Below are 72,089 nucleotides of genomic sequence, written 5' to 3'. Positions count from 1 at the left end.
GGAGCATCCAATCAGGGAATACCCAACATTCGGAAGCTTGTGAAGGCATGCCAACTCTGCATGGCAACTTCACATGCAACCGATGAATGTCCACAACTTTTCGAAGATGAAGAGCTTAATGCCATTGGACAACAACCAGGAGGAAACAATGGAGGGCAGAACCAGAAACCTTTTGAGCCCTACAGACAGCAGTATAACAATCAAGGATGGAGGCAACATGAGAACCTTAGGTACGGCAACAACCACTATTTGGGGCCAAACCAAGGGCAAACGAGTAACCCACCACAATACTCGCAACAACCTCAACAAGCAAGAGGGTCTTCCTTATCAGAGCTAGTGCATCAAATGGCTCAGCAACAAGTGAAGTTCCAGAGTGAGACCGAAAAATTCATAATGGAGACAAGAGGAGGAATGCAGAATGTGAACTCCCAACTATCACATCTTGCCCAAGCAGTTGCCAGACTTGAAAGCAAACAAGGGACACTCCCGGCCCAAGTGGAGGTGAAGAAGGTGAATGCCATGACACTCAGAGGAGGAAAGGAACTACCCGAAGTGGTGACAGAGAAAAAACGAGAAAAATCAGAGATTAACGAGCAAGTCGGAATGGGATCAGCAGATGAGGAAGAATTTGCCAGAGAGAAAGAGGCAAAGCTGAAGGCGATTGGGAAGGGAAAAGAGAAATCAAGCCAGACCGAACCCATACTTCCTTTTCCAGGCAGAGCAGCCAAGGAACAAGAAAAAGAAGAATTAACCGAGCTGGTCAAAATCTTCAAGAAGGTGGAAGTCAATATGCCCCTTTTGGTTGCATTACGCTCTATGCCTAGATGTGCGAAATTTCTCAAAGAACTCTGCACTAGGAAAGTCAAATACACTGATGATGCAAAATTTCAAGTGGGAGAATCTGTATCCGCGGTCTTACAAAGAGATATGCCGATAAAATGTGGAGATCCTGGGATGTTCTACATTCCTTGTGTGATAGGAACAATGAAAGTGGAGAAGGCGATGCTCGATTTGGGGGCATCCATCAACGTTATGCCCTTATCCATGTACCAGGACCTGGAGATAGGACCGCTGAAGCCCACCCGAGTGGTAATCCAACTGGCAGATCGATCAAGTGTCTACCCAGAGGGGATATTGGAAGACGTGCTGGTCAAAGTAGAGGAACTCATCTTTCCAGCGGATTTTTACATTCTCGACATGGGGAAGTCAAAAGCACGAGATCCTGTAATACTTTTGGGCAGACCATTTCTAAAGACCTGCCAGGACTCGTATAGATTGTGATACGGGCAAGCTGACTTGTCAGTTCGAAGGAGAAACGGTGACCTTCGACATACACAATGCCATGAAGCATCCAGCCGATACAGAGATGGTGAGAAGTGTAGACATGATCGAGAAAGTTGTTGAGGAGGTTTTGCCCAGAGTAGCATTCAAGGAGCCATATGACATAATAATCCAGAATGCCATAACAGACGAGGACTTGCAAGAGGAGCAATTGCAAGAGGCGGTGAAAGTACTAAATGAGTGGAGCGAAGAGGTCAGCTACATTGAGGCACTAAAAATCCCAACCTTGAAGGAGGAAGACCGACTAGTGCCTTCGATCCAAAGGGCACCCAAGCTCGAGCTGAAGTCTCTGCCCAAACACCTAAAGTATATCTTCTTGGGCGAGGATGACACGTTGCCCGTTATCATCAACTCAGAGTTGACACTTGAAGACGAGAACAAAGTCAAGATGACTTTGGGGAAGTACAAGGAAGCAATTGGATAGACCCTAGCCGATATCAAGGGCATAAGCCCCACCGTATGCATGCACCACATATTGCTAGAGGAAGATACAGTTCCAGTCAGAGACCCCCAGAGGAAACTGAATCCAGCCATGAAGGAAGTAGTGATGAAAGAAATACTCAAACTATTGGATTTGGGCATAATATACCCAGTATCCGATAGCAGGTGGGTAAGCCCAGTGCACGTTGTGCCCAAGAAGTCGGGCATACAAGTGGTGGAGAATGAATTCCGAGAATTGATTGCTACAAGATTGCAAACCTACTGGAGGGTGTGTATCGATTACCGCAAGCTAAACCAGAAGACAAGGAAGGATCACTTCCCTTTACCCTTTATCGATGAGATGCTGGAAAGACTTGCGGGGAATCAATATTTTTGCTTTCTAGATGGATACTCAGGCTACATGCAGATTTGGGTCGCAGAGGAGGACCAGGGCAAAATGACATTCACTTGCCCTTTTGGGACGTTTGCCTATCGGAGGATGCCATTTGGGCTATGCAACGCCCCAGGCACATTCCAAAGATGCATGATGAGCATATTCTCTGACCTCTTAGAGAATTGCATCGAAGTCTTCATGGATGATTTCACGGTGTATGGGCAAACTTTCGACTCGTGTTTAGACAATTTGGAAAAGGTACTGCAGAGGTGCGTGGACAAGAGCTTGGTGTTGAATTATGAGAAGTGCCACTTCATGGTCAGAGAAGGAATTGTGCTCGGACACGTGATATCAGGCAGAGGAATAGAGGTGGACAAAGCAAAAATTGAAATCATTGCCAAGCTACCATATCCAACGAACATTAAGCAGCTACGAGGATTCCTTGGGCATGCTGGATTCTACAGAAGGTTCGTGAAGGACTTTGCAAAGATTGCCCAACCGATGACAAGGCTGCTACAAAACGAAGTGGAATGGAATTTTGATGAGGATTGCAAGGAGGCGTTCGAGATCTTGAAGAACAATCTAATCTCCGCACCCATAATACAACCCCCTGACTGGGGAATGCCTTTCGAGGTAATGTGCGACGCCAATGGATATGCCATAGGGGCAGTTCTTGGGCAGAAGCGGGGAAAGGAGAGTCACGTCATCTATTATGCCTCAAAGACACTGAATGGAGCTCAAGTCAATTATTCCACGACAGAGAAGGAGATGTTGGCAGTGGTGTTCGCTTTTGAAAAATTCAGATCTTACCTGCTTGGAGGAAAGACCACAGTCTACACCGATCATGCGGCTCTGAAGTACCTTCTGGCCAAAAAGGAATCTAAGCCCAGGCTGATTCGATGGGTTCTGCTACTACAAGAGTTCGACGTGGAGATAAAGGGACAAAGCTGGAGCACAGAACCAAGTGGCTGATCACCTCAGTAGGATCGTGAGGAAGGAAGAAGGGGAACCAATCAATGAGACGTTCCCGGATGAACAATTGTTCAATGCCCAGGGAAGAAGAGAAGATCCGTGGTACGCTGATTTGAGCAATTATCTCTGCTCTGGGTATGTACCCCTGGGTATACTTATGCCCAGAGGAAGAAATTGGCCAAAGATAGCAGATAATACATATGGGACTGAACCATACATGTGGAAGCAATGCGGGGATCAAGTGCTTCGAAGATGTATCCCACAAGAGGAGCAAGGAAGCATCCTAGAATTCTGTCATTCGAAGGAGTGTGGGGGACACTTTGGGCATAAGAGGACAGCAGCCAAAGTTCTGGAGTGTGGGTTTTATTGGCCAACTATCTTTAAGGACAGCTACACCATTTGCAAGAGTAGCCCGCAATGCCAGCGAGAAGGGAACATCACCAGGAGGAATGAAATGCCCATGATGCCCATTATGCCCGTGGAAATCTTTGACATTTGGGGAATGGATTTCATGGGGCCCCTTCCCAGCTCGAGAGGAAACTTGTACATCCTACTTTTGGTAGATTATGTCTCCAAATGGGTGGAGGCAAAAACATCCCCAACGAATGATTCAAAGGTAGTGGTGAATTTCTTGAAGACTAACATCTTTTGCAGGTTTGGTGTACCCAGAGCAATCATCAGCGACCAAGGATCCCACTTCTGCAATTTCTCGGTCGAAAACCTGTGCAAAAAGTATGGAGTCCAACATCGAGTCTCGACAGCCTATCACCCACAAGCCAATGGATAGGCCGAGCTCTCAAATCGCATAATCAAAACGATTTTGCGAAAGACCGTTGGCCCAACAGGGAAGGACTGGAGTCTCAAGCTGGAAGATGCCTTATGGGCATATCGGACTGCATACAAAACTCCATTCGGGATGTCACCATATCGAATGGTTTATGGCAAGAGGTGTCATTTACCGGTGGAATTGGAGCACAAGGCGTTCTGGGCAGTGAACAAAGTAAACTATGACTGGGACAACGCAGGGCAGGCAAGGAAGTTAGAGATCCAAGAGCTCGAAGAAATCAGGAGGGAGGCATACGACAATGCTGTTCTCTACAAAGAAAGAATGAAAAAGAGCCATGATGCCTTGATCACCAGCAAGCAATTCAGCCATGGGCAAGAGGTCCTGCTATACCAGACACGGTTCAAGTTTGCACAAGGGAAGCTTAGTACCAAGTGGACCGGCCCATTCGTGGTGAAGGCCCAATTCCCAAACGGAGCCGTGGAGATTGGGAACCTGAAATCTGGGAAAGTGTTCAATGTGAATGGACAAAGGTTGAAAGCCTATTTTGGGCATAAGCCCGATGCTGGGGAAGAACTGGATCTCGACCCAGCCACAAGCACCCCAAATTAATAGGATGGTATCACGTCATGCCCAGGACGATAAATAGGGCACTAGCCAGGAGGTAACCTGGTATTTCCGTTTAGTTCTCTTTTAGTCTATTTCGTTTTTCGTTTTTGTTTGCCCAGGAACCCGGTTATGCCCACAGCTGTGGGCGAGTTTTAGTTTCCCGCCTTCGCGGAAATATGAAGTTGTCTTGCAGAAACAGGGAAGGAGTTATGGGTAAAAGGACAGTCGATTGAAGAAGCAATGATTCCAGGGCAAAAGAGGGCTCTCGGGCAGAACGCGGCTGAAACCACCAGACGCACGTCACATCAAGTGACAGTTGTCAGCCCTTTACATCCCCCAAAAACCCTAAAAACCCCTACCACGACGTCATTCCCCTAACTAGCCAACTTCCCATAATCACCACCACCTTCCCGACCTTTCGAATACCAAAACCACCATCAGCCACCATGGTATCCACCAGACCCAAAAAACAAACTTAGAGGAATACCCGACGGAACAGAAATCGACCTTACCGGAGAAAACCCCTCACCGTCAAAACCAAAGCACTGAAGAAAACCCCACATAAAGAACCACTTCCGATGGAAACCACACCTACTCCCTTATCCAAAACCCTAGCACTAACCGAGAGCCCCTCGCCGGTAGACGAACATGCAATCGAGCAACTCACGGCAGAAATCGACGTCCCTACTCTCGGCGATGGAGACCAGCATGTAGTTGAAGGAGAGAGCAAAGCGACACCGGACAAGGCGAAGGAAAGCAAATGAGAGCCGTCCAAGAAAAGGCGCATCACAGCTGTCCAGAAGAGGAAGAAGCGGACAGCCGAGAAATCGGCCACGCCAGCCAAAGAATCATCCACTGAAGAAAACAAACCATCTGGTTCGGCTGCAGAGAGCGAAGAACAGGGAGATTCCGGCGAGGAGCAAGAAGAAACTCCGGCAAAAAGGAGGAAGAAGGTGTTAGACCCAAACCCAATCCGAATGATAAAGGAAGAACCGGCATCTACACCAAGGAGCAAGAAGATGGCGGAGAGAGGGATTGCTGTGCCCAAGATTCTGGATATGGACGCACTAAAACCCCTGGGCATAGTGGACAAGGTAAAGGAGTATTTCAACAACATCGGATGGAAGGCATTCTTGGATTGGCCAGGGCACGCCTACGAGGAGGTGGCGAGAGAAGTGTTTGAATCAGTGCAGGTGGACATCAACCAAGCCTGTGGTCCTTTGGGCATGAGTTTCTCCATGAATGGGGAGATCAGAGACATGTCCGTGAATGAGCTCAACCAAAATCTTGGGATGATTAGGCTTAAGGATCTGCAGAAGAAGGACTACAAAGAGGCGAAGAGAGGAATCCCCACATTCACTGCACAGGAATGGGATGAAATGTGGGCAGAAATAGGAGATGGAGGCCAGTTCAGAACTCAGAAGGTTAAGGGGCACAGGATTCGCGATTCAGCCCTGAGGGTTTGCCATCGCATTCTCTCGTACTCCCTTTTCGGCAAGCTCGACAGCGGAAATGCTATGTCCAAGAAGGATCTCTTTATCCTTTGGGCAATGCACAGTGGGGTGAGGCTCAACTTTGGGGCCTTTCTGATTGAGCACATCGATTCCATAATCAGCAAGCCAAATCAGAGTCTTTCCTGCATTCAATTCACCACCACTTTCGCCGAGATGAATGAGATTGAGATTGACGAGGGGAACACCAGAATTGAGCCTGAGAGGTTGAACATCGAAGCCCTGATCCACATGAAGGACGTAAAAATAGATCGGGGTATTCCCAGATTTATAAATCCAGATGAGAGGGAATCTTCAGCAGCCGAAGCCCAAGGACCCGTTGAGGAAAAAGGGAAAGAGAAGCTGGAGGAGCCAGAGTCGGAAGAGGAAAGAGATAGGCTGGATCGGATCGAGAACAGGATAATCGAGACCCAGGAAGCACTGGCGAAAACCCAGAAGGCCCTCCTAGCCTTTTTCAAGCATCAGGGGTTCAGGTATCCACCTGCACCTGCTCCTTGAATTCTACCCTCCCTAGGATGTTTAGTTTTTAGTTTGTTTTGTTTTGTTGCGTCTTCATGATTTGTGTTTGATCGTTTGTGTTGGTGTTTCTGTTTTTGTTCGTCTGTTTTAGTTTATGTTTTTCTTGACCCCCTCTACACACCCACTTTGCCTAAAGCAAAGTGTGTGTGTGGGGGGGGGCCAAGACGTCTGTTGTTGCTTTACCGGGTAATCCTTGTTCTCGCACCCTTTGCCTTAAGGCAAAGTGTGTGAGTGGGAGGGAAGACCCGGTATCTTTTGTGTTTTTAAGTTTGTGTCAAGCATGTTGTACGTTCGAGGTTTCTCAGTTTGTGATGATTTGAAAGTGCAATTGTGTGAGTAAGATTAAGCAAACTCTATGTCGTATGTAGTTGAGGACGATGGATAGGGAATTGGGCATACCTTGTGAGGATTTGAGCTTTTAAATTGTTACTTTATGCCAAAACAATTCTTTCTTTCATTGTGTGAATTTTGACATCTTGATTAAGGGGAATGCTAGAACTTGCCTTGATTCTTGGTCGAACCCTGTGTACACAGTCTAGGTGTATTGAATGATTTAGGCATTTTCTTTCTTTAAGCCCACTAAGCCAAACTGACCAACCCTACATCTATCACTTGCAACCATTTTGAGCTTAATAATCCTTTTGAATTCACTTATAATTTTGCCTAAATTTGAGCCATCCCGGTCAACACTGAACTTAAGGGCAAAACAAAAAGAAGGGGAGAATGGTGTAATGGATCCTATGGGCAGGACTAGTGCAAAGAAAATGCAAAATGGGAAATCTAAATCCCAAAACAGAGAAAAGTCCAGAAAGAGAAAAAAAAGAAATAAAAAGAAAAGGAAAAAAAAAGAGAGGAAGAATAAAGGGAAGAATGTGCTTAGGCCCGTAAGAATAGGCAAGGATCAAAAGAATTTGGGAAGACAGTTGCCCAGAATGAAGTTCAGTATGACCTTAGCCTCGTACCAAAAATCCTCACCTTATGCCTTAAGCCACATTACAACCCATGAAAGACCTAATGAGATGCACCTAGGACTTTGACTAAAGGGAAAGATATTAGAAGATAGGCAAGCTTATGGTCAGAACACAATCAAGATGTCCGGAGTGTAAACACGAGCCTAAACACTTGAGAGAAAGAGTGAAATGGGAGGAACATCCTTATGCCCACAACCCGATCTTGACTCAATTGATGGCAATTTTGATTGTTTGATCCAGCTACTTGTTGTTTCTTTTGATTTTCATTTTACTGTTGGACTGAGAGAGTTTAGCATGCTGTGTGTTTTCGTTTGTTTGTATGTTTTGTGTGTCTTTTTCGTTCGTGTCTGTTTCCTGGGCAAATTCATGCATGCACGCTTGAGGACAATCGTGTTTAAAGTGTGTGCGTGTGATGAGCCCAGGTTTGTGCTCTGTTCTTATGTTTGTTCTAAGTCTAGATCGAGTCTTTTTTCCGTGTGTTTGTGTGGTTTGGTCGCCTGGGAGGGCATAGTTCAATGACAGGAACCAACTTGCGGGGAAGAAGCCAAAATGCCAGAGAAATGGAGTATCAGAGGATTCGAAAAGGGCAGAGGAATCGTAGCCACCAGCGGAGTCTGCCAGGGCAGAGAAGTCTGCCAGGGCAGAGGAGTCCGACAGCGCAGAGGAGTCGGCTTCGCCAGAGAAATCAAAAGCCAGAGCGTAGGTCATTCCTCTGACCGCCAGCACAGAGAAGTCATCCGATCAGAGGAATCCTCCGAGCAGCGGGAATTAGCTGAGCAGAAGAATCCTCAGAACATTCCAGGGGTCGAAAGCGCTGCCACCTCTCGTGAAAGAGGTATGCGCCAGAAGCAAAGGGATTGTGGAAGCAGGATTTTCCCTTATGTCCATAAGTATCGCACGAGAGCTAGCAGGCGAGAGAAAGAAGGAAGGAAAGAGAAGACAGAGGTGCAACAGACGAACGAGGAAGAAGTGCAAGTGGGAGTCCGAGAAAGGCGGAAGGCGGTAGCTATCCAAAAGAGACCGATAAGGCCAAATCACAACCTTATCCAAAAGGAAATATATCTTCATGAAGATTAGGTCTGAAAAAGGATACGCATCTCCATGCTTGCATGGATCCGGCCGCAAGTCATGGGCTAGGGCCTTCAAACCCTAATGACTCCTATAAATACCCGAAGAGCTTCACAAGCCAAGGGTGCTAAATTTCTGTCTTGTTGTGCTTCATTTTGAGAGTAAAAGCTAGCCCAGGCTGCGGGGCAATTTCTAGTACTTTGCATTTTATGTTTTGCACAGCACTTTCGGCCGTAGGTACTTTCATTTTCATTTAAGTCATTTCAATTCCAGTTATGTTTTCTTTTATATCTTTTGCTTGTGTTATTTACGTTATGGTTGGCTAAGTTTATATTCTGATTTGGGGTAAGATGATCTAAGCATGAATGAATAAACTCGAGAGGTCTAATTTGGGCATAATAACTATATGATCATATTCTCGATACACTAGGTTTGATTCCAAAAAGGTTGTAACAACTTGGTTAATTAATCGATCACTAGTTAACTAGGGAGTTCTAGCCACAAGTAATACTTTGGGTAAAAGTCGAGTTGCCATCGACCTCCAAAATAGTACAACTGGTGTTCGAGCCGTGACTGCTGTGAAATATCGGCGTAAGAGTCAAGTGGGTCTATTTAGTTCTTAAAGCATTCTGGGCAAAGCACAACTAGCGATAGGCCATCGCAGAGAGCGTGGATGTTGTCCGGGGTAGTTGATTTCCATTAGTTGACCCTTCTAAAGAATCATAAACTGAAAGGATAGATTGGGCAGGGGGTTTGTTGTGTGCGTGACGAGTGACAATAGGGGCACAACCATTCTTATGCCTATAACCACTGGTATGTGAATATAGTGACTAATCTTTGCACCAATGATCGAGTGTCAATTCATGTTTAGTGATTCGAACCCAAGTCAGAATTGTTTTGTTATTTGATTTATCTCTTTTGTTATTTCAGTTTAGATTGGATATCCGTTCTGCCCATAACCACGTTTTGGTCAGAACACCGAGGAAAACAAAACCTTTTTAGTGACACCCTTGCAGGAGAAGTTACTGCTCAGTTCCCTGTGGATTCGACTCTGGACTTATCGCTAGCTAATCTAGTTGTGGGCACAGGATTATTTTATTTGCACGAAGCTCAAACGACAGCTCCGTCAGGTACATCTGAAATCTGACTCGCAATTGATAGTGTAGCAATTATTGGGAGAGTATGATGTCCGGGAAAGCCGAATGGATGCATACCATGTCAAGGCTAGGGAACTCTTGTCTAAGTTCCAGGATTGCTTCATTGAACAGATACTGTGGGAGCAGAATAACAGAGCTGATCTATTGGCACGGATGGCCAGTGCGGTCGAACATAGTTGGATATATTCTGTAACTTTACTTTTGAGCCTAGTGCAGAGGGCAAATAGGATGTCTTAAGCGTGGACATAAGGGAGGATTGGCGAGCGCCCATTATCCACTTCTTATGAACAGAGGAACGGCTCGACCCGGTCATTTCTCAGCGCTGCCTCTATGGCAGATATTGTATAATCAACGATCAGTTGTATAAGAGGTCCTTTACTCATCCACTGTTAAAATGCTTGTCTCTGGAAGAAGCACAATTCTCTATCAAGGAAATTCATCAGGGCTGCTGCGGGAACCACGCTGGATACAAAGATTTAATGAGGAAAATAGTTAAGGCTGGATTTTATTGGCCCGCAATGGCGGAAGATGCGAAACAGTTCGTCAAAAGGTGTGAAGTTTGTCAAAAGTATGCCCCACGAATTAATGTTCCGGGGAAAACCATGGGAACTATTAGAGCTGTCAAAATGGACAGAAAGTGGCCCGGCCCGATCGGCCCGCCCGGCCCACCCGTAGTTTTGGCTGGGCTGGGCTAAGATTTTTTAGGCCAAAAAAAAACTAGCCTATTTGGCCCGACCCATGCAGCCCGTTAGGCCACGCGGCCTGCGAGCCAAAAAGCCCGTCGGGCTTTTGGGCCAAATTGGCCCGATCGGTTAGTTTATAGAAAATAGGTGTTTTTTCCAATATAATAACTAAAATAAGTCTAATAAGTAATAATTAGCCAATTAGGATTTTTAAATCATCATTTAATTATATTTCCCTAATCTGCTAGTCTTAGACTCTTAGTCTACTAATCATTATAAAAATATATTCTTTTCTAATACAACATCTTATGAACCTGATTAAGCTTTCAAACATTTTGGTGGTCCTTTTACTTTATTTCGACTTGAAAGGGAGTAATATTTTGTATTATTATTTTGGTGGTTGTTATTTGTTTCATCGAATTTGTCTTCAATTTTTTTCTTTAAATTTAATTTAATTTATTAATTTTTGGAAGTAAATATATATATATATATATATATATATATATATTAATTTATCAATTTTTTGGCCCGTTTTGGCCAAAGCTGGGCTTCATTTTTCGAGGCTCGCTGAAATTTTGGACCGGACTAACCCGGCCCGAAAAATTGCCTAGGCCCGCTAGGTTGGGCCGGGCTAGCCTGGCCCGCAAGGTTTGACAGCCCTAGGACCTATGTATGCCACTTCTCCCTTCGACAAGTGGGGGATTGATATTGTGGGAAAGCTCCCTACAGCCTGGGAGGAAAATACTTCCTTATAGTGGCAGTAGATTATTTTTCTAAATGGGTGGAGGCAGAAGCAGTGACAAAGATCGACGAATGTACAATCGAGAGGTTTTTATGGCGCAACATTTGTTGTAGATATGGATCATCCATAGTACTCGTCTCTAACAATGGGACACAGTTCACAGGAAAGCGGATAGAGGAATTCTGTCACAGGATGGATATTGTACAGCGCTTTGTATCTATGGCTCATCCACAGGCTAATGGTCAGGTGGAGCTTACTAATAGCACAATATGTGAAGGGTTGAAAAAACGTCCGGAAAAAAGTAAGGGAAGATGGGCGGAAGAGCTGGACAGGGTCCTGTGGGCTCATCGTACCAGTCCGAAGATAGCTACGGGGGAGGCACCATTTACACTAGTGTACGGTTCCAGCGCTGTAATACCAGCAGAGGTACGCCTAGCATCGCACAGGGTCTTGCATTATAACCCCATACAGAATGACGAGCTCTGGCGCTTGGATTTGGATCTTATAGAGCTGAGCAGAGACGCAACTGTTCTGAGGGCTGCAAAGTACAAGAGCATCATCAAAGCAGGGTTCGACAAAAAAGTGGCAGTCAGAAAATTTAACAAGGGAGATCTGGTATTGAAGTAAACAGATGCACTGCACCCGGCTAAGAAGTTTGATCCTAATTAGGAAGGCCCTTTTGTGGTAACAGAGGTACTAGGCGGTGGAGCATATCGTTTGTCTGACAATGAATGGAGGCCTCTCACTTGGCCTTGAAATGTCAATACTCTAAAGAAATTCTATGTTTGAAAATTTGCAATTCGGATTTATCATTATAGACCAAATACTCTTTTTCCCCATAGGGGTTTTAATGAGGTTTGGGACCAAGTTTCTTTAATAAAATGAGATTCTTGGTTTTAGGGTAATTACCCGTGTCTGGCAGCATTTCTCATTTACAGCATATTACTTACCTTTAACTAATCAGGGATTGCAGGGCTGAAAAATAATCGTGCTTGAATTCTAAAGTACGCGCACGACACTGGGGGGAGTAGGGGTGTATACCCCATATATGTCCAATATACTGTAATACATATCCTATTTTTTAGGGATAAAAAATTCAAAATTTTAGATGTCGCCTAAGTCCGAGCTCCCAGAGCTGGCTTAGCGTGGGCAGCTGCCTACACCAAATCCCAATATTGGTCGTAGTGCGAGCACCTAGGACCTAGAAGTCGCCTAAGCGCGAGCTCCCAGAGCTGCCTTAGCGCGGGCATTAAGTGGGTGAAAATTTAATTGTCGCCTAAGTCCGAGCTCCCAGAGCTGGCTTAGCGCGGGCAGCTGCCTACACCGGATCCAAATGCTGGTTGTAGCGTGAGCACCTAGGACCTAGAAGTCGCCTAAGAGCGAGCTCCTAGAGCTGCCTTAGCGCGAGCATTAAGTGGGTGAAAATTTTAGATGTTGCCTAAGTCCGAGCTCCCAGAGCTGGCTTAGCGCGGGAAACTGCCTTCACCGGATCCCAATGCTGGTCGTAGCGCGAGCACCTAGGACCTAGAAGTCACCTAAGCGCGAGCTCCTAGAGCTGCCTTAGCACGGGCATTTTTTTTTTAGATGTCGCCTAAGTCCGAGCTCTCAGGGCTGGCTTAGCGTGGGCACCTACCTACACCGGATCCCAATGCTAGTAGTAGTGTGATCACTTAGGACATAGAAGTCGCCTAAGCGAGAGCTCACAGTGCTGCCTTAACGCGGGCGTAAAAAGGGTTAAAGTTGTAATGCCACCTAAGTCCGAGCTCCCAGAGCCGACTTAGAGCGAGTGTCAAGAGAATCCGAATTTTAAATATTGCCTAAGTCTAACCTCTCAAAGCTGGCTTAGCACGGGCACTCGTTCAAGATTGGAAAATGATATAAACAGGGAGATGTGAAATTAATTCATCACCAGCAACAAGTTTATCAGAACAATAGTCAAGAGAGCAAAAGGCTAAGTGATTCACATTAAACAGCAAGTTTTGTGAATATATAAGATCAAAAGAAACTTACAAACACAGGTACATTCAAGCCTATCTAGGGAGGGAAAACTTCAGGCTGTAAAGGAGCCGGAGCAGGAGCAGGGGCAGAGCCGGGAATGGAGGGAGAAGGACCTTCAGCAAATATGGGCAGAGTCCTCGTGGCATCAACATTGGGGAAGGGGTCTGGATCCTTAGACAGGTCCCCAACCAAAGAACGAGTGAAATTGGCCTTGTCCTTGTAAAGCTTGGCCAACTCCTTGAGAACATTCTCTCGGGAAGAGGGGAGGTCAGCCAAGTCAGACGCCAGAGGTTGGGGGGATATAACCCAAATTCAGCAAAGGATCGAAGCGCAACCCTATCTCCAGATAAATCTTGTACAAACTCTTGGAGAATTTTGAGGAAAGGACTGGAGAAAACGGGCGCCTCTGGAACATCTTCAGAGTAGAGTCCCACAGTGAATTGCTGAAAGGCGTGATCCAATGTTGGGTACCACCATCCAGGGCAGGGACAAACCTCCGCAAGAAATCAGGAGTCTTGCAGAAGGCCTCTATCGTCCCCTCAAAGAGGATTTTAAGGAACTGATGACCGTGGGGCGACAAGAAAAACTCCAGTCTGTGGTCGCGAGCACCGAATATGTACCCTTCCCGATGAGCTCGGATCTGGTCCTCCCTCCATCGCTTTTAAGATTCGTCGTACTCCTTAGAGTAATGATCTTTGAATCGGTACCCCAGCTCGTGAGTCTCCCGCTTCGCCTCTTGGTAGGCCGACTCCAGAGAATTTTTCCCCAACCAAAGAATTCTTCCACTTGGCTGAGGCGAGAGGTTGCTTGAGAGGCCTTCTTCTTTTTAAGAGCCAGGGCCGACATGGCCTCATTCAAACTCCCTTCCACCTCACCAAAGAGCTCCACTCGGCGTAGAGCCTCTGCCCTCTAGGCCTCTTCCTGGGGATTTACAAAGGATCAATAAGAGAATAAGAAGAAAAACATAAAGATGCTAAGAAAAGAGAAAGTATACCATCATGTACATACGGCCTAACGATTCAGCTAGTGCCTTACCTGAGGCCTTACCGGCAAGAGCCTGGTCCTCCGGGTGCACCCGGGCTAGCATCTGCTCATAATGTCCCGCCCCTCCATGCTGGAGATAGGACAGACCAGAAGAGTGGTCCTCTCGACAGGAGCGCCCCCTGGCAGCTCTGGCTCCTTGGCTGTAGACTTGCCCAAGTGAATTGCCCTTCTTTTGCGAGCCAAGGCTTCAACTTTTTCCCTGGCCAGGTCCTTCTTCCTCTTTTTTGGGGCAATTTTGGCAGCCCCAGGGCGCAGAATAGATACCAGCGCAACATCAAGAATCTTTATCTCCTCCTCGACTTGCTCCTCTCCATCCTCATCCTTGAGCCCAGTGTGGACAGTAGAAATGTGAGTAATTTGCTCCAGAACTGGGCCAGGACGGCGAGGATCGGGGTGGAAAGGGGTGAAGAAAATCGGGACTGAAGAGACACCCTCAGTCATAGGAATATCAATGGAAGAAGGGGCCTCGGTCGGGCCCCCAACTCTTGGACATCGCTGACCATCTTGGACGTATCAGCCTCAGATGGAGCATCTTGGGGAGTTTCATCTCTGGGCGTTTCAGGCCTGGCTTCATCATCCTTTGTTGGGGCTGGAAGAAGGTACTCACAGTCCTCCATCCAATCCATGTCTAGAACAAACAAAAAAAGGTTAACATATGGCATATCTTGTTATTACGCACACCAAACAGAAAAGAAAGCAGAAATAATGTCGTTACCTATTTTGGAATCAGAGAAACGGGAGAACAACCCATTAGCCGCCAAGGCTGAATTATTCTCTACTAGGCGCTTGGAAGGGAAAGGTTTAGTGGAGTGAAGGAAATTGAGTCGATTGAAAATCTCTAAGTCATGGTCAGAAGGGGGAGGAAGAGGGCGGAGCGGCAGGGTGTGCCGTTCTGGGTGCCAGATTACATCAGTGACACTGGCAAAAGCACGCCAGGTGTTTAGCCCTATTTTGTGATGATTTTATGGGTCTTTTTGTTGTGCATTCGAGCATGCTTCGTATCTTTTTGCTCTATCCTTCACTTGCTCGATATTATTTGGTGGTATTACTGTTGTGTGCAGGAATCGGGAGCAGCCGCGCGTTTTGGCATCGTTTGGAGCCGTTTCGGAGGTAGAGCTCACGGCGGCCGCCGTCATGAAGCTGGCCGCTGCCCCACGGCGCGCACCGTGCAAATCTTGGAAGATTCCGCGAAGGCCTTCCACGGCGCCGCCGTCCCACAGCGGCCGCCGTCCGTCGCTGGAAGTCGGCAGTTACGTTTTTCCTTATAAAAGCCGATTTTTAGTGTTTTGAAGCCATACTCTTCGACCCCAGCAGCCTCCAGGCGATTTTCCTTTGTTTTCCCTTAGTTTTAGAGTAGTTAGAAACATCACAAACATCTTTGGATTCGTTGGATTAAAGTTAATGTCATTTTGCATTCCGTTGGATTGGATTTCCTGATCGTACGCTTATGTAAGAACTCAGTTTATGTTTCTATATGAATGAATGCTAGTTTATTTCCATTGCTTAGTTTATTGATGCTTAGTATTCAATTGATTAAATGTTTATTCTTTTATCTTGCCTAGATAATCGTTGTTATGATTGTTGAATTATCTAATACTTTCTAGATTGCGAGTTAGAACCCTAGGTTTATTAGCTCCCTGCGTTCTTAATCTGCTTCCTATTTTTCGTCTAGATAGATTTATATGCTTTCTGTTGATCCTGCATTAGATAATTTTACAAGCTTTATTTAATTACGCCTAGATTTAAAGAGAGAGTGTCAGACCCAACTACCCGATTAGAATGTTTAAGTTTATTTCCTTTTTCCTGTGAGTAGCACGATCGAAGCCCTGCTAAGCCTTCCTTGAGAGACGACTTGAGTCACCTTACCGCCCTAGGACGACCTCGTATAAATTCGAGTCCATCCGTTAGGTGTTTTTGGATGAGTCACCAGGTCCCCTTGGCCGTAGAAACAATGCAATATTTATTTACAAAATTCTTATCTGTAGAAGGTAACTTACTCATAAAGGTGGTTTTAAATTTCTTGTTGGTTGAGAAGCTGCAATGGGTGTTGGTTTTTTTCAAGATTTGGGTCTGACAAAAGAGTTGCGCTGTATCTCGACAGCCATAATATCTTACAAGGATATGGGGTGGGGGTAGACGTAGCCCTGCTGCTACTTGCTGCTCCTACGGGGCTATACTATTTTCCCATAGGTTGGATGGAGTTTCTAAGGACTTATTATCAGAAAGGCGAAAGGCCAAGCCAGGAATAGGCCCTCGCAAGGCCTTCTCTAGCCGCTTAATTTCCTTTACTCCCATAACAGAAGGGGGAACGGAATACGGAGACATCTCTATGGTTTATATGTATCACGGAACTTTCCTAAAACAAAAGAGGAGACAAATGCTTTCACAACCACACAACCCGAGGAAGAGAGAACGGAGACAATACCTAAGTCCGGTCTCAGAAATTTGAAGGGAGTGAGCAAAATCTGGCAAACGTTGAAGAAGCGTCGAACGAGTGGTGGGAGCCTACAACGGTCGCAAGTTATGGAGGAGGAACAGAAACGCCGAAAGTGAAAATGGGGAGGACGCAGGGCATTATATACGTGAAGGCAGCGCGGAGTATGAGAGTTTGCATCGGTGCAATGAGAGGATGACACGTGATATTTTCAAACGATGGTTAAAACCGAAAGGGCACCTTTTTCTGAAAAGAGGAAGACGATTAGACGGTTGGGGTCCACTCAACTGACGAGCATTTAATGCCCAGCTGAGGGGAAATAGCAGCACCGAAATATGAAGATGAGGTGTCAAGGAACTAATTGAGTGTAAACAAGAGGAACACTCAATTAGACTGGGGGGAGTAGCTGATGAGGAGTAAAATATGCGTAAGGCAAACCTGGCAACACTCGGAGCCATCAGCCCTAGGAACGAAAGGGAGGAAAAGAGCTCGAATAGTGTTTATGGGGGAAAGCACGAAAGGCAGAAGCTACAGGGCCATTTCAAGAGGATTCTACCACTAAAGGTGTCAGGGCTGACATGATCAGAGAGGAGGAAAGCGGGTCAAAGGGTCAGATTTGGAGTAAAGCAGCGAAGAAGTAACTCGTGGAACCAAGCAGGACTGACGCATTTATGGAGAAAGCTTCAGAGCTGGCGGACTCGGGCAGCGCTGGGAACGACTGAAGGCGGCACTACTGACAACTTTTACCAAAGATTTTTCCTAACTACCAGGGTCGTTATCAGATGTAAAATTACCAACTTACCCTCATTGACGCGACCATACTTGTAACACACGCTAATCCGAATATTCAATACAATTCTTTTCTCTCTTACCTTAGCAATTTTCACAGTTCTCTCGATTTATCGCACACTACAGGTGAATTACTTTCTCCGTGATTAAAGAGGTGTAATTATCGAACTCATCACATATATATATATATATATATATAATTATATAATTGGGTAATTCGGATATACCCTGATACCTAATTTCTCGCAACCCCTAATAACCGATCCCAACTTGATATCTTAATTTTTTGGATATCAACCGGGTATGGGGTCGGGTTAGGTCGTATTACATGATACCCTAATTTTTACCACTACTTTTGATTGTTCAAAAACATAATATGTCACAATATATTTATTATATCACAATATATTTATTACTCCCTCCGTCCATGAAGATTGTATGTTTATTACTATTTTCGTCTGTCCACAAAGATTGTGTGTTTTCTTTTTATAGAAAGCTCATTTATACTTTAAACCTCATTCACACTCAATATTTACAAAATACTCACCTTTTACTTTTACAATTTGGTGGACCCAATGTGCCAAAGTCGTCACTAAAGCATCTTAGTGACAACTGTTAGGTCCAGAGGGTCTCGAATAGGTGTATGGGGGGGAATACACCTATGGGCTATTTTTCAAATCCTCAATCAGAGGGATCTCAGTCAGAGATCAAAACGAAACTTTGCATGCAAACACAGACTCCTGTTTTACTGAAAACAGTTTTGACCAAACAGGGTTGACGACTGATACTGAAAGCTCTTCAGTAAAGAGTTATCAGTTAAGTTGTTGGAACTTAACTGATGCACGTAAGGGCTTCAGTCGTGTTTGCTAAGACAGAGATGATAACACTCTTATTCCTGACTATCAAAAGATAGATCAGTTAGACTGATATCATACGCAGCGGAAATTAAACTTTGTTTTGCAATAGCCTTGGTGGAGCACGTTGTTGGTTATTAGGTTACTCTTTGCAGTTAATCAGTCTTCAGTTTATCAATAGAAATAACACAAGTAAGAATGTAAACTGAAAGCTGTAAACAACACAGAGACTTTTACGTGGTTCGGAAAAACTCTTTCCTACATCCACGGTTGGTTGATCAGACCAACAATCCACTCCGCAAGTGCTTAACAGGTGCACTGCAAACCAAACCGTGTGCTTGCCGGGTGCACACAACCGTACCACTGAAGAAAACCCTTCTTCAGGACCCACGCTTCACTCGCGTCGGATTTCTCTGCTCAACACAATCCGTGCTAAGACTTCTCACTCAGAGTCAGAGTACCTTCCTGAACTCCGAATCACTCAAACACTCTTTTGGGAGGGAGGTTTGAACGAGTGCCAACTTTACTACAAAGAATAAGTTCTTTGAAGCAAGTTTGACCTTTGGCTTCTGGGTAAACAGAGGTTTGCCTAAGGTCTAAGAGAATGTGTGTAATCAGCATTGACTGATTTTGGCTTTGGAATTCTCTTCTTCGATTCAAGCTTTGGGGAGATTAAGCTTTAGGTTGAGTAGTAATTTTGGCAGAGCTTCAGCTTATGTCGTTGAATTGGTGAAGGTTGAAGTGATCCTCGAGCGCTATTTGTAGGAGAACTCTTGAATAGATCCGTTGGCATAGAACGTCATCAAGATTTCTTCCGTTGGAGAGCAATTCGAATTTGGGCTGAGGCTTCAATCTTCGAGGTTCCTTGTCTGGGTGGAAACGGCTCTTTTGATGGACAGGAGATGTGACATCTCTGAAAAGTAACCACCAGATAGGAATTACCTCTACAGAGATAAAGATATCCTGAGATCTCTGCATTTAATGCAGCTGTACATTGTGAGTACGTGGCTTCCTCTTGAACGTTGGAAGATCAGTCCTAGGAGGAATGTTCAACTGATACTTGACTTTAGTATCAGTCAATTGCGCGCATTAAATAATCAGTCTTCAACTGATACTTCAGTTGGTATCTGCAGTCTTCAGTCTTCAGTCCTTCGTTCTTCAGTCTTCAGTCTTCGACACCGCAAGCTAAACTAGAAACGAACTCTAACACTTGAGTTCAAAAACGATTCTAGTCTATTACAGTTAAGACCTATGAATTTTGGTATCATCAAAACAAGGGTTAGGATATTCCACAAGGTTCCCAACAATTTCCCAACTTTTTGATGATACCAAAACCACACAGCAGTTCTAGACAACAAAAAGACTGAACTCACAGTACAAGTTCTAAACCTGGGGTGAAAATAGTTCCCCCTTAACAATAGAACCTAAAAACTTGTACTAAGAGTTAAGAACGAAAACAGTTCTAAAACAGAACAAGGAGAAGACAGAAAAACATAATCAGAGCCTGGACAAAGAGTCATTGTCTTCAGGTTGAGATCAAAAAGAAGTTCTTTTCATTCATAAAGGACTGATAAGCCATCAGTCTAAATTACAAATTGGAATTGGAAAAGAACAATACAGAAGACAACCAAGAGACTCACGGTTTCTGATTGTATAGCTTCAAGACTGCTTCCCAGATCTTTCTGGCTTCACTGGAGTCTGGATGCAGATTCCAAATCTTGCATATGGATCTGAATTCTGTCTTGATTCTGTCTCTGTTGACTTCATTCTTAATCCTTGGTGGAGTCACAATTTTCTTCTGAGGGTCAGGAATGCTTTTTCGGAATTTTCTTTGAGCATCTTGCATTTGTAAGACCAAATCTCGTTCTTGCAGCTGCAATAGGAAATACTTCCACGCATCATTCCTGTAATCTCTGTCACCTTGGATTTTTGCAAAAAACCATCCATTTGGTGTAGCATTCCTTGGTTTTCTCCCACCAGTCGTTCAACTCAGACGGTATCCATTTGTCTGGTCGCTCAAACTTTTCCAGGTATGATACTAACAGTCCTTTACTGAAGTAGTGTTCGAGCTTTTGACCTTCCTTTAGAGTTTATACGAAATCGAATTTCGTCTTCTTCAGCTCTGGCTCATTTGAGGAGCTTTCTTTGGCTTTCTTTCTGGTGAGTTCAACTGATGAAATGGTAGGAGCATCCTTTGAGATAATCTCTTCAGCCCTATTTTCAGCCCTATTAAAGACAGAGGGGATCATTTCCTCTTCCCTTCGGATGCGCTTCATAATATCCTCTTCCCCCTTTTTGACATCATCGGGAAGAAGTCGGCTTTTCAGCTCTTGAAGATCATTGAACATCTTCTGAAGGAGGGCAGAGTCAGGGGACTCTTGAGGTCGTTGGATTTGCAGTTCCACTTTCGTAAGTCGTTCCAGGATAGGTTTTACTGTCTTTGCAACGAGGTGTTTGACTGCAGTTTCAGGCATGAACGTCTTCAGGAATTCAATTTGCATTTCCCTGATCTTCTCTGAGAGCTCAAGAAGTTGCGTCTTCGTTTGAATTTCTGATTCAAGAAAAAGAGTGTGCAAGTTCTTATGATCCTTCTTGATTTTGGGAATACCGTTGTCAAGATCAAGCCTTTCCGTCTTGAATTTGATAAGAGCAACTTCTTCTGTCCCCATTCGTTGTTGGAGCTTGTGGATCAAGTCGGAATGATGGATCATGTCTGTAGTTGCCTGTTTCTCGACTTCTTCGAGTTTCTTCACAAACTTTTCACCATAGATGTTCTGACGTTCGAGCTCATGATGAAGTGAGTCGATTTTAAGCCGTTGATCAGAAATATGCTCAAGCAAGACAGCAATCGGATCTTCTACATCGTCAGAAATTCGTAATAGATTCTTGTGCGGCCGATTGTGTTTCCAGATCGTAAGAAGCTCGTCAGTTTCTGCATCTGAATCAAATAGAACAGGTCCTTCTGCGCGAGGAAGCTCGACGTGTTCTATTGGTATGTCTGAGTCAGCAGAAGAAGTCTGCGCTTGCTGACGATCTTCATGAGCTTTGGATGTGGATGCCTCGGCTTGACTCGTTGGAGCAGGGCGTTCCGCTCTTTCTTCAGCAGGAGAGTGAGAAATTGACTGCTCTTGACTGATGTTGATGCCTTCAAGAGGAGTAGGCACATCAGTGTTCAAGAGGGGTGAAGATGAAGGCTGAGGAGACTTGGAGATGTCTTCGACTCGTCCTTCACAAACTGGGTGATCGGCATTGTCAGCTGATCTCTGTTCTGCTTCTGGCAATGGTGTATCAACTTCAGTGACGCTAGCCTGGTCAACCTCAGCAGGAATTGTTGGAGGAGTTGATGGTAAGTTCGGCTGACTGAATGAATCAGTCATTGGTTGTTCAGCGGCGGCAGGATCAGCTACAGATTCCGCCGGTCGAGCAATGTCGCAAACTGGAGAGCTGAGCACATTAGTTACTTGTTCGGCGATGAGGGGCTCTTCAGACTGCCTTTGAAGTTCCAGCATCGTTGTTGAGTGAGATGAGATGTCTGTACTGTTTGGAAGAGTACAAATAATTCATGGCAAATCTGTCAAAGCCATGAATTACATCCCAAACTTTTTTAATTTGAAAGAGGCTGATCAGGGATGCCTCTTCCATCTCGAATGAGTCTTCGGCTTCAGAGCTGTGAAGACTGTTGATTTGCGGGCAGGGTGCCGTCTTCAGGAAGGTATACATGAGAAGTCTATGAAGGTTTCGGTAGACTTCTAATGACGTATCAAAATCACCAAGTAAACGACGGAGGTGACTCGTACCATTTCGTTGAGCTTCAGATTGAAGTTCAACTACTTTCTGAGTACCTTTAACAAGAACAGTGGGAGCTGGTTCTGGGTAAGTTTCCATGATAGCTTTGCCTTTGGATTTTAGAGAAGATTTCCAAGGCAACTCGTTAGGTCTTCTGGAGGATTTTTTAGGGAGAATGGAACGGGATCGGCGGGGCACATTCGTGCGAGCAGGAGGATTTGATGGAGGTGAATCAGGGGAGTCAGGCTCAGATGATTGTGAAGATGAGATATCAATTACCTTCGTCTTCGGAGAAGGTATGGGTTATCTTCTTGCCGGTTTGAAAAGACGAAGACTGTCTGTGAAGTCAATCATCTTTAGCCATCGCACAAATCTGTGCACCTTTGTTCCTTCGATGATAATCTGGGAGACCATGTTCCCTTGTCGAACCATCGTCGCCGGCCTCGTGTTGTGAGCTTCGTTGAAGAGAAGCTTCAGGTAAGCTTCTTCCCAGTTGTAGGACTCATTCTTCAGAAGAGCTGCCATAACATTCTTCTGAGGTTGAGAAGCTTTGTCCGGAGTTCCGGTGGCACCTATCCAGCATTTTTGGATTATCTTGCCCAGCAAGGTATACTCTGGATGAAGATGGGAAAGAGTAACTTGACTTTCTGTCGATTCCGATTCATCCTTTAGAGCAGACTTGAGAATCTTGTTAGCTCTCTCATCAGTCAGTCCGGAGAAGGAAGTTCCACTGTTCGGGAGTTCGAACAATTTTCTGACAATCTGAGAGACATTGAGAGTCTCTACAACACAGTCTGTCCCGGTGATGACACTGACTTTTGAGATAAGTTTTTCGGAATCGTTGAACTTGAGGTTCTTGTAGAATTCTCTGACTGCATCGTCAAGTAGATATTTCGCTTCGCTGGTGACGAATTTGGTCCATCCGTGCCGGTGGAGAATTGTCGAGACTTTTGCATATTCAGGCTTTTTCTTGAAAGATTCCTTGTGCACAGACTGTTCATATCTGACTTCTTTCTCGATCAGAACCTCCTTCTTGTTGTCATTCTTCTTCATGTTGGTCTTGGCCATTTCGAATAAGAAATATGTGAAGAAAAATTTGCAGAAAGTAATCTCACAGCAGAGTGCTGTGGATTTTGGAAGTTAGAAAGAGTGAAAAGGTAATGGAAGATTGAGAAGTGGCCGTAATGGAGAAAGTGTGATCGTGGGAGATGAACAGTTTCCTAGGGCAATCGAAAAGACGTGGGCGGTTTGAAATCTGCGCGCCAAGTCAGTTTTAATGAATTTTAACGTCCGTAATTAATGCCCGTCAGAGGAGTATCTTAAAATAAGAGATATAAACTGATATGGAATATTTGGAACGATCTCTTGCTGAAAATAGGCGGCGTACAGTGCGTGCAATGATTTGAAAAGATATGCTCAAAAAGAGGTATTCAGAAATTGAAAGTCCAATGCAAAACGCAAAGTCTCCAGTTAATCATTATGACACATAGGCCCTATTTTCTTTAACAGTCCAAGGAAAAAGCGAATAAGACAAGTTCCCAACAATTAGTCAGGAAAACAGTCAAGTACTGATAAGGCTTAAGCAGAGTTGCCCCTAAATTAGATAAGCCATAATCAACTCAAGTAATTTACGTAAAGAGAACAAAGACTGAATAATCGTAAATCAGCTCGAAATCAGTAAAAGACAATGTTTCACAAGAGTGTAGAGGAACAAAACAAGGAAGAATGAACTGTGACAATCTAAGAATATCATTTACAAAATAAAGAGTTTATGATTAGATGACATTCCTTGATCTTCCTTAGTCCTCAGTTGATGCGGAGCTGTTTGCTTGGTTTCCTCGGAGGACTTCCTTTTGGTTCTTCAATCATCTTCCCTTTTCCCTTCATGTCTTCTTCTCGTTTGTCTTTGTCATCAGACTCAGGAACACCGCTGTACTTGTTCTGTATTTCCAGTTGCTGTTGAAGATGCGTGACTGTTGATTCAAGAATAGCTATTTTGACTTTCAGCTCATATGTTGCTTCTTCTTGAATGAGCAGCCTCTCGTCCAGCATTTGAAATCTTTCATCAGTGGTAGGTCTTGCAGGTTTTTGCTCTTCAGCTGGTGCTTCTTCACCTCTTGCATCGGAAGGAGCAGTCTGACGCGGTGGGGACTCATGGTGGACTTCAGTGTCCTCAGCATCATCTTCTTTGAGAAGACCTCTGGAAATCAGGTATAGTTTGAAGTTGGGTGCCCAGTCGTGGATAGCATCCCAAAGATTAGTGACTTTGAATTTCACAAAGATGCTGTTCTCCAAGGCTTCCATTTCTTCTTCAGTGAGAACTTCATCAATTTCCTTGTATTGAGATTTGGGCAGGGTCTTGACGAAGATGAAGAAGAAGTAACTGACAAGATCCTGAAACTCTTCAGGATTCAGGGTTGCCAAGATTGAGGGAAAGAGGGTTGTGACACAGTGTTCAGACAGTTGTGTCACAAAGTTTTTGAGAAGGATAGTTTGATTGACATTGGCTGAGGATGAGGATGCGGCATTAATGTCAGCAGGTTCATCAAACTTTGCCTTCTTGTCGAACCCTTCCAGACAGTAGTGGAAGAATCCTCTGAGAGAAAGTTCTTCTGAATCAGTTTCTCTGTCGTCGGTTGCTTGTGTCTCCTCTGGCTGTTGATTTCCTTTATCTTGTGGAGGAACAGTGGGGGACTGTTGCAGAGGTGTTTCAGTGCTTGGAATTAGCACTTCTTCCGAAGCTTTCGGTGCAGCTTCTTCATGATCCTCATTGAGAGACCTTTGAGGAGTGTCGAGTGAGATCTTGACTGGAGATGTCAAGCTGTCAAACTTTCTTTTGATCGAGCATCGAGTCTTGTATCGTGGCTCTGAAGTGAAGAGAGGGATTTCAGTTGATATACTGACATTCCCTTTGACTGAACTTTTCTATCCTTCAAACAGATGGATGGTGGAAGACACTTGAGTGGTGTTCTTCCAGAAGCATTGAGTCTCTTTTGAACTATTGAGAATAAGTGCCGAAACTCTGGTTCCTTGACGTAGGTGCTTGGTGGAATGGGATTCCTTCTTTTCTTCAGCAAGGATATGAAGATAGGCCTTCTCCCAGTTGAATGGGCCTTTCTGAAGCAGGGCGATCAGCACCAATTTGTGTGGTCTTGAGAGATGACCAGGGGATCCAAGAGTGCCAAACCAGCATTTCTTGATCATTTTGGCGATGGGTCTGAGATGAAGATGTAGTCTTGATAAGCTCAGAACATTTTTGATGTTGTGGTCGGCAGGTGCATCACTAATCAGCGCTTCTCTCATGAGATCTGTGGCTTCGTCATCGGCAAAGAATGGGGCTAGGTCTGTTAGTTGGGAGATTGAACATTTCTCTTGCAGCTTGGGAGATGTTGATGAGTATCTTTGTGGAGTCTGAGAAATCTCCATTTGTGAACATAGAGATCTCAGTTTTGAGATCACCAGTTGACTCATCAGTCTTGATATTGTCGTAGAATTCTCTGATGATAGACTTGTCGAGAAGAAACTCCGGTGAGCATTGAATGAACTTCATCCTTCCATGTCGTTCCAAGATTTCATTGATCTTGTTGAAATCAGCATGACTCTGGAGTGCCTCCGTTGTTACAAAAGATTCGTAACACACAACTTGTTGAGATGCTGATTTTCCCATGTGGAATTTTTGAGTGTTGAAGATTTCTGCAAAAATCTGTAAATTGGTTCTCACAGAGGTTGAACTGTGGATTTTCACTGTTAGTCTTGCAGGGAAAACACACTCAAAGAATTTTGCACAAAAGATTTCTCTGAGATTGAGTAAATCTTTAGTCGAAGATGAAACATTTTTGAAGAGAATGTGAAAGATCGTGCACGAGGCGGTTTCAATAAACTTTTGAAATCCGTGCAAATGGAGATGTGGCACGTGGATCACTCCGCTTGTTAGTAAAAAGGGCGGGATCGTGTGATCGTGTGTCATCCGTTTTGAACGAAGTTTGCACGTGTCAGTAAAAAAGAAAAGAAAGAGTAAATGTAATGACACGTCGGACTAAGCACATTACAGCCGATAAGGATAAGGAAAGGCAGTCATAGATATAAGTAAGATTGTTGAGAGAAGCTTACACAATGACTATCACTAAATTAGTCGTTGTTTGAAGTGCAAGTTCCCCCTGAATTTTATGACCGGTTCTCCTTCGATTTCAAGTCCGTTGGCTGTTGCTCCACGTTCCTTTCACGTTTCATCTTTCTTCTGTACTTAAGTGATTCTTCACGAATCACTCCTTCAAAAACTTCTGACGCCTTTTTGAATTCTGTCTCTGTTTCCTCGAGACGTGGCAGAAGTTCTTGTTTCTGAGACTGAAGAAGTTTCAGTCTGTTGATCAGTCTGCGCTCCTGAACATTTCTTTTGTCAGCGTCGTCTTCATCTGTAATATAGTGGCGCATGACGATTCTTCGAGCATCTTGCACAAGATCAATCTCTCTGATGATCTGTTTGTGCTCCCTAAGGAGATTTTCAAATCTCGTACTTAGGTGTTGATACTCTAGTTATGTTTGATCATATCTGCTTGTTCCTTCTGACTGTGAGTGGGTTGGACTCTGATTTTCTTCTGGAAAGATGAATCTATCTTCGTCATCAGAATCCAGTGTCCCCATCTCAAGTCCATTGATTCCTCGAAAGTATGTATGAACATAGTCGCTGGAGGCTTTCTTGTTCCTGTACATTGAAGAGAAAACACGGAGAAACACACAGGAAACAGGAAGAGAACACGGAGCAAGCAATCTCAAGAGGAAACTTGAGAAAAGAATTTGATCAAAAACAAAATGCCCTCATTAGGATCTAGTTCAATTTGAACCTAATCAGATACAGAGTGTTCTTGCGAACAACCTGCTCTGATACCAATTGTTAGGTCCAGAGGGTCTCGAATAGGTGTATGGAGGGGGATACACCTATGGGCTATTTTTCAAATCCTCAATCAGAGGGATCTCAGTCAGAGATCAAAACGAAACTTTGCATGCAAACACAGACTCCTGTTTTACTGAAAACAGTTTTGACCAAATAGGGTTGACGACTGATACTGAAAGCTCTTCAATAAAGAGTTATCAGTTAAGTTGTTGGAACTTAACTGATGCACGTAAGGGCTTCAGTCGTGTTTGCTAAGACAGAGATGATAACACTCTTATTCCTGACTATCAAAAGATAGATCAGTTAGACTGATATCATACACAGCGGAAATTAAACTTAGTTTTGCAATTGCCTTGGTGGAGCACGTTGTTGGTTATTAGGTTACTCTTTGCAGTTAATCAGTCTTCAGTTTATCAATAGAAATAACACAAGTAAGAATGTAAACTGAAAGCTGTAAACAACACAGAGACTTTTACGTGGTTCGGAAAAACCCTTTCCTACATCCACGGTTGGTTGATCAGACCAACAATCCACTCCGCAAGTGCTTAACAGGTGCACTGCAAACCAAACCGTGTGCTTGCCGGGTGCACACAACCGTACCACTGAAGAAAACCCTTCTTCAGGACCCACGCTTCACTCGCGTCGGATTTCTCTGCTCAACACAACCCGTGGTAAGACTTCGCACTCAGAGTCAGAGTACCTTCCTGAACTCCGAATCACTCAAACACTCTTTGGGAGGGAGGTTTGAACGAGTGCCAACTTTACTACAAAGAACAAGTTCTTTGAAGCAAGTTTGACCTTTGGCTTCTGGGTAAACAGAGGTTTGCCTAAGGTCTAAGAGAATGTGTGTAATCAGCAGTGACTGATTTTGGCTTTGGAATTCTCTTCTTCGATTCAAGCTTTGGGGAGATTAAGCTTTAGGTTGAGTAGTAATTTTGGCAGAGCTTCAGCTTATGTCGTTGAATTGGTGAAGGTTGAAGTGATCCTCGAGCGCTATTTGTAGGAGAACTCTTGAATAGATCCGTTGGCGTAGAACGTCATCAAGATTTCTTCCGTTGGAGAGCAATTCGAATTTGGGCTGAGGCTTCAATCTTCGAGGTTCCTTGTCTGGGTGGAAACGGCTCTTTTGATGGATAGGAGATGTGACATCTCTGAAAAGTAACCACCAGATAGGAATTACCTCTACAGAGATAAAGATATCCTGAGATCTCTGCATTTAATGCGGCTGTACTTTGTGAGTACATGGCTTCCTCTTGAACGTTGGAAGATCAGTCCTAGGAGGAATGTTCAACTGATACTTGACTTTAGTATCAGTCAATTGCGCGCATTAAATAATCAGTCTTCAACTGATACTTCAGTTGGTATCTGCAGTCTTCAGTCTTCAGTCCTTCGTTCTTCAGTCTTCAGTCTTCGACACCGCAAGCTAAACTAGAAACGAATTCTAACACTTGAGTTCAAAAACGATTCTAGTCTATTACAGTTAAGACCTATGAATTTTGGTATCACCAAAATAAGGGTTAGGATATTCCACAAGGTTCCCAACAACAACTTTTGTGGTTGTCGGTAAGTTGCAGCTATATCAACTGTCGCTAAAAGCTACAGTGACGACGACAAAACATTGCCACTATAAATCTAATTATTGTGACGGATGATGTTTCCACTGAATATGATTAAATTGTGATGAATTTATTTTTGTCACTAGAAAAATAATAATTTATCTTCTCTAGACTTAAGTGACAATAATCAAGTTATACTTATTTCTCATGTAAGATGAATTGGTGAAACTAGTGACAATTATCCAACAAAGTAGAATTACTGATATATGCCAAAACTACAATGCTAATGCCTATAATTGAGGACAGTTGCCAAGTAGAAAAGGGTTGATGAATAGTTATAAGAGATGCATTACCTGAAACAAAATCAAAATAAAATCTGAAACAATTAACATTCCTGCTAACTGACTGTTGCTCTCATCCCATAGAGGCACAACTCTCAGCCCCTAACAAATTATACCAAACTTAGAGTAAATATCATAAGATACTCAACACCTAACAGAAAATAAACCATATAAATGCTCTAGTTGAACAACTAAATAAATAGCATTCATAAAAGAGATTTGGAGCAAGTACAAGGAGATTTAGCAAAAGCAATTAAATCTTGTGGAAGCACTCGTTCAAATCCCACAACTAAAACATAGATCTCACCATGGATCATAAGCAGCAATCTCTTTTAACTTCACACAAACAAGCTCACTGCCAACAGAGCAGAAAATTGCATTAGGCACAAGACCAAGAAGCAAAGCATAAGTACATTGACTAAGATTCATTAATTTCACCCAAACAAAAGTTGATACTGTCAAAATTATAATTTGATTTAAAATAAATAGACTGACATACGAATAAGCACATCATTCTTGTAATTTATTTTAGTTCAAAGGTAAATTCCTGCTATATAGCTCTCATCATTTACCTCATAGAAAGGTAATGACAACAACGAATGAAAAGAGAAGTTCTATCACTTGGTGCAATTACATGGAAGATCAAAAGTATATAATGAATCAATTAAGGAATTAACCCATCTTAAATCAAGACTTATAAGAAGGATAGCAATATTTGTTATGTTCTAGAGGGGTATGACACGTAAAACAAACAAGGAAAAAATATGAAGAATAGATGCACCAAATATTTGGAAAAGTATTCTAATATGCTAAAGTAGGACAACTTATGGCAAAGTATACTCATTATCTTGCATATCAGTTTTGTTAATATTTGGGTTTCCATCATTAACACCACCACCAAAGACCTACAATTCAAGAAGAAATGAAACGATATATAATTTGCATGAAGTAAAAAAAGAAAAGAAAGAGTATATAATCTGAATTGTAAAAGATATGATGAAAATCATTCTCTTCTTCCAATATCAAAGTCGTGAATATGTGAAGCTAGATCAAGCTATTAAACTAATCCCTCCATAGGTTTGCAACCTCATCATTTTGCTCTGTTCCCTGTCGATCATATTCACATGAATCAGATCCCAGCAAGACATCAAATAAAAAATAATCCTACTGATTCCTTTCCATGTACCAAAATCTAAAATCTCAATTTTTGCAATTGCATAAACTTCAACGAACAAATAGGATATATGAATATTGAAAGTGCCTCATCTATTAGTAGATTTCTCCTGATAAAATTCTTAAAACGTATAGGAGAAACTGTAATACCCCAATTTTCATAAACTTTTCAATATAAAATCTTTGAAAACTAATAGATAAAAATAAAATTTCTTGAATTATAAAAGTTTAAATCAATTTGAAATCAACTTGTCAAAACTAAAGTAGTAACATGAAATAAAATGATAAACTAAAAAAACAACATGTTTCAACTTAAATTTCTATGGAAATACTAAATCTCTAGTCATTCTCGACTTTCATGGCCACCTCGACTCCAAAACTGCAAAACTGAGAAAATAAGGGGTGAGCATATTGAAAATATACTCAGTGAGGAACATAACAAAATATTCATATATGTCACATATATAATTAAATCACATTATCATACTTGCAAACATACGCCAAGAGACTAGAGCCCCTTGACAAACATAATCATATTTTGAGTCGATGGCTTAAGTCCCATGACCAAACACATACATAAATCAATGGCTTAGGTCCCATGATCGATCAATGGCTTAGGTCCCATGATCACACATAACATAGATCAATGGCTTAGGTCCCATGATCGCACATAACATAGATCAATGGCTTAGGTCCCATGATCGCACATAACATAGATCAATGGCTTAGGTCCCATGATCACACATAACATAGATCAATGTCTTAGGTCCCATGATCGCACATAACATAGATCAATGGCTTAGGTCCCATGATCGCACATAACATAGATCAATGGCTTAGATCCCATGATCGCACATAACATAGATCAATGGCTTAGATCCCATGATCACACATAACAACATAGTCAAGGATGCACGTAAACAAGTAATCAACGCGATAATAAAACATATATAACCATATGAATAAGTGTAAAATCCCTCACCTTAAAGTCGAAGCTAAATAAATCAAATCCGGAATGAAGGTCTTAATAGCGCCGCACCACCAAAACTTGATTTCCTGCGAAAATCTGACTCCAGCTCAGATCTTCTGCTTACACGTTTCTGGCCCTCTCTGCTCTCTCTAAAACCCTAATTAATTAGTGTGTCCGTCTCCTTTAGGGTTTGAAAATAGATCTCATATTTATACTAGTTTTTAAAGAGTTCTAGTTCTAATAGGAAACAAAAATAATACTAATAATAATAATAATAATAATAATAATAATAATAATAATAATAATAATAATAATAATAATAATAATAATAATAATAATAATAATAATAATAATAATAATAATAGTCTAGATAAAATTAATGGTGCATATCTATATGTATCATGTAATTATTTAAAAAAATAAGCTATACAAGAAAATACTATTAATTAAACTTATAAAATAAATCTAAATTATCGGGGTGTTACAGAAACATCACCACATACATATTACACTGATAGTAAGGAATTGAGGATAGCATCACACCACACATTCATAACCAACTCCGTTCAACAAATTAGCCAAATACGTAAATTCGTTAAATTAAGCCATATTTGCCCATTATTCAGCTTAACGCATCAATAATGAGTAACTCTCACTCACAAGTACAAACTCAAACATCAATTTGCCGAATTCAGCAAGAATAAAAAGTAAGAAATATAATTAGGGCTCGATTTTATGGATGGGACAGGAAACTTAGCTTCGAAAGGGGAGAATTGCGGCTACCCTGCTTTGTAACCAAGGAGAGCGGCACGACGATGACCTTTCGACGCACGACAGCTCTGGAGGATCGACGGAGGCGGCAGCCTGCAGGCCCTCACCTGCTCGGCGGAGAAATGTAACAGCAGCGAGAGATAGGGGAAGAGTCGAGAGAGAGCTAGGACTCGGTTTCTATTCTCTTCGTGTGTGAGGGAGATCTGTTCTTGAGAGTGAGTGAGAGAGGTAACGAGAGAGCGGAGGTGACAACCACTCGCCCGACCATTCACTAGTCTTCCAGTTGCAGCGGCGACGGTATTTCTTTCTATGAAAGCTAGGGCTCAAAATCGGAAAGGAAAGGGGAGAAGAAAGCCTCCGGCGTGGAGGCATCGACAACGCCGGAGAGAAGGGCGCTGCGTTGCTGGATTTCGGCTCAGAGGAAATTAGGGCTCCCCTTTTGTCTTCATCCGTGATTTCTGAGAGAGAAGAATGGATTATGGGAAGAAGTAGTCAAGGAGCGGCGCCCTCGGCCAGACACGGCCTCGCCGGAGCCGGTGGGAAGGCGGACAGAGAGAGGATTGCGGTGTTGAGCGTGATGGAGAAGATAGAAAGAGGCTAGGTCCGATTTGGAGAAAATTTTGTGGGGGTTAGGGTTTTGATTTTTTATAATATTATTAAATTTAAAAATAAATATAAAAAATAATACATAACACTTTTGAGACGCTCATATATAACGGTTAAAACAACCGTTATAAAAAGATGTTCATAGATAACGGTGGGCTTAACAGTTTTGTAATACCGTTATGTATGTAATTAATAGATAACACACAAACATAACGGATTAACTCAAACCGTTATCTAAGCTTATGGACAACACTACATAGATAACGATTTTTTGTCAAAACCGTTATCTTTTCCTAAAATGCGCTCATACATAACGGTTTTTTAAAAAAACCGTTATGTATGAGGTGTTATGTATGTGCATTTTTGTAGTAGTGTAGCCACGTTTCAAGATTGTTACAATAGTTTTTGTTTGCAGTGACATGATATTGTCGTCACTATAATTATGTAATTTAGTGACATGATACAAACGTCACTAAATTTTCCAGTTAATAGTCACAATGTATTTGTCGTCACTACAATTTTCTCATTTAATTAGTGACATGATTTTTACAGTCACTATATAAATCAGCATGTAGTCGCATCCTTTTATCGTCATTAAAACGTAATCATTTAGTCACATGTCATAATCGTCACTATACATGTATAATTATAGGAATTATTTTAAAATTAAAAACTTCTTTAAGAAAAGGGCGTGATCACGTTTATTTCTAAAAAAACGAATTGTAAAATTTATGTAGAAGCTTCTTTAAGAAAAGACGTGATCACATTTATTTCTAAAAATACTAGATGGAATTGCAATATTGATGGGGAAGCTTTTTTAAGTAAAGACGTGATCATGCTAGTATGACAATATTGTTTCATAAGATGTTGAAAATTTTAAGCGTGATCACGCTTATATTTTTTTTTCCTGCTTTTAAATTTATAAATATAAATAAATTGTACTCCACATACTGAAAATAACAAATCATCCAACATCTACAAATGAATTCCATTCTTTTATAACATCTCCCAACATCTAAAAAGCTACACCATAATAGTATCTTTCAAATGACAATCTTACATACAATACCCACACATCATAATATTTCCAATAAACTTTCAAAAGCCATATCAACAGGCAAGAACTTCTCCATATAACATGTCAATCTACAAGTCAAAGAAAACTAGTATATTAACAACTTTACATTAATGTAACCAAAGAGTGAAAATAAACTAATCAATCTACCTCTTGCAGCATTAACCTATAATCCCTCTCTTGCTGATCGAGTAACAGTTGTGAGCTTTAGCTAAACCTGTTAAGAGAAACAAAAGTTCAATTTAAGAAAGGAATCAAATTTTTAAAAAAAAATGTTGTAGCTAGAGGAAGATTCTTATTATGTAACCAATATTAGTAACATAGAATAATGCTACAGTATAGAGTTTGACCAATAATGGCATGAATCTTGTGGTCCAAATCAAGGTTAGTACTGTTAGCAGTGGAAATTGATATGATGATCCGGGAATATTGTCTCCACCCAAGATTAAGTGTTGTGTATGTATTACTTTACTATCTATAATAAGGACCACCATGCACTGTACCAGACTTTGATGACAAATTAATCATAAATTAAGTACATAAACAAGTGTATGACACAAAACTACTCATAACATAGTCTACAAAGAAGTATTGAACATTTCAAAATTATGCTCCATATACTGAACGCATTTAACTGTAAGAGCAAAGATAACAATGATAACTGTAAGAGCAAAGATAGCAATAAACCTGCAATTATTTCTCACATATAGCAATTAACCTGTACTTAGCAATTTCATAAAAAAAAAAAAAAATAGAAGTTCACCTTACGATATTGCCTTTTCACATCTTCTATAGAGGATGTAAATGGAAGGTTAAGGTACTCAAAAGCATTTAACTTGAAACATGAAAGAATCATAGAGTAGCCAAACATTATATGATATGTTAGTTGTCACTAATATATATAATTAAATCAAATGAGAATGGACATTAAGAAGAGCTACTAGCAGAAAAACCAAAATATATCTACCTATCCTAATCAACATGAAAAACCATCAAGTAATCTACAGATTTTTCAACTCTTACATTAGATTCGTTGTTTCTCTAGAAGCTGTCCCAAACTATATGAAGCAAAAAGAAAAAAAGTTCAGATTGTATGAACCAAGGTCATAACTTCTGCCAAACTCATTGATTATCAGATTGCAGAACACATTTAAGATACATGGTTTGGGGCGTTTGCTGCTCACCCTATAACAGCAGCATCCATTATTTCAGGATGAGTGAGAAGCAGCTCTTCTAGCTCCGCTGGTGCAACCTAAAAGCACACGAAACGGAGAATAATCACATCATCACATAGTGCAACAAGTGAAGTAGAGGTAAGAATTCTCTCAAGGTGATGATGCTTACCCGAAAGCCTTTATATTTGAATCATGGAGGACAAACTCATCCAGAAGGACATCTAATTCGAATTAGCAACAACCAACAGATGATTACAACTTCCACTCGAATTGTCACAGTCTCACAAATAAAAAATGTATTACTGGGTGATTAGGCAATTATCAAAAGGTAGAAAAAGTTCGTAGCAAACAAAGAAAATGAGAAAACCTTAACAGTAACTTATCAAATCTGAACCTTATCAGTGCCCAAATGCCTAACCCTCCATAAATCAAAGTAACCGTGTGATAACAGTAGCAAATAATCAAGGCACATAACTGACATAGAGTTAAAATCACAGAGTCATTTCTCAAGCAAATTCTCAAATTTAGAATTCACGTAACTTTAATATGAATTTTCAAGCAATAAACCCTAAGGCTGCGTTTACTTTGATGGATAAATTTATCCATGGAAAAGGATGGATAACACAAATTTATGCCTTTAAATATCTCTTTTCTTTTCCAACATTAACACAAAAAGAGATGCTCACCATTTTTCTTTCCTTATTTTCACTTCAAAGTGGATAATATTATTCCTCCATTTTGGTGTGATAATATTATCTATCCTTGAAGTGAAAATAAGGAAGGAAAAATGGTGAGCATCTATTTATGTGTCAAATGTTGAAAAAGGAAGGAGACATTTAAAGGCATAAATTTGTGTTATCCATCATTTTCCATGATAAATTTATCCATCAAAGTAAACGCAGCCTAGTAAGATTTCAAATATTCACAACATCAGTAACTATCACAGAGAAAGGAGATTTCAAAAATTTAATCGAACCTGGATAAAGATTCAATCAAAGCTAGACAAGTGACGAGGCTGAATTCATGTCAGGATAGGTTGAAATTAGAGAGTCTAAGTTTCGCCGCCGTTTGTATCTGGTAGTTCGCTGCTGTTGAAATCCTAGCGCCGGCCCTGAGAGACGACGTCGTATACAGCATCGGAGAAATCTCTGCGTGCTTGCGTATTCTCAGGGAGGGGGGCGGCATGGGCGCGAGGGTTGAAGTTTGAGAGAGGGGGGCGAGACGACGAGTTGAGCCTAGGGATGGCAGTGGATCTTGGACCCGGTCCAGATCCGTGGATCCAGATCCGTTTTTACGGATCTGGATCTCAATTTTTTGGACCCGACGGATCTGGATCTGGATCTGGATCTCAGTTTTGAAAACGGATCTGGATCTGGATCTTGAAATTTTAGATCCGGATCCGGCCCAGATCCGACCCGTGGATCCGTTTTATTTTATATATGTTTTTTATATTTTATATTTAGTTTACTAATAATATTAACTAAATTAAAAATAATAAAGAAATTATATTTAAAAGAATAAAAACTAAAAGTAATTAGATAAAAGTATTTTGTGTTATATTTTTCATGATGGAAATTAGATGTTGTTGATTTTGTGAATTTTGTTTAATTTAATTTAAAAATAGTAGATCCATGGATCTGGACCCGTGGACCCGCGGATCTGACGGATCTGAATCTGGATCCAAAATTTTCAGATCCACGGATCTGGATCTGGATCTGGATCTGGTATTGGTCAGACCCGGTCCAGATCCGGCCCGTTGCCATCCCTAGTTGAGCCCGATGAAGTAGATATAAAGTTACTTTTAATTTTTACTTATATTGTTGTTCTCCCACCTCTCTCTATATATATAATACGGCTTCGTTTGGTTCATGTCTAGGGATTAGCATGTATTAATATGTTGCGGTTAATTAAACAAGAATACAGTAGACTATATGGAGAAATTTTCGGCTAACAGTTTATATAGATAAACTTCACGGTATTTTGGTATCGTATATTAAGCTATGGATAAGGGTTAGAGATTATTGTAGTATATTTAAAAATACATGTTTGTCCTCCTAATAAATCATAAATTACCATCATTTACGTGGGATTAATCCCACTAAAAAATCTCAGCAATATCGCATAAAAAGAAATATCGCAACGTCAAAGACACAGAAATACCGCACGAGTTCTGTAAAAAAAAAAGATACCGCAAGAGACTAGGGTTCCAGATCAGTCACGACGTCTGTGGCAGCCTATTTTGAGTACTGCAGCATCGAAAGCACAAGAATATGAGTTCCGGGACGCAAAGTGAGTATCCTAGTTCATGGTGTATTTTTTCAGACCAATATTTGATGCATCCCATTTTTTTTTCTGCAATAGTTAATGAATGCCTTTGTTTTTTTTTTTTCTCGATTTTTTTGTTTCCTAACGTTATCTCTTTTTGCCTTTTGACTGTTTTGAGATTTTGGCAATCACATAACATCTAGCCATTGAAACTTTAGGATTTTTTAAAGAGTTTCATATTTTTTTTCGTTTGCAAAGTGGGAGAGGTTTTTGACTTTGAAGCAAGAAATATAAATTGAAAAAAGTGAATGTACTTACTGTCATTAGGAGTTCGGGAAATATTTTGTCCTTCTATTTTACTGCATCAATCCTTTGTATCGGTAAAGCAGTAATCAATATGAGGGATGAAAAACATTTGATGAGGTTATGGAGTTTTACCATAATAATTACATTGATGCATATGCATAATCCTTAAACTCTGCTAAGATATCCAATAGGGAGGAGGCTGATCCTATATAAATCACTCATAAGGTTATTCATAAATTTGTACAACGATATTACTCCCTCCGTCCACGAAATGAGTACCCATATTTCCTTTTTCGTCTGTCCACGAAATGAGTACCCATTTCCCTTTTTGCCAAGTGTACCACACACATCTCTTTAATTAATACACTCAAAAAGTGGGACCCTTAAACTATTCACACTACACTCCATACATTTCTTAAAACCCGTGCCGTCCACAAATGGGTACTCATTTCGTGGACGGAGGGAGTATTATAAAATTGTAATGGGTTAATATATTGTTCATGTGTATGAGTGTCTTGTGGTTTGCTCTCTGCTTCTATGTCATGTTTTTGCAGTCTTCACTAGTTGTCTAGATTCAAAACTTGCACTTTGGGAATTCTCCAGGAGGCGTCCAAACAAAATTATGGAATTTAATTGATTGATGCAATATTTGATGCTCACTTTGGGGGTCCCTGTTTCGCAGGTCGTGCCTCCTCTCTCGGTTTGCTTGCATTCGGGATTGCATTATTGTCCATTTCCCTGGATGGCAGGGCATGCAGTTGTCTATGGCGGGTCGTATTTGTTTGGTTACCTCGGTCATTCAGAGTGCGGCAGTTTACAGCATGCTGATTTACAAGTGGCCGGCTAAGCTTCTGCATGATTTGGATCGTGCCTGTCGGTCCTTTATCTGGACGGGGGCAACACCACTTCCAAGCCAAAGTCTTCGGTGGCTTGGAATCATGTCTGTGCTCCTAAGGCTCAAGGTGGTTTGAATGTCAAGTCCTTTACCCACATCAGTCAGAGCTTCATGCTTAGGTTGGGGTGGTTGTTGATTACTTCAGACTCTCTGGGTTTTCAGTTGTTTTGCGGCCTCGTTCCCCTTGGTTTTCTTCTATGATCTGGTTGGGCATGCGGGACTCTATCCGTTCTTTAGTCTGTGACACGCATTTCTCTATCGGCTCTGGTTCTACCATTCTTTTTTGGATGGATAGCTGGTTAGGCTACAAGCTCGTTGACAGGATTGAGATTCCGGTTGCGGTTCACCATTCTCTCGTGCAGCCGATCTCGGACTATTACTTTGATGACTCATGGCATTTCACTCTGGATTTCTTGTAGGCTTTTCCGGATATTGCTTTTGACATTGTCTTTATTCCTATCAGTGGTGGGGAGGATCGTCGGGCTTGGACTCATTCTCATTTTGGTGAGGTTTCCTCCTCGCTTGCCATGGATCATGTTCGTCCTAGTTTCCTGTCGGTGGATTGGGGCAAATGGATTTGAGCACCGTTTATTCTGGTGCGCCGGTCTATCGTTACTTGGCGTGTTATTTTGGGTCGCCTCTCTACGGCCAATTCTATGTGTCGTTCTGGTTACATTGGTCCGGGTTGGTGTCCTCTTTGCAGGAATGCGGGAGAGGATATCGACCATCTTTTTTGGGAATGTGCTATTGTTAGACATGTTTGGAGCTCCCTCTTCACTTGGTTCAGGGTGGATGGTTCGTCGATGTATGATATTGGGAGTTTGATCATTTGGGCTATGAATGTGCCTGCTAGTAAGCAGGTGGATAATCTTTGGCGGGTTGGTGTTATGTCTACCGTTTGGAGCCTCTGGAATCTCCGTAACAGAGCTGTGTTTGATGAGGCTCCGATTTCTGCGGTGGCTCTGACGATTCAGGTCAAGGCCTTCATTCTGGAAGCCTCTCGTTTCAGTTTGGTGAGATGGCTAACTCGGTTGAGGAGTTGCTTATTCTTCATGGTCTTGGGATACCGGGTAGACCTCGACGTCCTATTTCCTACTTATATGTGTTCTGGCTTCCTCCTCCTCATCCTTGGCGAAAGATCAACATTGATGGCTCGGTTCATGGCTCCCCTCATCTCATTCATACTGGTGGGGTTATTCGGGATTCTTAGTCTGTTTTGGGTTGCTTCTATTTCTCTGCTGGCCGTGGCTGCGCGTTTGAGGCTGAGCTTCTTGCCCTCATCATTGCTTTGGAGCAGATTGTGGTTCATGGTTGGGATTATGTGTGGATCGAGACGGACTGCACTTACATGGTTGATCTTTTCCGTTTTCATTCCAACACGGTCCCTTGGAGGCTCTTCAGCCGTTGGAGAAAAGTACTCTCTTCCACTGCTGGTCTTCATATTATTATCACTCATATTTACAGGGAAGGGAATCGTGTTGCTGATTTCATGGCCTCTTCGGTGGAGGAGGAAGGTTTCTGGCCTTTTGCGATTCTGGATATCCTCCAGCTGGTTCGTGACGACATGAGGCTCCTGCCTTATGTTCGGATTGTCACTTGGGGGAGCTATGTTTTCCAGGGAAGTTTATGTCCTCTTCTTACTTTTTTGTTTGTTCTCTTTTGGTTTGAGGGTTGTCTCTTGGTTCTGCCTGTCTTGGGTGATTGCCCCTTCCTCTCGGGTTTTTCGAGCCTCTCTCGTTCCTTTGGTTTAGTGTTGGTTCTCTTGTGGCTCTAGTTTGTGTTGGTTCTGGTGGTTGGCCTGGTCCCTTTTGTTCTGCAGTTCTTGAGTTGTGTAAGGAGTCTAAGGTTTTGGTCACAACATCTTGATAAGCAATTCATGACGTGATTTGTCCAGTAAATGCTAGCAGTAGTGTTTTCATTGCAATAGGCTTACTATCTTTTCTCTGGTTTGTATGGGTTGATTATATTTTGAGCTTTTGGTCTCTGCTCCTCTGATGGTCTCCTCATTATGAGCATGGGAAACCTCGCAGGAAGTCTTTGGTTACTTCCAATTGCTTCATCCCGTGAAGATGACCTTTCAAAGCAAAGCTTTTGATCATTTTAAGAAAAGAAAAGAGATCTGATTATAAAAGTAATTGCATTAGGAGATTCACTACTAGCGGAGAATTGGGTCTGATCGGATTTATTTGTATTATCTTGATGTTGCTTCTTAATGTCTTAGCTCTGCACATTTCTCGCGACTGGTGGTTACTTGAGGGTCTGGGTTTGGTTGGAGACTGCTTGGTTGTTGAGCCTCTTGGGTTCCTTCGTTATCCTGAAGGTGGATGTAGGGGTTTGTTTGGCCTTGTTAGAAAGGGCTGTCTCCCTTGGTAGGCGGTCTGTGGCGGTGTTCGTTTCTTGTTTTTTTGCTTTGTCTTGTTTTCCCTTTTTTCTCCCGTTTTCTCTTGGTTTTGCAGGTTCTTGTGTACTTGGCCTTCTTGTCTGGGTGCGGCTGGCTTCTCCCTCTGGTTTGGGTTATTTTTGTTGCGTTGTTTGGTGTTCTCCCGCCTCTGCTACTGTTCCGGTGTTGGGGCTGTGTCGTTCGTCTGTCGACGGCTCCTTATTTTTTCTCTTGTTTTGGGTTGAGGGGGCCGGGCTGCCTAGGGGCAATGGTTTGGCCGGAGCTTTGGAGGCTGCCTTTCCACCCCTTCCCTAGGTTGTTTTGTTTGTTGTTTCCTCTTTTGCGTGGTTTTTTCCTTTTGTGGAGTTTTTGAGCTCTCTTTCCTGAGGCTCGACCCCTTGTCTGCGCATGTGCTTTCAAGGTTTTTTCAAATTTTCTTTTTTTCAATAAAATTTCCATTTTAGCAGCTCGAAGCAAATCGGTGTTGCTCGAGCACTCTTGGACGAGTCACTGCTAGACACCCCATGTCCTGCGTCGTCATCTCTCCAATGGGCAGCTCTTTCTCAACAATCATGTTGTGGAGAATGATGCAACACATCATGATTTCCTTGAGATTGTCGACGTACCAACCCCGCGCGGAACTTTGAATGATTCCCCATCGAGCTTGAAGCACTCCAAAAGCACGTTCGATATTCTTTCGTGCCGATTCTCGCATCTTCTTGAACTTCGCCTCCTTTGGATTGGTCGCCATCGGCGGACTCTTGACGAAGCAGCGCCACTCCGGATATATGTCGTCGCACAAATAGTAGCCCATCTGGTAGTAGCGTCGGTTGACCTCAAAGACCACCAGTGCCGCCGTTCCATCCAACACGTCGGAGAAGAGAGGCGACTGGTTCAGAACATTGATGTCGTTGTTCGAACCAGCGACACCGAAGAAGGCATGCCAAATCCACAGATCGTGGGATGCAACGGCCTCCAAGATCAAGGTGGGCTCTCTTTGATCACCGCGTGTATATGCGTTGTGCCATGCCTTTGGGCAATTCTTCAACGCCCAATGCATACAATCAAGACTCCTGAGCATCCCGGGAAATCCGTGTCGCGCCTCGTGTATCTGAAAGGCGTCCGATGTCCGCCTGCATAGGACGTCGAAGATACTCGGCTCCGAAAGCCCGGATGACTGCCTCGCAGAATCTCTTGAGGCATAGACACCCCTTCGTGTCGGCGACCTTGAGATACTCGTTGAAAGTATCCGCACTGACGCCGGTGGCTAATTGGTGGATAGCCGTCGTGCATTTCTGCAAAGGCGTGAGAGAGTCCCGACCTCGTGCATCATGGCTCATCTGAAAATAAGTATCTTCACCTTGAACAGCCTCGACGATGCGCAAGAACATCTCCTTCTGCATCCGAAAATGACGTCGGAAAAATGTAGGCCCATTCGTCGGATTATCGTTGAAGTAGTCTTGCATAAGACGTAAATGGGCAGCCTCACGATCACAGTGGACGTATTGTCGATGATGAACAACACGTTCCGACGCCGGTTGGGAGTACATTTGAGCAAGCAATTGTTTCTGCTTATGGATCTCATCGATGATCGTCTGCGCTACCTCGTTGGAGGAAGACGACGAATTATCATCGAACCATTCCATTTTTTGAAGAAAAAAGATAGGAAGATTGAAGGAGAAATGGAGGAAGATTGAAATAGAGAATTATTTGTGTGTATGAATGAAGAAATGAGTGGATGTATTTATAGAAGGGGGAAAAAAAAAAAAGTGGGACAAATGGCTATGAAGCTGTTGGGCTAAAAAAAAAGGAAAATGGGGTGAACTGCTACTTTGACCTTTAAAATTCATTTTTTTAAATAGGGGCGCGTGCATAGCACGCGCGTTCAAAAACGGCTATCAGGCCAAGCCTGATCTATCATGCCTCCCTCGAGTCCCTTGTGGCTGCAGTGTGTGACCCGATCTTGGGGGTGACTGGAGTCCCCCCTATCGGGTCCCCACTGTGGGTGCTCTTATAAACTCTTATAAAACTATATTTATAAGTTCTAAGAGCATCTGCATTGGGCTACTCGATGCCCCTTACTCGAGTAACCCATACTCGAGTAGCCCAAGCATCGAGTAGCCCAATGCAGGGCTTGCCTACTCGAGGGCTACTCGTTTGTTCGAGTATACTCGATGCCCCTTAAATAGTGGCGCGTATTCTACATGCGCCCTTATAAAAAAAATTAAATTCAAAATTTGAAACCAGTGACTTTTGGCATAATTCATTTTTTTTTTTCCGGTCAATTTAAATCAATACTTCCCTTCCAATAAGCACCAATGCTTTATATATTTTCTCTTGTCTTTTCTTTTCTTTTTTCTCTTCTTTGAAATTATATATTTTAATGTTAGTTTTAACTAGCGTCAAACTCGTCGAAATTCGACGGGAATCATTTTATGTCATCATTTATAATTATTTTATATTATTTTTATTACTATAGCATATGAAATAGTTTATATATAAATTATTTCTTTAATTAATTTGATATGATCAAATTAAATTAGTAATACAATATTTGAAATAATATTAATCTTAATCACTTTCTCCAATTAAATGTAGGTTGTGATAATAGAAATACATTTTTATATAAATATTCATTTGATGAAGTTTATAAAAAGTTGATGTCGGATTGAAGATTTTAGAAGAAAAAAATATGTAAATTTAAAGTATGATATGATGTATGATTGATGTGTCGCATCTGCTGTTAATCGTATATCGATAATATTTACTCTCTCCGTCCCTCAAACATTTTCCTTTTTTTTTTTTTTTTTTTCTATTTTGGTTCGTCCCCAAAACATCTTCCTAACATATTTTTGAAAACAATTTCACTAATTATTATTCTTACAATTTCACTTTTTGTGGGACTCATTCTCCACTTTACTAATTACCACTCTTATAATTTCACTTTTTGTGGGACCCATTCTCAACTTATCAAATACATAATTAACTTTTATTAAAACTCGTGTCATCCTCTCTTAGGAAGATGTTTGGGGGATGAAGGGAGGAGTATTAAGTTTGTTCAAATTCTTTAAGTTTGACGGGTAAGAAATAATCTAACTAAACATATGTCATCTGAGTAGCATCTCATATGGACCTAATAAAACCAGATAATCATATGAAGCTCTAAAGACCACATATAACATTTGAACGTCAAAGTTTTGAAAATCATATTCTTTGGAGTTTGAAATACAACATCTGAATTTTGAACATTATCTTGTATGGAGCTTGAAGATTATAACTTACTTGTGAGTATCATTTTCTCTAGAATTTGTGAAACTATAATTAAGTTATGAGAACAATCTCCTCTCAAACTTTAAACAACATCGTCAAATTTGAAATCATATTCAATCATATATATATATATATATATATATATATAGTTAATTATTTAAATAAATACATCTATATATAAACGTATTATATATATACATATTAATTTGTGAGTATGATGTGATAAACTTAAACTAATATTATATAATAAACTAAAATACAAATATAAATCATTTTTAGATATGGAAATTGAATAATAATTTAGGAAAAAAATAAGAATGAATGAAAATTGAAGAAAATTAAAATAGAGGGATTATACGGCGCCATGTGGGATAGGATTTATTTTGCTATTATATATATATATAGATAGATTGGGCATAGGCATGTATTTTATTTATTTATAAGGGATAATTGCGTGAAAATACACAAATTTTGCCAAAAATTCATATTTGACGCGAAGTTAGGATTTTACATTTTAATACACCAACTTTCGTTGTTGTCCAAATTTGATACGACTTAATTCTTAAAAATTCAAAAAACAACCCCTTTTTGTAAATATTATACAAAGACCCACTTGTAACACCCCAAATATTTAGATTTATTATATAAGTTTAATTATTAGTATTTTTCGTGTATAGCTTATTATTTTTAAATAATTACATGATACATATAGATATGCACCATTAATTTTATCTAGACTATTATTATTATTATTATTATTATTATTATTATTATTATTATTATTATTATTATTATTATTATTATTATTATTATTATTATTATTATTATTATTTTTGTTTCCTATTAGAACTAGAACTCTTTAAAGACTAGTATAAATATGAAATCAATTTACAAACCCTAGACATAGAAACTCGAAGCCAACAGTAAATTTTAGTCGGGTTTTGGAGAGCTGTGGGGCGCAGGAAACGTGAGGAGCTGGAGTCAGTTTTTCGCAGGAAATCAAGTTCTGGCAGTTTCGGGAGAACGGCCATAACTTCCTCCACAGAACTCCGATTCAGGCGAAACAGGCGGCCACGGAAATCTCTCTCGAAGACAAAGAAGTCGTATTTCTGGGCGAAATATGATTTGAGGACGTTTGAGGCTTCAAACGAAGGCTTGAAGCTGACTGATCTGTTCAGCTGCGAGTTTGACGAAAACTTTAGAAATTTCAAGAGTTCATATAGGGATGCGTTGGTAGAAATCATCAAAGGGAGTTATCAATTTCAAGAATTAGGTGAGGGATTTTACGCTTATTCATATGGTTATATATGTTTTTATTATCGCGTTTGATTACTTGTTTACGTGCATCTTATGTCTATGTTGTTATGTGTGATCATGGGACCTAAGCCATTGATCTATGTTATGTGTGATCATGGGACCTAAGCCATTGATCGATCATGGGACCTAAGCCATTGATTTATTGTTATGTGTGATCATGGGACCTAAGCCATTGATCGATCATGGGACCTAAGCCATTGATTTATTGTTATGTGTGATCATGGGACCTAAGCCATTGATCGATCATGGGACCTAAGCCATTGATTTATGTTATGTGCGATCATGGGACCTAAGCCATTGATCTATGTTATGTGCAATCATGGGACCTAAGCCATTGATCTATGTTATGTGCGATCATGGGACCTAAGCCATTGATCTATGTATGTGTTTGGTCATGGGACTTAAGCCATCGACTCAAACTATGATTATGTTTGTCAAGGGGCTCCGGTCTCTTGGCGTATGTTTGCAAGTATGATAATGTGATTTGATTATATATGTGACGTATGTGGATATTTGTTATGTTCCTCACTGAGTATATTTTCAATATGCTCACCCCTTATCGTTTCAGTTTTGCAGTTTCAGAGTCGAAGTGGCCATGGAAGTGGAAAATGACTAGGGATAAGGATTTCTTTTACATTGGACATTTTAGTTGAACTTATTAAGTTTTATTTTATTTTCATGTTACTACTTTAGTTTTGGCAAGTTGACTTTGAAATTAGTTTAAATTTTCTTTATAAACCAATAAATTTTATTTTCACTATATTAGTTCTTCAAAGTTTTTAATTTGAAAAGTTTATGAAAATTGGGGTGTTACATAGTGGTATCAGAGCGGGTCTACGTTCCTGTAGACTCGTGCTTTAAAAAAAAATGTTTTGCTTTCAAAAAGGTTTAAGTAAGTTTAAAAGGTTAGACTAGCCTAGTCATTCGAAACTCATGCGCTGCATCGACTCCAAGGTATGTGTTCTAATTGTTCACTTATAGTTATGGCAGTTATGATGTTTTACAAGATATTTTTTTTAATAATGTTTTTATGTTCTAGTACTATTATGTTTAGCTCTGTTAGAAATAGTTGTAATTGTGAAATTGTTTAGATGACACGAATGAAGAATGATTAGAAATTTCGAGGACGAAATTATTTTTAAGTGGGATAGGTTGTAACACCCCAAATATTTAGATTTATTATATAAGTTTAATTATTAGTATTTTTCGTGTATAGCTTATTATTTTTAAATAATTACATGATACATATAGATATGCACCATTAATTTTATCTAGACTATTATTATTATTATTATTATTATTATTATTATTATTATTATTATTATTATTATTATTATTATTATTATTATTATTATTATTATTATTATTTTTGTTTCCTATTAGAACTAGAACTCTTTAAAGACTAGTATAAATATGAAATCAATTTACAAACCCTAGACATAGAAACTCGAAGCCAACAGTAAATTTTAGTCGGGTTTTGGAGAGCTGTGGGGCGCAGGAAACGTGAGGAGCTGGAGTCAGTTTTTCGCAGGAAATCAAGTTCTGGCAGTTTCGGGAGAACGGCCATAACTTCCTCCACAGAACTCCGATTCAGGCGAAACAGGCGGCCACGGAAAGCTCTCTCGAAGACAAAGAAGTCGTATTTCTGGGCGAAATATGATTTGAGGACGTTTGAGGCTTCAAACGAAGGCTTGAAGCTGACTGATCTGTTCAGCTGCGAGTTTGACGAAAACTTTAGAAATTTCAAGAGTTCATATAGGGATGCGTTGGTAGAAATCATCAAAGGGAGTTATCAATTTCAAGAATTAGGTGAGGGATTTTACGCTTATTCATATGGTTATATATGTTTTTATTATCGCGTTTGATTACTTGTTTACGTGCATCTTATGTCTATGTTGTTATGTGTGATCATGGGACCTAAGCCATTGATCTATGTTATGTGTGATCATGGGACCTAAGCCATTGATCGATCATGGGACCTAAGCCATTGATTTATTGTTATGTGTGATCATGGGACCTAAGCCATTGATCGATCATGGGACCTAAGCCATTGATTTATTGTTATGTGTGATCATGGGACCTAAGCCATTGATCGATCATGGGACCTAAGCCATTGATTTATGTTATGTGCGATCATGGGACCTAAGCCATTGATCTATGTTATGTGCGATCATGGGACCTAAGCCATTGATCTATGTATGTGTTTGGTCATGGGACTTAAGCCATCGACTCAAACTATGATTATGTTTGTCAAGGGGCTCCGGTCTCTTGGCGTATGTTTGCAAGTATGATAATGTGATTTGATTATATATGTGACGTATGTGGATATTTGTTATGTTCCTCACTGAGTATATTTTCAATATGCTCACCCCTTATCGTTTCAGTTTTGCAGTTTCAGAGTCGAAGTGGCCATGGAAGTGGAGAATGACTAGGGATAAGGATTTCTTTTACATTGGACATTTTAGTTGAACTTATTAAGTTTTATTTTATTTTCATGTTACTACTTTAGTTTTGGCAAGTTGACTTTGAAATTAGTTTAAATTTTCTTTATAAACCAATAAATTTTATTTTCACTATATTAGTTCTTCAAAGTTTTTAATTTGAAAAGTTTATGAAAATTGGGGTGTTACACACTTATGTTATTATTTGGGACATTTAAACCAAAACAAGATATTTCCTTATGATGGCGCGGATCAAAGATTAAAAGAAAACATCATAAGGAAATATCTTGTTTTGGTTTAAATGTCCCAAATTATAACATAAGTGGGTCTTTGTATAATTATTTACAAAAAGTGGTTGTTTTTTGAATCTTTAAGAATTAAGTCGTGTCAAATTTGGACAACAACGAAAGTTGGTGTATTAAAATGTAAAATCATAACTTCGCGTCAAATATAAATTTTTGGCAAAGTTTGTGTATTTAGGTGCAATTTTCCCTATTTATAACATTTAGTTGAAGAATATCTTTTCTAAAAACTGAATTAACATTTGAATTGATTGCTTTTCGTGGATTGATTTATTGGTATACTTTATTTAAGTTTTAGTCACATTTGGAACAATCTCAATTAAGTGGGTATAAGGATTCCTATTTTGGATGTCATCATTTTATTAAGTTAAATTTTTCGAGTGAAAAAGATGGATTGTGAGGCATGATGAGTTCTTGTTGGTAATTGAGTGTATATATATAAGAAAAGTTGGTATGAGGTTGGGAGGGATTTCAGGCGTTTGAAAACAGACAAATGGATATGTAGGATTTCTAATTAAATGGATATATTGGATTTATCTAATAGTTTTATACAATTATTTAATAGTACATATACTTTATCTAATAGTTTTATATGATTATTTAACAGTATAGAATTTATCTATAAATTTATATGATTATTTAATAGTTTTTAAATGTAAAAATTGATTAGAAATGTATAAATAAATAAAAATGAATGAGAATTGAGGAAAATTAGAATGAAGTGATTATACGATGCCACGTAGGATAGGATTTATTTTGCTATAATATAAAAATTGATTAGAAATATATAAATAGATAAGAATGAATGAGAAATAAGGAAAATTAGAATGGAGTGATTATACGATGTCACGTAGGATAAGATTTATTTTGCTATTATATATGTAGGATTATGTTTTTTAGGATTTAAGTAATTTTTAATTTATGTCTTTAGGTTTTTTTTTATGCAAGTTTTAGGATCTTTATTTTAATACAATTTTAATTATTAGTAAATTATGTTATTTAAATTTATTCAATTAAACTTAAATGAAAAATAGAAAAATCAAAACTAAAAAAAATCAAGTAAGCTATCAAATAATCCCAATGCTGCCTCCTTAGTCAACGTGGTCCCCTCCTATCAAGTAGGCTATCAAGTAGGCACCAATGCGGATGCTCTAAGAGCTTATAAATTCTTTAAAAATTTAACCAAACACTCGCAACTTGAGTTTGCCAGACGTTTGCATCTGGTTTTGCTGAAAATATTTCAGCTTGACAAAGGATATCATTTTCTACATGTATCTTGGACATGTATTTTGGACATGCTGCAATAATCTAGAATGTAAATGCATAGCTCCATTTTATCCATACTACAAAAGTACCACAATGACTACATAATTCCATATATCATAATACAACAAAGACCATGCAATAATTTATAACCTCTATAATGAGAAATTACGATCAAAATTGAGATACAATGCCCGGCAGCAAACAATTTATAAACATGTCAATTTATCAGAGAGCAAACATTAATCCAATGGAGCAAAACCTATTCAGACATTCAAACGTTAAAAGATTCAGTGAACTGATTAGAAGATGAACAATGCCCAGCAGCTTCATGGCATAAACAATTTGCAATCATATCAAATGGCTAGGTAAAGCTAACGATTTATAGACATCAATTTATCAGACAGCAATCCAATGGAGCAAAACCTATTCAGACCTTCGAACGTTAGGAGATTTAGTAAACTGATTAGAACTTTTAGTGTCAGCATATGTTGTTTTTTCTACTATTATTACTACCACCGGCAATAGGAAAACGATGCTACTCAGTCCAACTCCAAATCAAGATACTTCAACCCATAGCATACTTCTGAGTCCAGGATCGTGCAGTATTCTCGTACTTGGCCTGATCGCTCTTGTACATTTGAGCAATCTCAGGCACAAGAGGATCATCTGGGTTCGGATCAGTCAACAAGGAACAGATAGAAAGCAGCACCTGCGCCATAAAAAACATGTAAGAGCTTGGCACCCATATGTTGCATATCATATCCAATCTATTTTTTCATTTGACCCACAATAATTTGAATAAAGTAAAATCCTGAAGTAGATCTTGCTAGATAGAAATTATCCATTCAAAACAAATTCAGAATACCATCACCAGAAAAATTATTTAAGTTGATGTACCATCAACATTTTTTCTAAGAGGTAGCCATAATGCAGTACTCTCATTATTATGTATATTCACAGACACTCAATTGTCGATGTCAAATAAAATACTATATGATTATTGGTAGTCCCAACAAAAGCCAATGACAAGTGGAAACAAACAATACCTTTGATATTGTGAGGGCAGGGCTCCACTGCTCCTTGAGAATATCCAGACAAATACTACCATTGCTGTTGATATTTGGATGGTAAACCTTAGTTTTGAAAGATACCTGCTCACAGATCATAAGTAAAAAAAATAAAATTATATAGCATTGTTTTCCAAAAATGACGCTACAAGTGAAGTTATTACAAGCCCATATGTGCAGCCTATCCCCATACATGAAATGCCAGAACAGTGTCCACAAAGCATAAAATCTTTGCATTAAGGGGGGCGTTTACTTTTGAAGATTAGCCTAGATAGATAAAAATATTATAGGCTTATCCCTTGTTCACTTGAACGGATTGGAACTTTGGGATATCCCAAGACCCTTGAATGCTATCATTTGAACTTATTTTGCTTGATTCATATCCCATTGAAAGGGTGAGATTGAAGAAATCCTAGTAATGAGGATAAAGATACTCAATCATCTATCTCATCAATCATGAAAAGTAAACACCCCCTAAAGATTGTGCAGATATATGGTCGTGATAGAATCCATTTCTGAACACCACTGGTTTCATATTTAAGTTGCCACACATATGACGAACAAAACAAACTAACATGACCCATACTCCTATTGCCACAACTTGAAGACAAACTCCCACAATATACATCTAAAAATGTCAGCATCAATGAAAAACCAGAGTGTCGACTGTTAATCTTGTGCAGGCGTACTCTTGGACTGTGTGTTATATATTAGATAGGCAACAGTGAAAAACCAAATGATTGATATTTAATCTTCTGCGGGCATACTCTTGGACTGTCCTATATTGGCATCGCTATGGCAAGAATCATGAAGAAAAAAAAAATAGCATTCACAGATAAAATGATTCCAAAAGACCCAAATAGTAGTCAAGGACAGGATACCTTTGGTGGTTTGAATGGATAATCTGGCGGAAAATGAATAGTCACAAGAAAAACTCCTCCAGCAAAAGGACTGTCTGGAGGACCCATAATAGTGGCTTGCCAGTGGAACATATCTTCGCCAACAGGCCCTGCATATAATGTTATGACAACATGTTGAGCTAAAAATAAAGCAAACCCACAAATGCTTGACTTCGGACGTGATAGATCAAATTTTTAGAGATGAACTTGGGTGAAAGCGATCTACCTGCAGCTATTTTAACTGCATAAACATGTGGCATGTAAATAGGCAAAAGACAACAGCATCTCTGAAGGAAATGTGCATAAACATAGTGACTAATACATGATTGACAGTAGCATTTGGCAGGAAACAACACAGATTACACATGAAGGCACTGAGATGGTCAGCCTATCTAACTCCCCTCCTGAAACGGTTGCATTTAGTTTTTATTTTGTAACCTATCTAACTCGCCACATGAAATGTTTGCAAGTAGTTTTTATCTATTAACCTTTCTAAGCCCCCACGTGAAATGTTCATTCTGATGTTCATTTTAACGTCCCACATCAAAATCACTAGCATAAAACAATAAAACAAACAAAAATAACTGCTACACAACATATAAAAATAGGTTTTCAAAATACATGAAGTAGGAAATCAGTAAAAGATGAATACAAACCAGCACTGCAGGCAGCAGGAGGGTCCTTCTGCAAGTCCTTCAGTTCCTTCTGGATTCTCTTGGAAGCCATCACGTCTTCTTATTCGAATTACAACCCCCTTTACAATAAAAATTTCCCAGAGACAAATCAGTCCATGAATGAAAAGTACAAAGAATGTCAATTAACAGGCAAAATCAATCCCCAAACCTCCCCTTTTATGACTATAAACTTTCACATGCTGGTGTAGTCAAGAAAAAATCAGCAAAACAAGAACAAATAAAACTAAGATTATGCTATATAGATAAATTATCCTCGTAAAAACAAATAATCAGTATTCTCAGCAGAGTTAGGCAGCTACTAGGCATTTACTGGTGCATAAAATACATTTTCGCACAAGCCTCAGTGAAGGTAAATTGTCCCAACCGCAGCATCGAATTTTCCTAAATGGAGCATCTCTTCTCTTTTCACTTTAAGAATACTACAGTAGCATACAAAACATCAAATTCATATTCATATGTATAAATATTGGAAAACAAGGTGGAAAGGAAAAAAAAAAAGCGAGTGTCAGTTATCGTCCTTCAATAAGCAAAATCGCGAATCATTATACCATATCAAGCTACCAAAATCAAATGCAACAAGCGAAACACCAATTCTCAGTCTATTCCCGGATTCCGATCAGTGTATAATCAAACGACTTAAAACATACAAATATCAGATAAAATACATTTAATACCTTCGCTTCAAGAAAACAAAACAAAAGGAAAAAGGCAAAAAAAGAAACAAAGAAGCAAATCGCAGCGGAAACCCTTTCCAATAAAAGAAAATCGAAAAAACGATGCGAGCTTCACATCACAACTCCAGAATCAAATCGACATGCATAATTATAGTAAATTCAACGGCGAAAAAAAATATATAGGATGATTTGAATAAACTCAAGAAACAACACATAATATTGAGAGGGAGAGAGTCTAACGTCTACAAACCAAACCTTGAGGGCGAAGAGGAATGAGAGCAAGGGTTTAGCAGGAGAAACAGCACCCTTTCCGCTTTGATTCCGAAAAATCTACGATTTGCCAACCTTTATGTAGAGGCGCCGCGCGTGTCCCTCTCCTTGACGGTGGCGGAAAGGGCCCACTATCTACACGCACGTGTGTTTGGAATAAATTTTTAAATAAAAAGTAGTTATAATAATATCTCTAGAAAATCAAACATTAGTACATTACAAGCTAAATATTAAAATTAAAAAATAAAGAAAATTCATATATATTTTAATATTATAGAATAAATAATATAAATAATAAAATATTACTCATTTGTATTGACCCCTTACTTTTGGACATGAAAATTAAGAAAATCTTTATTTATGAGTTAAGTAGGTGGAGTGTTTTACTTTTGCCCACTTAGAAGTCCTTATTTTTGCTATTTTAAGAAATGAGCCAATACAACTGGGACAGCCCAAAATGCCAAGGGGGCCAATACAAATGGAACGGAGGGAGTAAAAATGAAGAAAATTTCATGTAAGCACGTTGATAAATGTTGATAACATGTATATTTGTACCCGTTCAAATTTAAATAATCAAACACATTTAAATTTATAAATATAATAGTTGATAATCTATTATACAAATTTATATGCATTAATAATAAATAGCGTTAATAATAAGATATTAAAAAAAATGAGAAAAATCAACATAGGTATGTCATTAATATACAGACACCATTTTAAATTTATGAATTCGTGCATCTCCAAATCGATTAAAAAATGGTTATACTACTTGTAACACCTCAATTTTCATAAACTTTTCAATATAAAATATTTGAAAACTAATAGATAAAAATAAAATTTCTTGAATTATAAATGTTTAAACCAATTTAAAATCAACTTGTCAAAACTAAAGTAGTACCATGAAATAAAATGATAAACTAAAAAGTAACATGTTTCAACTTAAATTTCTATGGAAATACTAAATCTCTAGTCATTCTCGACTTCCATGGCCACCTCGACTCTAGAACTGCAAAACTGAGAAGATAAGGGATGAGCATATTGAAAATATACTCAGTGAGGAACATAACAAAATATTCATATATGCCACATATATAATTAAATCACGTTATCATACTTGCAAACATACGCCAAGAGACCGGAGCCCCTTGACAAACATAATCATAGTTTGAGTCGATGGCTTAAGTCCCATGACCAAACACATACATAAATCAATGGCTTAGGTCCCATGATCGATCAATGGCTTAGGTCCCATGATCACACATAACATAGATCAATGGCTTAGGTCCCATGATCGCACATAACATAGATCAATGGCTTAGGTCCCATGATCGCACATAACATAGATCAATGGCTTAGGTCCCATGATCACACATAACATAGATCAATGGCTTAGGTCCCATGATCGCACATAACATAGATCAATGGCTTAGGTCCCATGATCACACATAACAACATAGTCATAAGATGCACGTAAACAAGTAATCAACGCGAGAATAAAAATATATATAACTATATGAATAAGCGTAAAATCCCTCACCTTAATATCGAAACTTATAAAACCGGAAAGAAGGTCTTAATAGCGCCGCACCAGAAGAAATCGTCAAAATCGCAGCTGAACAGACCAGTCAGATTCAAGCCTTCGTTTGAAGCCTCAAACGTCCTCAAATCGTATTTTGACCAGAAATACGACTTCTTCGTCTTCGAGAGAGCTTTCCGTGGCCGCCTGTTTAGCTTGAATCGGAGTTCTGTGGAGGAAGTTATGGCCGTTTTCCCGAAACTGACAGAACTTGATTTCCTGCGAAAATCTGACTCCAGCTCAGATCTTCTGCCTACACGTTTCTGACCCTCTCTGCTCTCTCTAAAACCCTAATTAATTAGGGTGTCCGTCTGTTTTAAAGTTTGAAAATAGATCCCATATTTATACTAGTTTTTAAAGAGTTCTAGTTCTAATAGGAAACAAAAATAATACTACTACTAATAATAATAATAATAATAATAATAATAATAATAATAATAATAATAATAATAATAATAATAGTCTAGATAAAATTAATGATGCATATCTATATGTATCGTGTAATTATTTAAAAAAATAAGCTATACAAGAAAATACTATTAATTAAACTTATAAAATAAATCTAAATTATCGGGGTGTTACAACCTACCCCACTTAAAATAATTTCGTCCTCGAAATTCTAGTCACGATTCTTGAGCCATATAATCTAGTTCTATGGTGAGGTAACTTCATCCTTCGCACGTGTTCCACGAACCCGTAGTCGCTACTCCATGTATAGCAGTCGTACACCGATTGCAGCCTCCTAATCCTTTCGTATCTCTCGCATTGTACACGCAAGAATTCACAACGTTCACTTAATCTTTCATATTCTTCGCGCAATTTCTCAATTCGTGCTTGTAGGGTACTTGAGCTCTAGTGGAAGTTTGACGTGTCCATGCCATCTAACAATTTCACAATTTCAACTATTTCTAACGAAGCTAAACATAATAGTACTAGAACATAAAGGCATCATAAAAAAAAAGTCATGTAAAACATCATAACGGCCATATACTTAAACAATTAAAACACATACCTTGGAGTCGATGCAGCACATGAGTTTCGAATGACTAGGCTTATTTAACCCTTTAAGCTTACTTAAACCTTTTTAAAAGCAAAACAATTTTTTTTTAAAGCACGAGTCTACAGGAACGTAGACCCGCTCTGATACCACTATGTAACACCTCAATTTTCATAAACTTTTCAATATAAAATATTTGAAAACTAATAGATAAAAATAAAATTTCTTGAATTATAAATGTTTAAACCAATTTAAAATCAACTTGTCAAAACTAAAGTAGTACCATGAAATAAAATGATAAACTAAAAAGTAACATGTTTCAACTTAAATTTCTATGGAAATACTAAATCTCTAGTCATTCTCGACTTCCATGGCCACCTCGACTCTAGAACTGCAAAACTGAGAAGATAAGGGATGAGCATATTGAAAATATACTCAGTGAGGAACATAACAAAATATTCATATATGCCACATATATAATTAAATCACGTTATCATACTTGCAAACATACGCCAAGAGACCGGAGCCCCTTGACAAACATAATCATAGTTTGAGTCGATGGCTTAAGTCCCATGACCAAACACATACATAAATCAATGGCTTAGGTCCCATGATCGATCAATGGCTTAGGTCCCATGATCACACATAACATAGATCAATGGCTTAGGTCCCATGATCGCACATAACATAGATCAATGGCTTAGGTCCCATGATCGCACATAACATAGATCAATGGCTTAGGTCCCATGATCACACATAACATAGATCAATGGCTTAGGTCCCATGATCGCACATAACATAGATCAATGGCTTAGGTCCCATGATCACACATAACAACATAGTCATAAGATGCACGTAAACAAGTAATCAACGCGAGAATAAAAATATATATAACTATATGAATAAGCGTAAAATCCCTCACCTTAATATCGAAACTTATAAAACCGGAAAGAAGGTCTTAATAGCGCCGCACCAGAAGAAATCGTCAAAATCGCAGCTGAACAGACCAGTCAGATTCAAGCCTTCGTTTGAAGCCTCAAACGTCCTCAAATCGTATTTTGACCAGAAATACGACTTCTTCGTCTTCGAGAGAGCTTTCCGTGGCCGCCTGTTTCGCTTGAATCGGAGTTCTGTGGAGGAAGTTATGGCCGTTTTCCCGAAACTGACAGAACTTGATTTCCTGCGAAAATCTGACTCCAGCTCAGATCTTCTGCCTACACGTTTCTGACCCTCTCTGCTCTCTCTAAAACCCTAATTAATTAGGGTGTCCATCTGTTTTAAGGTTTGAAAATAGATCCCATATTTATACTAGTTTTTAAAGAGTTCTAGTTCTAATAGGAAACAAAAATAATACTAATAATAATAATAATAATAATAATAATAATAATAATAATAATAATAATAATAATAATAATAATAGTCTAGATAAAATTAATGATGCATATCTATATGTATCGTGTAATTATTTAAAAAAATAAGCTATACAAGAAAATACTATTAATTAAACTTATAAAATAAATCTAAATTATCGGGGTGTTACACTACTCGTTTCTTCTCGAACCCAAGGATTTTTTTTATTATTATCATTAGTTTATTAGCATCATAATAAAAATATTTATATATTTAAATATATAAACATATATAGTATTTATTAATATTTTTTTTTCAATTTATATATTTAAATTTTTATGAGTTTACTACATTTTAACATTTACTCTTTTCTATTACAATTAACACCCACAAATCATTTAATAGCATTACATCAAACATGAAATATTAATTGATTTATGCTTTTATAACATCTTTATTAACTAATTGATTAATAAATATTAGTCTTAATGTGATATGCCATTTAATTATAATTTAGAATTAACGACGATTAGGCTAGGGTTCAATCACTTGAACCCGTCTAAAATGTATATATATTCATGTCCTAAACTCAACTAATTTTTCTAACCCATTAAATTTTTTAAATAATAAGTGTTACAATAACTGATGAGGATGGTATTACGGCTCACTTTATTTACTATAACTTGAGCCCAAATACCTACACGTAGGCCCAAATGAGAACGACAAGAGCCTCATTAGAACAAAGACTCGATACATCTAACAGAGTCGAGTTCGCTCACATTTGGCGTAAGAGATCTGAAGACGAACTAAGAGAATACGAAGAAGAAGAAATTTGGTGAATCAATAGAAGACCATGTAGAGCAGTAGAGCACACCAATTCGGATCTGTCAAAGGAGCCCAAAAGTGCAGAGTAGAAGATAGAACAAAAAGAGCCAAAGAAGATAATCGAAAGACATCTCAGACGAGATATATATGAAAACACTGATACTTCGGACTCAGAGCTGGAAAGAAGAAGACAAAAAAAGCTTTTTAGCTGATAGTACGTGGCACATCTACAAGTGGTCCTGTATCCGTTCTTGACACGAAAAAAAAAAAAAAACCATCGAATATTTGTTATCAAGTGCTTGAAAAGTTGAGGAGACAAAATTAACCTTCAAATTCAAGAACAACTTATTTGAAATGATGGAAATATCTATCCGCATTCATAACTGAAATGACCATAATGTCCCTCACTTATAATAGCCTATATATTGAAGAAAAATATCTCATTGTACACACGCTGTCTCTTTGTAACAAATTGCCACCAAAATCAACGTAAGAATCCAAAATTTAAGCTTATTCATATTGGTTACCATAATCATTCCAATTCGATACTCTATTGAAAATTCAAAACTTATTCGAGCTATCCTCTCTTAAAAAGAAACCTTGAAGTCGTGTTCGTAAAGATCTAATCAAAGCTCTCCTCAAACCAAACTTTCGTTCAAGTTAAAGAAAGACCGACGATCCAATACTTAACAGGTCACTTTCCCTTCTCGTTTATGTGTAAATATTAGGATTAATCTAACCACCATAACCAATAACATCTCAAGAAAAAAAAATTACTAAGTAAATATGAAAAATAAATAGTAAAAATTAAAAGATTAAATCTAAATAAAATTCATGTAATATTAATAAATATTAATGTAATTGTGATATATCATTTATAATTATAATTAGAATTAAGAAAATATAAAACGAGGATAATTCTAGATGAAGAAAATTTATGCTTTTGTAATGTCTTTATTAATTAATTAATATTAAAATTATTTGCCTATGTGGCACTCTATAATCTCATCATTCTATTTTTCATTTTGTGGACCATAATGATATTTGGTTTAAATAATGAGTTATGTGAATACACTTGTTATTTATTGATTTTTAATTTTAAGAAATAACTTATTGAAATGGGAGGTCCAAATAAGAAATTGTAGCATGTTAAATTTGGGACAGAAAGAGTAATAGTATGTTCTTACGTATTTTGGTGTAATAACAAAATGGTTAATACTTTTAACTCTTAATATAAAGTTAATTATAACATCGTCTTTAAATTTAGTTGATAATTAATAGAAAAAGTCACGTAATCCCTTTCGGAAAAAAATAACGGTAGAGTATACTCCCTCCGTCCACGAATTGAGTACCTATTTAGTATTTGGCACGAAAACTAATTATTTATTATTAAATAGAGGTTTTTTATAAAAGAAAAAGAAAAAAGCCTTTGAAAGCACAGAAATGCAGACTAGAGGCTCGAGACTCGGAAAGGAGCTCGTCAAACAGGAAACAAAGTAATAAGCGATTTAAAAACCATTCAAAAAATCGTCCACCTCCATTTCGTCCGACCAACGGCCTGTGGCGATATTATTCATAACACGCAAACTAGCACTTCCGCTATGATCAATGACGAAGTCCCTCGGCTTCTGACCCATTTCCTCCGCATTTCTGAGGCGGCTTTTAATGCTATCTTCCTGATTCTGTGGAACGCGCGGACGTTCCATACCTTTTGGAGGACGTCCCCGTCGCTTAGGCGGTGCTTGCTCAACAAGCATTTGCATTCCTTGGCTAACCTGCGCCTCTAACCGACTGATACGACTATCAATATCTTCTGGAGCAGTAGTGTGCGAGTCTTTGCTTTGCCCACCTAAATCACCATCCAGTTTTTTAGCCTGGTGACCAACCAACTCTCCAGCTTGCTCAGAATTGCGAGCTTCATCCAAATCAGCAGCAGCTGTAACAATCTCAGTCGGATCCCCAGCCGGCGTCTCCATCTCAATTTCCTCGTCCACCTCGTCCTCACTACCAGTCGTCTTATGAAGCTCCTGATCAACCGAAACCAACACCGCTGCCTCCGGCTCGTATAACGCTCTCTCCTCAGAGCCATGATCGTCAACCCTCTTGGAATCCAGAACTAGGTTACTGCCAGCCATCTCATGGCCTTCATTCTGGAAATAATGCTGTTGCACCCCCGTCGCCAAATGGCTAAAACTAGAAGTGTTCTGCTGTTCCCCCGTTGTTTGCACGATTGGGACAACATCCTTCTTGCCCTGCTCCACAATGTGCCATTGTTTATGAGTCACCACACCAGACTGATTGTTAGGAGCAGCCGTCAGATTTTCCTGAATAGCTACCGGCTCCACACGTCGCTTTTTTCGACATGTTTCTTGAGAATGCCCAGTTATTTTGCAACGACGACAGTAAAGAGGCAAATTTTCAAAGACAAATTCAACATGGAATGATGTATCCTCACCATCAATTAAGAGAGTAGAAGGTAGATTTTGCGACATATCGATTTCCACAAGGATTCTAGCGAATTGTCCGAAGTCACGTCGTGCCGACGCTCCATCGATCTTTAAGGGGTGACCCAAATATCTGCCAATTCCAGAAATAACCTGTGGGTTCCAGTATTCTATCGGTAGATAGTGTATGCGAACCCAAACGTCCGCCAAAGGGGAATTCTCTTTGAAAGGATCAAAATTTCGAGTCCATTCACGGAGTCGGAGGAGCCCTTTTGAGAGCTCCCAAACTGCCTTTCCCTTTGCTGTAGCCTTATCTTCAGCTGTAGTAAATCGGAGAGTGAAATAACCTTTTCCCAAAGGAATTAGTTGCCAATCAGAGGCTAAACTCCATAATCTCTGAAGCTCCCACTTTAGTTCCATAGTTGATCTCGGTTTGTCTCCTTTCTGAAGAAACAAACGTCCTGTCAAAGCAAATTCAAAGGCCTTAATCTCCTTAAGATATAGATCCTTCGGTATTTTGAGGGAGAACTGATCGCCCTCCTTAGTAGGCCGCAGATCATGAAAAATGTGAGCAGCCAAATCCTGTATTTTCACCGGCTTTTTGCCAGTAGCCTCCGCATAAGAAACTCTATCGTCATTCTTAGGGGATATGCTAACAATGTCGGAATAAGTGAGAATCTGGGTGGATTGCTTATCTGTCAGATTTGAAGAATTACCAGAAGATCGCATTCCGACGGCAACCGCGTCGGAATCAGTACCCGACCCCCTGGGAGGCAAACGCATACCATGGGAGAGATCAGGTTTAGTTCGAACAGCAAAGTTGGAAGAAACCGGGGGAAGGTTAAGACCCCCCTTGTCTCGACCGATGATCGGCGAACTGGTGGCCATTCGCCGGAAGGGTGAGCCGGAAGGGTGGGCCGGCGCGGTGCAGATGCAGGCGGCGAGAGTCTTCCTTTGCGGTGGGAAGGTGACGGCTTAGCCGTTGCTGGGTGCGGTGGCCGTGAGATTGAGAGCTGGGAGCCGCGGTGCAGTCGCGCAGCTGAGGGTCGGCGAGAGACGGAAGTCGCACAGCGAGATCCGAGATCTGGGGCAGGCGGCAGCGCGTCTCAGCGGCTGTCGCTGCTCCTCCGGCGCGGTACGACCGGTGCAGATCTGGAATCGCCTCTCTCCTCTCTTCTGCTCTCACGCCAGCTGCTGCTCCGGAACGCCGGCTGCTGCTCACGGAGGAGGTCGGAACCTGCTGCACCGGAGGTCTGGACTGGTCGAAGCCACCGAGAGTTCGCCGGTCAACGGAGGCTGGGAGGCGCGCTGCTGCTGCCTGCTGGAGGTCCTGAAGGAATATTAAATTGAATTAATACTCGATTGCCCGATGATCGTTTCTTGGATTATTATTAATTCATCATACAACGATTAATTCCTAACATGCTCCTATGAATTTAACAGCTGCACTTAGGTGTTAGGAGATACTTACTTGAGAATTGGATGCACAGATGATTGATGATCGCGTCGAATGATTCAGACTCCAACTCTGATCTTCTCGACTGTATCCCGCTCAATTCCCAACGTTGGATGGACAACGAGCTATGGAAATTCCCAAGACAGAAAAGCTTCTCACGTTTTTCTGCGCCTCCTCTGCTCTCAAAAACCCTAATTTTTATCAGTGTATTTTCCTGAGAGCTGACAGCTGTATTTAATAGAGAATTAAATACGTATGGGGCGCTTCTTTCTTTGTGATAGGCGATTTCTGCCCTACTTGGGCTAGGAGACATTGGGCCAGCCCAGGGACCAGATACAAGGAATAAAGATGGGCCTCAAATAAATTAATTTATCTATGGTCAGCCCAGACCATAATTAATTTATAAATATCAGTTCATTCCACTAGAGAACCGATACTGACTTACCCCTTTATTGCCGGTGATGAGTCGGGGCTTGTATTTAGACTTATTAAATCTCCGTATTTAAAATATCCGACATCCATTAATTAATTAGAGCTCTGACAGCTTAAATTAATTAATCTCTTAATAATTCCTTAAGCAGTACCACTCAATCTTTATTATTACGCCTGAACTTAATCAACCTGCAGGGTTTAGCGTAATAAACCTTATTGAGCTCCTTAAGGGGATGTCATTATCCTATACCGGATACGGGTACTAATACAGATAATCAAATATCATATATTAACCGCTATCACCCAAGATACAGAGTACTCGAGTTAGTATTTAACTCTCGCCCATAGTAAGTCAAAGTGATATACGAATTAACATATATATCTGAATACTTATTAGTATTAAGATTTATGAGTCACCGAGATCTTGATTCTTCACTTAAGTCAGATAGAAGAATACATCTCAACTGTTGGTCCTATCAATACGTAATGACGTACCAGTATAGACAAGTAGCCAAGACAAACTACTTCCATCTATACTGCAGCCTAAACCAATAACTTGTCCTAGAGTTATTTCGGTTGTGATCATATTATATCTCTTAAGGTTATTCCAATTATATGGTCTTCTGTGATCTACAACACACCATATAATCTACTTATACAGAGATAAAGAACATACATATGCAATCATGAACACAATCAGATAGGAGATAAGAATAGTGAATAACAGGAATCATTGTATACAAGCATAAAGTTCTTGCTTTCAGTATACAAATCCAACAATCTCCCACTTATACTAAAGCAAAACTTTTAGTATACAATGTGTCTAAATACTAGCTATTACAAAACTTCACTTCATCTCTCCCACTTATACTGAAAGTTTTTCTCTAAGTGGGTGGCATCAACCGCAATCCCATCCCTCGAGCATGCTTCTCATAGGTCTTTTGCGGTAAGCTTTTCGTGAAAGGATCAGCTAGGTTCTCCAATGTATCAATCTTTTCTACTAGCACATCTCCTCTGTTTACGATTTCTCGTATGATGTGGTACTTTCTCTCTATGTGTTTTGACGCCTTGTGGCTCCTGGGTTCCTTAGAATTTGCCACTGCACCCGAGTTATCACAATAAATTATGATACTCTTAGGCAAATTAGGGACCACTCCTAGATCCAAGAGGTAGTTCCGGAACCATACAGCCTCCTTAGCAGCTTCCGAAACAGCTACATATTCGGCTTCCATGGTGGAGTCTGCAATGCACTTCTGCTTTGCACTCCGCCACGATACGGCTCCACCTCCCAAGGTAAACACATAACCAGAGGTAGATCTCTTCTCATCCCGGTCAGCCTGGAAATCCGAATCGGTGTAACCCAAAGGAAATAGACTGTCTGACTGGTAAACTAGCCTATAATCTCGAGTCCGTTTCAGGTACTTGAGAATATGCTTTACCGCAGTCCAGTGTCCTGGTCCAGGGTTCGACTGATATCTTGCAACCATGCCAACGACATAGCAAATATCAGGTCTCGTGCATAGCATCGCATACATGAGGCTACCTACGGCGGAAGCATAGGGTATCTTCCTCATCTCCTCAACCTCACTAGGCGTCTTAGGACACATGTCCTTAGACAGAGGAATGCCATGTCTAAAAGGTAGCAAGCCTTTCTTGGCATTTTGCATGCTAAAACGAGCAATTACAGTATCAATGTAAGACGCTTGAGATAAGCTCAACATCCTTTTCTGGCGATCACGAACGACCTTGATCCCCAGGATGTACGCTGCATCTCCTAAGTCTTTCATTTGAAACTGTTCGGATAACCACTTCTTTATGTCCGATAATAGCTCAACATTGTTGCCAATGAGGAGGATATCATCTACATAAAGTGCAAGGAAAACCACGTCACCATTGGCATCTAAACGGTACACGCAACTTTCGTTCTCACAACGAGTAAATCCATATGATTTAATGACCTCGTCAAAACGTTTGTTCCATGACCTCGAAGCTTGCTTAAGTCCATAAATGGACTTCTTAAGCTTCCACACAAGATGCTCTTCGCCCTTCTTCACAAACCCTTCAGGTTGCTGCATATAGATGTCCCTTCCTTCTTCAAGGAAACCGTTTAGGAAAGCGGTCTTGACATCCATTTGCCAAATCTCAAGGTTCATGTGGGCTGCAATGGCAAGGAGTATTCGGATAGACTTGAGCATGGCAACCGGCGAAAAGGTCTCATCATAATCTATACCCTGTTCCTGGGTATAACCTTTCGCCACCAGTCTAGCTTTAAAAGCTGCGACTTCGCCATCCGAATCTCTCTTTCTCTTGTATACCCACCTACTACCTATAGCTAAAAAGCCATCTGGTAGTTCGGTTTTCTCGTATACATCCATAGCACCCATGGATTCTATCTCAGAAACCATGGCCTCGTACCAAGAATCTGCATCTTGATCTTTCATCGCTTGTCTATAGTTATCAGGGTCGACATCCTTTTGTTCATCAACAGGAAGTAGATCCGAAGATTCTCCCAAGAACATAAATCGATCGGGTTGAACTACAACCCTCCCACTACGACGAAGCGGTGGTGGTACAGCTGTGACAATGGTTTGTGCAGTGTCCTGTGGTGCATTCACTTGCACACTTGGCTGGGGTGATGGAATCGCCTGTCCATTGCCTTCGATTTCTTGAAGAACAATCTCGGACTTAGACTTGTGGTTATCTATATAATCCTGTTCTAAGAATCGTGCGTTGGTGCTAACAACCACTTTCTGATCCTTAGGATTATAAAAATAACCACCTCTCGTTCCCTTAGGATATCCTATAAACAGCATTAATTCGCATCTAGGTTCCAATTTCTTCGCTTCCTTGTCTAGCACGTATGCAGGACAACCCCATATCTTTATATGGTACAAGCTGGGCTGACGCCCTGACCATAACTCGATAGGAGTTTTAGGAACCGATTTGGACGGTACCTGATTCAGCAAATAAACCGCTGTTTCCAAGGCATATCCCCAAAACGAGATAGGCAATGATGCATAGCTCATCATAGATCGTACCATTTCCATAAGAGTTCTGTTTCTTCTCTCTGCTACACCGTTCTGTTGGGGAGTACCCGGTGCAGTCAATTGGGATGTAATCCCAGAATCTGACAAGTATTGCTTGAACTCGTTCCCGAGGTATTCGCCACCGCGATCAGACCGCAATGACTTGATAGATTTACCCCTACTCTTCTCCACTTCCGCCTTGAATTCTTTAAATTTCTCAAAGCATTCAGACTTGCGTTGAAGTAGGTAAATATACCCAAATCTTGAGTAATCGTCAATGAAAGTAACGAAGTACTCATACCCTCCACGAGCTCTAGTGGACATTGGTCCACACAAGTCAGAGTGAACCAATTCTAACACATCCGAGGCCCTATTCCCCTTTGCCTTAAAAGGCCTTGCCGTCATCTTTCCCTCTATACAGGATTCGCAGGTTCTAAATGGCACAGCTTGAAAATCTTTCAAGATTCCATTTGAAACGAGCCTTTGGATCCTATTTAGATTGATGTGGCCTAATCTTAGGTGCCAAGTATGTGTATATTGTTCATGAGAATAATATTTTCTCTTATTTGGATTTGGAAGAATTTGTGATGTAGATGCAACATGGACAGAGTTATTCATTGGACATGTAATAGTATAGAGAGAGTTGTTCAAAATTCCAGAACAAATAATCTTGTTATCTCTCATGATAGAGACACCCCCATCAAAAGTAACAGAATATCCATTCAAAAACAACTTTGAAACAGAAATTATGTTCCGCCGAAACTCCGGCACATATAAAATATCTCTCAAAACTAAAATGTCATCACCAAAACATAAAGATAAATCTCCAATAGCAACAGCTGCGACCTTCGACGCATTGCCCATGGAGATGGTGATCTCATCACTTGCCAGCTCCCTTGTTGGGTTGAACCCCTGCAAGGTGTAACAAACATGGTCAGTTGCCCCCGTATCCACTACCCACGAATGAGTAGAAAACGAAGCTAAACATGTTTCTGTTACTAAAACTTGTGACGTACCTTGTCCCTTTGCCTTGAGCACTGGACAATCTTTCTTCCAATGCCCAACCTTCCCGCACTTGAAGCACTTTCCCTTGGCTGTCGGCTTGTTCACGCCGCCGCTAGGGCCATCAACTTTGGCTTTACCGCTCCCACTAGCCTCATGGTCATGCTTGCCCTTTGGACCTTTCCACTTCTTTTTCCCGCCTTTCGACGAAGAAGTAGATCCCTTGGCAGCAACAAGGACCTCTTTCCCATTGCGCGTGCCCATGACTCCCTCTGCCGAAACTAGAGCATTCAACAACTCATTAAGAGTATAGTTGGCCTTGCTCATAACGACATTGAGACGGAAATGCTCAAAAGTCTTGGGGAGAGTATTGAGGATGATATCGACCTTGGCTTCGCCTTCGATACCCCCTCCTAGCAGATCAAGCCTGTCAAACAGATTTGTCATATGCATGACATGATCGTGCACCGAGCTGCCCTCGCTCATTTTACAAGATAAGATTTCTCTCATCAAGTTAAAACGAGCAGACCTCTCGGACTCCCCATAAACCTCGCTGAGGTTTAACATGATGGTCGCTGCGTCATCCATGACCTGATGCTGGAGTTGCAAATTTTGCGACATAGTCATCATAATATAGCACTTGGCCATATTATTCGACTTGTGCCACCTTTTATGCGCCTCACGTTCCGCATCAGTCGACTCATCAGTTAAGGCCGCGGGACGTGGAGTGGTAAGCACAAAACTGTGCTCATCAGCGTCAAGAATATACATAATATGGCGTTTCCATTCAGTGTAATTTGGACCGGTGAGAGGATTGTTTGCTAGAATGTTAATAATCGGAGACATAGACATATCTGAAAGTAAACAAATAAACATGTAAGAACATGAAAAGCATATAGTTCGTAACAATAATATTGTAACCTTTTGATAAAACAATATTAATGAAACCTCCAATTGCTCAAAGAATTCTATGTGCAAGCCACGAGGGGTGGACGTTTACACATAAACTCCTCAACCAGACTATAAACCTAGTCGTTTAATTTCCATCCATGTCAACTTAACCTTTTGACAAAGGAAATTAATAATTGGCTCCTTTAACTAGACCATATCACTATCAAGAAGGGACTCCGAGAGGGAGTTGTACATTGTACTTGAAGTGATATCTAAGCAATGACCACATTTTAACCTTGAAAATTAAATTCTTGAAATTGACATACTCACGCGGACCATGTCGCTTTCAATTTAATTTTCTTGGTTATCTTATTTAATTCCATTCTCCAAAGTACTTGTGAAAATTATACAAGTAAGCCACGAGGGGTGGACGTTTACTGCATAACTCCCACTACTTTAATGGTTTAAATATTTTTAATAGAAACCTCTTCTGACAAACTTATGAAAAAACAAATGTGAAGTAAGCCACGAGGGGTGGACGTTTACTTACATTGCTAATCACTTTGTCTAGAGACCGCATGTGGAGGTCTAAAATAATTTTTAAGTACTATAAAAATTATTAAACTGCTTAGTCTTTTTCTTTCAAAAGGTTTGGTCATGCTCAAGCACATAAACCTAAACATGCTTCTCTAGAACGCAACATGTAAATCATGCTCGCAGAATTCTAAAACATGCTTAAGAAAACGGCAAACCTACTATCATGCTTGTCTAAGCGCAATTAATAAACAAATATTAACAAGCAAAGACGTGCAAAAGCAGGTAAAGAGCATAAGGGATTAACAACCACGACATGCAAAGAACAGTAATAAAAGAATTAAAATTCTTCGTGACCCATTCGTGGAAACCCAACATCTATTCTATTTTAAAGAAAAATAAAATAAATAAAAAAAGGACAATAAAAAGCCCAAAAACCGCCTAAACAGGCTCAAAAACTGATCCAGCCCTTGATTGGGCCCAAAACGCGCGGCCCAGCCGCCCAGGCCCTTCCAGCAGCTGCCCAAATCCACGCTCCCAGCCACTCCAGGCCCAAAACCGCAAGCCCAAACCATCTCTGGCCCAGATCCGCGCTCAGGATCCATCGACCCGCGCCCTGCCCGTCTGACCCGCCATCGACCCGTGTCTGTAACTAGGGTTTGGCGAGAAGCAGGCGCCGCCTAGGGTTTCGCCGCTTAGCGCGGCGCCGCCACCTTCTTCGACCGCTGCACCAGCTCCCCGGCGAACTCGGCGGTAGCAGCTCCTCGACGAACTCGGCGGTAGCAGCAGCAATCGACGGCATCAGCAACGGCAGCAGCGGCAGTGCGCCGCCCGCCGGGCGCGCAGCGCGCAGAACGCGCAGGCGCGGCCCTGGGCGCGCACCGCCCCTGCCGGTGGCTTCCAGCCCTCGCCCAGCTCCTGCCCTCCTCGCCTTCAGCAGCAGGTCCTCGGCGCCTCCAGCATGCTCCTTCGCGCAGCCCAAGTAGCAGCAGGCCCCCGGCGTAGAGAAACAGCAGCGGCAGCAGCGGCTGTGCGCCGCCCGCTGGGCGCGCAGCGCGCAAAGCGCGCAGGCGCGGCCCCTAGCGCGCGTAGCCCCTGCCGCCTGCCTCCTCGCTCTCGCCCGACCTGCACACCACCAGCAGCCCACGCAGGAGCGCGGCCGCCTGCAACCTGATTCCGGTGCCGGGCGACCAGCGGTCGCCCGGAAAGTTTGAATCGGCAAACAGCCTCATCCCCGTTCTTCGTGTTCTTCGTTTGTTCTCCATAATTACAGATTACAACAGAAAAACGAATACAATTCGAAAATCTAATCTAACCACGGATTTTCTCGTGGTGGAAAAACAATTACAACGTCAAACCGACGTATCCCACGAATCAACAAGCCACGAAGAACAACAGCAGTTAAAAACAACGCACATTATTAATCGTACATAAATTAATAATAGAGCCAAGAAATTCAACCTGGGCTCTGATACCAATTGAAGGAATATTAAATTGAATTAATACTCGATTGCCCGATGATCGTTTCTTGGATTATTATTAATTCATCATACAACGATTAATTCCTAACATGCTCCTATGAATTTAACAGCTGCACTTAGGTGTTAGGAGATACTTACTTGAGAATTGGATGCACAGATGATTGATGATCGCGTCGAATGATTCAGACTCCAGCTCTGATCTTCTCGACTGTATCCCGCTCAATTCCCAACGTTGGATGGACAACGAGCTATGGAAATTCCCAAGACAGAAAAGCTTCTCACGTTTTTCTGCGCCTCCTCTGCTCTCAAAAACCCTAATTTTTATCAGTGTATTTTCCTGAGAGCTGACAGCTGTATTTAATAGAGAATTAAATACGTATGGGGCGCTTCTTTCTTTGTGATAGGCGATTTCTGCCCTACTTGGGCTAGGAGACATTGGGCCAGCCCAGGGACCAGATACAAGGAATAAAGATGGGCCTCAAATAAATTAATTTATCTATTGTCAGCCCAGACCATAATTAATTTATAATATCAGTTCATTCCACTAGAGAACCGATACTGACTTACCCCTTTATTGCCGGTGATGAGTCGGGGCTTGTATTTAGACTTATTAAATCTCCGTATTTAAAATATCCGACATCCATTAATTAATTAGAGCTCTGACAGCTTAAATTAATTAATCTCTTAATAATTCCTTAAGCAGTACCACTCAATCTTTATTATTACGCCTGAACTTAATCAACCTGCAGGGTTTAGCGTAATAAACCTTATTGAGCTCCTTAAGGGGATGTCATTATCCTATACCGGATACGGGTACTAATACAGATAATCAAATATCATATATTAACCGCTATCACCCAAGATACAGAGTACTCGAGTTAGTATTTAACTCTCGCCCATAGTAAGTCAAAGTGATATACGAATTAACATATATATCTGAATACTTATTAGTATTAAGATTTATGAGTCACCGAGATCTTGATTCTTCACTTAAGTCAGATAGAAGAATACATCTCAACTGTTGGTCCTATCAATACGTAATGACGTACCAGTATAGACAAGTAGCCAAGACAAACTACTTCCATCTATACTGCAGCCTAAACCAATAACTTGTCCTAGAGTTATTTCGGCTGTGATCATATTATATCTCTTAAGGTTATTCCAATTATATGGTCTTCTGTGATCTACAACACACCATATAATCTACTTATACAGAGATAAAGAACATACATATGCAATCATGAACACAATCAGATAGGAGATAAGAATAGTGAATAACAGGAATCATTGTATACAAGCATAAAGTTCTTGCTTTCAGTATACAAATCCAACAGGTCCGAGGCGGCGAGGCCGTGGCCACGAGCTACCTGAGAAGGCGCGTGTGGCGTCGGCGGCGACGACCGAGAGAACGAAAGTCAAGTCTGGCTGCGCAGAGCTTTCGCTTCTCCGCGTGCAGAGCCTATTTTCAACGAAAACTAAGAAAATTGAAAATGTGTCCTGAGTAGAATAAAAAGGTAGTGTTAATGACTTTTGCTTACTTTTATTAATCTTTCATTATATAAAGGCATTAACATTCTTTTAATTCCTTTACTTATTTTGACATTACTTTTAGTTATTTTTAATTTACTTAAATTATTAGTATAAAAATAATTTACTCTTATAATTCTTTTTTTTTCGTTCATTATTTTTTCTTTCTTTTGAATTTTATTTTTATAACATAATATCAAACGTGAATAAATAAACAATTAAATGTGGAACAAATAAATTAAATAAAAGAATGAATCAAAATGGCAGCTTTCATTAACTCTTTGAAAATGGCGGATTACATTTCTCTAAAGGTCAAAAGAACACGGTAGTCCCTGCACACGACAGATTTCATTAACAATTTAAGAAGCTCAAAAGTCAAAACACATTGTCCCCTCTTCACTTATACCTATCTCTCTCTCTCTCTCCTCAAAAGAACACGATAGTCTATGCTATCTCTTTCTTTCTCACTCAGACTCCCCCTCTCTCTTGTTATTTTAATGATAATAATGTACATCTTACCAATCTAGATCTCCCGTTGTAAGTTATGATGTTGCTTGGCATGGTTTCATTGTGATCATTGGCCTCGTCACTTGGACTGTGAGATGACTCATCGCTAGAAGTCTCTACAATGAAGATTATACAATAGGATTATACAATGGACTGTCAGATGACTCACCCGAACACTAGAGGATTTTGCATCGGTTACGAATTACTCGAATACGATATCGTATTATCGCCTTACTTAAATTTAATTTAAACTTGTGCAGTAATAGCACTCAGGGTGTCTCTAACAATAAACCTAATTTTCAGCTTTCAAATTGCCACATCACTGCCTCATCAGCCTTAAAAACTTACCTAATTTTTTCTCTAACATCTCCTCTAACAATAAACCAATTTTTTACTTTTTCAGGTCCCACAGTAATACACACTATATATATATATATGTGTGTGTGTGTGTGTGTGTGTTTCCCAATTAATTTTACTTTTAGAAAACTCATCGCTGGAAGTCTCTACAATGAAGATTATACAATAAGATTATATTGACAATGAAATAGAGTTAAACGTCTTTGATTTATTGAAATTGATAGGTGGTTTTATTTAAATACTTACCCTCTGTAACCCATAGGCATCTATTATGTCTATAAACACGAACTACAAAAGTTTTTTGAAAGACTTGCAACATCAAGAGAACATGATCATTCTTCTTAAGCTGGACAAACTGCCTAAACTCATCATCATTACCAATGTAAGTGGTAACTCTACCCCAAAAATCAGTCTGGTTCCACTCATTTTCACTGTCAAGTCTCAATTTCATTTGTGACTCTAAATCTGAATGAAATTTGTCAGTGAATTGGTGTGGCAAAACCTGCACAATAAGTTGAATTATATAACATTGTTATTGTATGTAAACATTGTTGTCCTATTCAAAAAACCTAAAAAAATTTACACTTTTGCAAATTTTTTACATGCTTACCAATACTCCATTGATACCTCCTGTTGGATGTGTGTAATCCAGTTTCAAAAGACATGAACGCTTCTCCATTCTACATTATCGACATAATGTATATAAATACTAAGGTATAGCCTATTAAAGTATATGAATTATAGTAAAAATGATTTTGGGATTCTAAACAAGCAGGTATTAAAATTCATAAACTTAGGGATTATTTCTAAATAAGCAGGTATTATTAAATTGCGATTATATATAAAAAGGAAAAAACAAAAAACTTAAAACCCTTGAAAGCACAAGAAAGCAGACTAAGGGCCGAGCCTCATTAAAACCTTTCTCCAGAAAACCCGAAGGGAAAAACCGTAAGAATGAAAAAGAGTACCCGTCTAGACGACCAAAGAAACGACAAGAGAA

The 72,089-nt window shown here is 40.2% G+C and overlaps 5 protein-coding genes and 2 long non-coding RNA genes across 9 annotated transcripts in view; 3 read left to right on the top strand and 4 right to left on the bottom strand.

Annotated features, from left to right (window-relative positions):
- The window catches only part of LOC131002809 (uncharacterized), a 1,407-nt gene extending 126 nt beyond the window's left edge, over window positions 1–1,281 (top strand). Inside the window, exon 1 of the mRNA XM_057929276.1 lies at window positions 1–1,281. This exon is cut by the window's left edge and continues 126 nt beyond it. Coding sequence (XP_057785259.1) covers window positions 1–1,281 — 1,281 coding nt within the window.
- A 2,777-nt stretch (window positions 1,282–4,058) lies between these two features.
- LOC131002808 (uncharacterized) lies at window positions 4,059–4,523 on the top strand. Its single transcript, XM_057929275.1, has one exon. It carries the CDS (start codon window positions 4,059–4,061, stop codon window positions 4,521–4,523), a length of 465 nt encoding a protein of 154 aa, XP_057785258.1.
- Window positions 4,524–33,335: 28,812 nt separating this feature from the next.
- On the bottom strand, window positions 33,336–35,864 carry LOC131002814 (uncharacterized). The gene is made up of 5 exons (XR_009094421.1): window positions 35,611–35,864; window positions 34,804–34,855; window positions 34,644–34,711; window positions 33,610–33,676; window positions 33,336–33,530 (listed from the first exon to the last, which is right to left on the bottom strand). It is a non-coding gene; the product is annotated as an uncharacterized LOC131002814 (long non-coding RNA).
- A 5,076-nt stretch (window positions 35,865–40,940) lies between these two features.
- LOC131002807 (uncharacterized) lies at window positions 40,941–41,294 on the bottom strand. The gene has a single exon (XM_057929274.1). The coding sequence runs from the start codon at window positions 41,292–41,294 to the stop codon at window positions 40,941–40,943; it is 354 nt and encodes a 117-aa protein (XP_057785257.1).
- A 250-nt stretch (window positions 41,295–41,544) lies between these two features.
- On the bottom strand, window positions 41,545–42,126 carry LOC131002806 (uncharacterized). The gene has a single exon (XM_057929272.1). It carries the CDS (start codon window positions 42,124–42,126, stop codon window positions 41,545–41,547), a length of 582 nt encoding a protein of 193 aa, XP_057785255.1.
- Window positions 42,127–46,105: 3,979 nt separating this feature from the next.
- LOC131002817 (uncharacterized) lies at window positions 46,106–47,643 on the top strand. The gene is made up of 2 exons (XR_009094422.1): window positions 46,106–46,876; window positions 47,452–47,643. It is a non-coding gene; the product is annotated as an uncharacterized LOC131002817 (long non-coding RNA).
- Window positions 47,644–49,253: 1,610 nt separating this feature from the next.
- LOC131002811 (ubiquitin-conjugating enzyme E2 11-like) lies at window positions 49,254–52,829 on the bottom strand. Of its 3 annotated transcripts, none has more exons than XM_057929279.1 (5): window positions 52,652–52,829; window positions 51,699–51,796; window positions 51,025–51,152; window positions 50,123–50,227; window positions 49,254–49,785 (listed from the first exon to the last, which is right to left on the bottom strand). In XM_057929279.1, the coding sequence occupies exons 2-5, from the start codon at window positions 51,766–51,768 to the stop codon at window positions 49,642–49,644; spliced, it is 447 nt and encodes a 148-aa protein (XP_057785262.1). In that variant the 5' UTR covers window positions 51,769–51,796; window positions 52,652–52,829; the 3' UTR covers window positions 49,254–49,641. The 3 variants fall into 3 exon arrangements, with proteins under 3 accessions (XP_057785262.1, XP_057785261.1, XP_057785263.1); XM_057929278.1 differs by having other exon boundaries at window positions 52,667–52,820; XM_057929280.1 differs by having other exon boundaries at window positions 52,412–52,669.
- Between the last annotated feature and the right edge of the window lie 19,260 nt (window positions 52,830–72,089).

This window comes from Salvia miltiorrhiza, unplaced genomic scaffold (genome assembly GCF_028751815.1).
Source record: "Salvia miltiorrhiza cultivar Shanhuang (shh) unplaced genomic scaffold, IMPLAD_Smil_shh fragScaff_scaffold_21, whole genome shotgun sequence".
NCBI classification, from domain to species: domain Eukaryota; kingdom Viridiplantae; phylum Streptophyta; class Magnoliopsida; order Lamiales; family Lamiaceae; genus Salvia; species Salvia miltiorrhiza.
Note: the sequence above shows the minus strand (reverse complement) of the source record. Positions and strands in the feature narration are given on the sequence as shown.

Bases quoted from the DNA above. Each gene is read 5' to 3' on its own strand.
- LOC131002808 (XM_057929275.1), top strand. From the start codon at position 4,059: ATGGTTTATGGCAAGAGGTGTCATTTACCGGTGGAATTGGAGCACAAG.
- LOC131002807 (XM_057929274.1), bottom strand. From the start codon at position 41,294: ATGGGCTACTATTTGTGCGACGACATATATCCGGAGTGGCGCTGCTTC.
- LOC131002806 (XM_057929272.1), bottom strand. From the start codon at position 42,126: ATGGAATGGTTCGATGATAATTCGTCGTCTTCCTCCAACGAGGTAGCG.
- LOC131002811 (XM_057929279.1), bottom strand. From the start codon at position 51,768: ATGGCTTCCAAGAGAATCCAGAAGGAACTGAAGGACTTGCAGAAGGAC. The intron at 50,228-51,024 runs GTATCCTGTCCT...ATCTGTGAGCAG, and splicing joins ATCCATTCAAACCACCAAAG to GTATCTTTCAAAACTAAGGT. The intron at 49,786-50,122 runs GTATTGTTTGTT...TTTATGGCGCAG, and splicing joins CTGCCCTCACAATATCAAAG to GTGCTGCTTTCTATCTGTTC.